The sequence below is a fragment of the Mastacembelus armatus genome, chromosome 2 (assembly GCF_900324485.2).
Source record: "Mastacembelus armatus chromosome 2, fMasArm1.2, whole genome shotgun sequence".
In the NCBI taxonomy this organism is placed as follows: domain Eukaryota; kingdom Metazoa; phylum Chordata; class Actinopteri; order Synbranchiformes; family Mastacembelidae; genus Mastacembelus; species Mastacembelus armatus.
The window spans coordinates 1038653-1110741 of NC_046634.1; the positions used below are offsets into that span (position 1 = coordinate 1038653).

Here is a 72089-nt window from a genome sequence, read left to right on the forward strand (position 1 = left end):
TTTTTTTTACGCTTGTTGATGTATCTGAAAATCTATGTCTATGAATTCATATGAGGTCCAATGCACATCTAACATCTTAAAAATATCGAGCCATGACTCACTCATACATTTTTTTCATATACTATGAGCACTTTCCTTTACTCTGGGTCATGATTCTTGCTAATTAACCTCATTACACTTTGAACTTGTCCTATGGGACCCCCGAGCCATCTATGAGCCCCAGCCAGTCTGCTAATAAACCTCAGTTTCAGAACGAAACCCACCGAAGAGAAACGACCGTTTTGAAAGCAACATCATGTTAAGGAGTGACATTTGAGAAGTAGACCCCCCCCCCCCCCGGAGGGTCGCGGAGGTGTTGCTGTCACATTTATAGCACTTCGCTTGTCATGGAGCTGAAGGTGTCGGATCATATTATACAGCCAAACATTCACTAAAAATAGACTGAAAATGATTTTTTTTTATTGCACATATTGTCAAAATTCTAACAATTAGAAAGCTTCCCTGTGCTTCCTCTTGCATGCAAATTGTAGAAATCCTGGGAGAAGTTTTCAGAACGTACTTACTAAATTCTGTCTGCTATTTACTTTGGACTTAAAAGTTTATGAATAATAAGATGGGCCAGATTTTGACTTTTCTAAATGCAAATCAAGTCAGGGGCCGCGAGGGGATTGTGCTGAGCCACTCAAATGAGGAAAGGGGGGGGGGCACAAAGAGTAACAAAGAGCAGAGGAGTCACCCATTTTATTAATTGTGTTGGTTCTAGCAGTTGCCCTTTAGAAAAGTCAGCGGACTTAATTAAATTACCACACACGCTCAAAGAAGGAAGCAGTAGAAAAGGGCCCTGTGAAGCACAGCCTTGAGAACATTCAATACCTAATCTAATGACAATGAGAACCACAGGTTTGAATGGATGAAGGTCTTTAAGTGCCCTCTGACTTCTTCATTCTGTACATCTAATATCTATTTAGTAAAGAGGAAAACAAAAGTTTCGGGTAAATGGCTCGTATGTGAAGGAGGCATACTTTCTGCACACGGCTTTCAAAACAGCAGTTCATGGTGAACAAATGCAGCCGGGGCTGATGGGAGCTACATCGCCAATGCTTTCAGCTCTGCCAGCTGCTCATGCCATCCCCTTCAAACCCTCTGGGCCCCGTCGGCGTAAATGCGTTCTTTTTCCAGGTCAGCTCGCATGTTCGAGCGTCACAACTGCGTCTCTCGCTGCCCGCTGCGAAGCTCAGCACGTATAGGATCAGTAAAGACGAGGTCCGAGGGGCAGGAGAAGCTGGCACGAACATTAAGCGGTCGTGACACGCTCGCCCTATCCCCCTACACATGTTCCAAAGCCCAGAGGCAATGTCTGAGGTCATGAAGGCTTAGAGAAGACTAATAAGCCACAGAGGGCTGGGCATGGAGATGCAATGCCAGTTTCTTATGTGGCCGTTGCGGTGGCAGTGAAGAAAAATCCACTGGAACGTGAAGAAACAGCAACACTGCCAAAATCCTCCAGGACACAGGGAGGTCACTGCACAACACAACCTCTGCTTGAATAAGGAATACACAGAAACCGCTGTATGACTGCTCCCTTTAAGCCCTGTTGACCTGCCAGTGGTCCAACCACAGAAACCAAAAAGAAAGATTCATCCACGTAATAATATAAAGATAATACAGAGTTATTGTGAGCTGATACAACTCTGGGCTTATTTTGAAGTTTAGGCCATCACTGCATGGATAAATAATGTGCCTAGCTTCATGATCTAAACCATTTCATTTGTTTCTTGCCCAGTGTGCGCTGGGATAGACTCCAGCCGCCCCCCCCCCCATGACATTTGAAAAGGATAATCAGGCATAAATAATCAGCCCAGTAATTAAAGCCACATTGGACAATTCTGCACCTCACAATTTATATCCAGTGCCAATGTTCAATGCCAATTCAGGACGTAGTGTGTTTTTTCTTTTTATTGATATACAGTATATATGTTTTTTTTTTTTATTATTATTTATTTCCCAGAAACACAATACATGAGAATACATGGCTAACTCATGGCTATGAAAATAAGTTGCAGTTGTGGAGCTCATTGGGTATTTAAGAGTCAATATTGTTAAAAATATACGGTATTTTTCTTCAAATTGAATATGGGACAGTAACATTATCTGAAAAATATCATGTCATTGGACTCACAGCTTTCTGCTTTCAATAAACAATGCACCACCAAGAGCAAATAGGTCACCAAAGTGCTGTTACATGAGCTGAAGGCAACACAGTCATTTAATTATGTTCAAATTTGACTCATTTGTCCTTTATTATGATAATGTACTTATTATGATTAGCCCTAAAGACAGTGTGACTTCTACGCTTTGCATCATCCCTCAGCTGTCACACTCTTTGACTCCTGGTGATTTTTTTTTTTTTAAGAGGAGAGATCTTTTTTGGGAAGGAATAAGGAAACGGGTTGGTTTTTTTTTTTTTTTTTTTGGCTTGGTCAAGTTTTTCCTCCCAGTCCATCTGCCTCATTAGAATGTATTATGTAAAGCATCCTTGTCTGTCTTTTGTTCCCACAATTCTTCAGGAAAATGTATTAAATATTTCATTTCCACTTGGACTTCTTTGCTGTCGAGACCGAGCAGCTGCTCCAGAGGCTCTGCTCTCAGCCGAGTCCTGGCTCTTCAAATACAAAAACAAGTATTTGTTGGCATTGGTTCAGCTGATACATATGAGGAAGTATTTATGTAAGGACTCAAATGAATATAACACTTTCGTATCTAGTGAAATGTCAAACGGACAGTACTTTTTTTTTTTTTTTTTTTTTTGCCGTACAGATGGGCTAAATGGGTCAACAGGAGGTGGGATGCGTGTGTCTGTGTCTCCCTTCTGGTAAGGAGTTGACCTCCTGCCTGTGGAGATGCAGCAGGGAACAAGCTGCTGATGCTGATATAGAAGCAGCCTTGACCTGTTTATTTCACTGTGAGACGGTACACGGCACACGGTTGGAATCTGTGCGCGTACCGAGCTCATTAACTAACCAGTATGACTTACACCGACCGAGCTCCTGCTGTAAGAAGGAGGGTTTGCACCCTGAGGCAGAGAGTGAACTGTGAAACTTCAGTACCCAGAGGTCACAAAAGAAACTCTAATTAAACTGCACTTTCCTTGTATTTGAGACCCTCCCTCGAGGATTTGGAACCCCTCCTCCTCCCCACCACCACCGGGTTGAAGTAAAACACAACAGGTCCTTCATAATATGTTCCACCGCAGCAGAGAAAGAGTTACTAAGTATTACAAAGTGCCAGGGGTTGGCATGGAACATATTAGGGCCGATCTCTGGGCAGGTTGCGGCTGTCTCAATATCTCCCCGGAGCTCAAAACTAAAAAAGCAATCCAGCTTATAAAATGTCTAAGGATGTCTCATGGGAGCTACGCTGCACAATGTCTATTCCTCCCTCAGTGATCGCTCTTGTAAGATTGTTTAGAGTACGCAACAACGGCTATTATGCAAGCAATGTGTAGCAAGAGAGTCATTTTGGAAAGTTTTCCCTTCAGCAAAAAAAAAAAAAAAAAAAAAAAAAAACACAAGAATGGATTCACATGCATAACCAGACTGAGATAATACACATAGAAAAACCAAAGGCTTTCTCCTGGGTGGTTTGTAAGATTATCCGCAGGCCAGCACGTCTCCCCGTGCGTCTTATTGGAGTGAGGGAGATAATATACAGACAGGAAAATGAGTTCTCCATAATCTTCATGTTCGCCGCTCAAACCCACTCTTCAATATTCACTTTCATCTGTCTTGTCTTGCACTGAGGCAGATGATTAAGCATGTCTGGCCTCATCAGCAGGTTTATGCGATTTTAGCCGCTGACCATCTCGGCATGGTTGTTTGAACAGCTGAGGTCGCTGGAATCCAAACTGTCAGTCCAAATGTTTTCCTTAAGCAGAATCTGGGCAAATGGATTAATGTGTATGACTTGGCCGTATGAATTCCTCTCCATATATTTGCGTGGTAGCTGTACAGTGGCTGTAAAATCGTGCCAACCAGGAGGAAAGGATCCTCGTTCATGCGTTTGTGCTGAATTTCATTTCATTTCACTGACCTGGTTTTGTCTGGATAAATCTGTATACTGACCTCGAGCAAGATCTTCAGCCTCAGGTCTCTTGTCATAAGCATCATCAGAGGGGAGGGTAGAGTGTGCCAAAAATAAATAAATAAATAAAAGGTTTCTGCCACTGCAGAGAAACGTTTTAAAGTTTTGACACTTTTGAGGTTTGAATGCTTTGAGGCTTGGATGTGGGTTTATCTTTGTCAGATGCTGCAACTACCAAAATAATCCAAATAGAGACTGAAGCTGAGGTGGAGTAAACAGCTTGGCTGAGTGTGATAGCACAAGACACACGCCAATCAAGGAAACATGGCCATGCCCACTGCAGTTTTTAACCCGTACTGTTCTATTAGCCAGGCCCCCCTTCCTTCCCCAGGAAGGGGGTCCAGGTCAATGACCAGCTGGTCCAACAGGACCACCCAGCAAGAACAGGTGCTACCTTCTCCCTCCGTATACAACCACTTTTTTACCACGTGACCAACATTCCACCCATTTCCTGGGAAGACTGCGAGACGTGACTGAAGGCAGAGGAAAGGGTCAGGAATGGAGGAAAAAATTCCATGGTCACATGGTGGTCCACATGCCGATTTCTTCACACCACCCACCGCACCGTACCTTCATCCCGAGACCAAACTTAAAAGGAAACACTTTATAATACAATACTTTATATTAGTGTTCTAACTTTTTAGTTGCTGATCCTGCTGCTCTGCTCTTTTATTTGACAAGTGAAGGTTGAAAGCAACACAAAGCCGGGAAAAACTGCAAACGTGCCCAAAACTGAGGCCGTTTTTTTTTTTTTTATTCAGTTCTTTGAGCAAGAGGAGAATGCAGTGAATTATCTTGTGTAATCAGCAAATGCTTGCACAGCAGGAGCTGTTCATATTTGAGTTTAGTTAACATGAGCGTATCTCTGCATCCACAGTGCATCTCGGGACTTTCATTATCCTCGTTCTTAACCGAGTTTTACAGCTGTAGCCACGTGGTTTTGGAAACTCAATACGAGCTTTTGAAAATGATTTATCTACATTTTCCACAGTAGACCTTCATTTTTTCCCTTATTTTTATTTTTTAGGATTAGATTCCATGGAGGTGTGATAGATGAGCCAAGGTGCTGGATTTTGTCTCCTGCCTCTCCGTCCATCTGCTCTGCATCAAACGCACAGAAGGAGCCAAGAAGCTCAGCATTTCACGTAACGGAAGCATGAGTTTCCCAACCGCTGGACAAAACACTTGGAGCGCTGGTTTCCACAGCCCGCTTCATGCTTGCCTGAGCCTGAACACATGACAAGTGAAATCCGAAGGCTTGGGTTTGGGTGGGGGGCGTAGTAGGGGGGGGGGGAGCTGAACAGGAGGAGGAGGAGGAGGAGGAGGAGGAGGGGAGATGCAGGAAAAGATCCTAAGTGTTTTGATTTGTGTGTATGCTGGGTGTGTGGATGCATGGATCTCTGTCCTCTCTCTCTCTCTCTCACCTTTCTTTTCCATCCCAATAACTCTCTCTCTCTCTCTCTCTCCCTCTCTCTCTGCCTCACTTTCTCTCTGTTTCTCTCTCTTCAAGGTTACTCACTGTTGTTTTACCAGACTGGAATCACTGCACGCTTCTCTTCTTTTCTGTCGGAGGACCATGTGAGGCTTTTGAATGTAAGTGCCTCCTTTGTTGCTTAATTCACTTACATTGGGACCATTCCTTTAGATGCAGTAGGCTTTTTTTTTTTTTTTTTTTTCCCCTCCTAGCACATGTACAATGGGATGCCATGCATCGTAGGGGTGGAGTGGGTCAGGATAGGATGGGGTGGGGGGTGTTTAGGAGGCTTGATTGCTCCATGTGCTTCAAGCATGGGAGCTGCTGACATTGTCTCGATGTAGCTTTTGCATGGTCTTGAATCGTTGCATGTGTTGTTCGCTGTCCTATTATGTGTAGTCAATAGAAAGCCAAAAGTCTGCTATTTACATTTCATAAATGAACAGCAGTGGCAGCAATAAATTAAGGCGCCTAATGGCTCAGCACAATTTGAAGTATGAAAAAGTTCATCGAATGCAAATCTGCTGGAACAAACCGGAACCAATTTATGTGGTGAAATATAATTCCAGGCCAAAACTATCTGTACTGTGTTGCATGTCAGAATAACTTTGATTAACAATGAAGACTTTTTTTTTTTTTTTTTTTTATGGAACTACTCATTTACTAAAGAGGTTCTTCATTAATGTTCTCCCCTCTGCTTAGTACCTCTGGGTTTTAATACATGCAAATATGTACTCACTCTTCTGCTAAGATTAGAGACTGGGCCTAAAGCAAAACTTTTTATAAGATGTAGTTTAAATCCCATTCATGTTTGAAATGAAGGTATCTGTGAAGGTTCAACCTCACATGCTTCAGTGAAACACATCTGAAGTGAACTGCAACTGACGTGGCCGGTGAATAATGCAAATAGTGTACTGTATATATACACAGTTATCAATTATGGACGACATCGCTAAGCTGAATGGTGAATGCAGAGGACTATGGCGGACCTGTGTGTTTACAGTACCTACGCTACTTTGTAGGAAGATACATTTTGCGCTGGTTTGCTTTAAAATGGATGATTACTTTACCGACTTCGACATGAGCCGAACCTTTTGAGGTAGCCGCCGCCGCCGCCGCGGTCACTGAGGTATTCACAGTTCATAACATTCCCAGACCCTCCCTTCTTCCACTCTTATCAGTGCTGACATGACATGTGGACAGGGAGGTGTTGGTGAAAGGCAGCAGGATGTGACAGTCGCGTACCTGGAGCTACTGGCGCTGAGCTAATATGAAGTGAAATGGTGTCGTGGAGGAAGGTTTGGATAAATGACACTAAGATGGAGCGTACCTGTGTGTTCCTGGCTGGTCACACTGAGGATAAAAGGTGTTGGAGAAAGGCTAAGATGACTGGATGGGGAGATATTTGAGTTTCTGCTCTCTGTTTGATACATGCTGCTCATGCTAATGCTAATGCTACCCAGATCTTTCCTTCTTCTTTTGCAATGAACAAAAAAAGATTTGGTGATAAAATGACTATATTATTTAGACAAAATCTTCCCTCTTTGAAGTCTTAACTATCTGCAGGATACAGAAATTATATTCAGTTTCAGGCAGCCCTCATTGCCATATTTGGAGCCCAGCAGGGTCTCAAGCTTGGAGGCCTTGGCATCAGCAACTGCCAGTATGTCCAATCTTTTTCAAGCCCAGCCAAACCCTGCACATTCCAGCTATAAAATCCCATCTCTCTGCTGAGGACTCGAGAGCTTGGCATTCGAGTTTCAGCTCCCTAACAGCCAAAATCTGGCTCCTCGCCACCTTCTTGTCTCTAGACAGCTCAAGAAAATGAGTTTGTACAGAGAGAAAAGAAAGAAAGAGAGGGAGGGGGGGAAGTTCGGAAAAAGAAGTGGTGTTTAAATAGAAGGAGAGGCAATTTATTTGTAGTGGCCCCCTTTCATCCACCCTGGGGGCATCGGATTATATGAATGGCATGGTTTGTTCTATGGGTGACCAAACATGGCACTTGAATGTTTATCTGCACAATGACAACGCTGGAGAGAGAGCTAAAGACACTCAGTGATGAGATGGACCGTGAATTAGTCAAGTGCCCTGTTCTGTTCCATCCCCGCCAAACACACGGTTTTGGCTTGACCGCAGCTTTGGCCACGTTGGCCTCTCGTCTCATTTGTGCCAGCCATTACACGACAATATGGGTCATTTGCTATTGTTAAATGTGATGGGAACCTTGTAGCGCTATGTTTGAGAACTCATAGTGACAATGACAATCATCCTAAACAGAACAGTTTTTAGAATAGATACTCATAAGGGTATCCTGGATCGACCCAAGAATAAGGTGTGAGGAACGACAGAATGAATGTCAATGATGTTTGAGGTATTATCACTGAAAGAAAGGCATTTAACAAAACCTGATCTGTGACAGCCAAGAGGACAGACCACAATAGGTAAACCCCTAAACCCCAGCAGAAGGTAGTTCAAACGAGATCACTGTCGACACCGTACGAGCTCGCACTATTTGTCTCCATCTAGTTTGCAAAGTCTTTGAGTTCCAGTGTTAATCAATGGAACACTAAGCTGGACAGGCACAGTGTGCATACTACTGCATGCATTAAGTCGCCCTTTGATTAGCTGAAGCTCAGAGTCAATGTCTGGAACTGCAAGCAGAAGCCGATCGATGTGTCCTCGCTGAGAATTCATAAACTGGGAGACCAGAGTCTAGTTCAACATTTGTTGGCTACAAATGAGGTTTTTTTTTTTTTTTTTTTATGTCTGTATCATGAGATTACATCATGCTGCCCTATGTGATCCCAGGAGAAGATGATAAATGATTATGGGGGAAGCAGGTTTTTACAGCTGCTGTATTGTGATTTGTGAGCGAACCCTAAGCATTCTACTTTGCTCTCATGAGAACAAAACACTGCTCAGACTCACTTTGCTAAATCAAAACTTCAAAACTGCTAATTAAAATCGGTCAATTAGAAACTCGCCAGCAAGGGAGTCATGAAGTCAAAATGTTTCATGCCACGTCTGACAGCGCTGCCACAAATAAATCCAGGTCCAGAGTCCCTAGTCAGAAACACAATCTTCATCACCATATACAAACACAGTTACCGAGACAACCAGTAGAACAATGACAACAAAGGATTAAGATTGTCAAAACACAAATCCAACATGGAAGCTGGTAAATCACAAAGTGGACAAGTTGGCCTATACCAGCCGTTTATAAAAACAAGCAGATTTGCCTGCTGTCAGGAAAAAGCATAACTGTGTGTTAGATGTTTACTGGAGATTTCATCACTTTTGGCCCACGTTGGCCTTGAGGGGAAACCACAGAAGGAATGTTTCTAGTCAACAGGATTACTGAGAACCAAACTGACTTGGAAAATTGTACCCAGTCTAGTGCTAAGGGGGAGGGGAGGGTTCATTACTATATTTTAGAGGATAATGCAACAAATGAATTGCTTTGTTAGAATCGTTGAGGCATCATATTGTGTCAGCCAACTCCATTTTTTTTTTTTGTCTGAAGATGCCTCATGAGGTCACTTGGCGCCATTACCGCATTCGATAGTCTTCCCCTGCGGAGGAGGGAGGAGGCATTGCCATGTGGACCAGCTAAATGTAGCGTTCCTCCTCCAGGAAAAGCTGTAAACTAAGTAGCTTTCCCTGTAGAGCCTGACTTTGGAGCAGCTCAGGTTCAGTCACCTCACTCTCTGATCCAGATCCATTTTTTTTTTTTTTTAAGAGTTGCAACCAATACGCATACGGTGCTTGGCATTGTTAGTGGCACCAGTCTTTGTTGCTTGGAAATGTGCATATAAAATAAATACATATATATACTGTAAGATAAAAATTAAAAACAGTTGACATACCCCTTAAGCACCTCCTCTTATGCTCTACTATACATTATTGTTTTGACTTAACATATCTATACTATATAATATCTATAAAAATACTGATGCTGTAAATTATGATATGATATTTTAGTGGACTCAGCCTGTTTGTATCCCAAAATGTGCTCAGTCTGAGTCATCCATTCAGCCTCTTCACGGGCTACTGCATCTGCAACTTGACTTTTGTTAAACAGGATGGATTCTCTTTCCAAGGAAGAATCAAACACCCATACGAAAACGCTCAGAGTCCTCTTTTTCGGTCACATTGTTGGAAATGGTTTCCTGGGTGCAAGGCAGATAACACGTGCTGAGATGGACAAAGCTGTGCATTCCGAGGGAGGAGGGTAATGAAATATCACTAATGGTCTTATAGATTGTGCTGTTTGTTTTGGAAAGCAGCAACAAAAACACACCCACGTATACACACATGTGCACATGCGCACACACACACACACACACACACACAATGTCTCACTCTAAGCTTTGGAAAAGTGCTGTGGGTGGTTTATTGATTGAGCCTCTGAGGGCAGCCTGTGTGTGTATGGGCTGGAGCCTGGGCCTGTGTGTCTGCGGCTGGCAGTATTTATCTGTGCTGATGTTAGAAGAATAGAGACGAGGTGTTGGCTCGGCCTGAGGGGACAGCTCGGGAGCGATAGACACACAAGACACGTAGAGAGGGCGAGCAACCATGTTGGAAGCAAATGTCATTTGCTTTAAGAAGCTTTTTGCCCCCTGGGATGCACCTCTGTGCGCCTGCAAAACTGCCTGACTGCCTGAGCCCTGCATTGCAAGGGTCTTAGATATCAGTATCTGCTTTTAGCTACATCCATTTTAATTCTATCTCTGAGCAATTGATTTGCTCAAGTATCTAACCTTTCCACAGACAGTGAGCTGTTCTGCTTGTATCTGCATAATTTCTTTTGGGAGATCCAGTTTCCTCCCCCTATCCAAAGACTCTAAATTGCATGTAGGTGTTGATGAGTGTGATGAGCGCAAATAACTGCCTATCCCTGTGTGTCTCGCACTTAAGCTTGAGCTTCAGTAGATGTTCCTTTCATGAAGAAATGTGAGCATGTTTCTTTAAATAATAAAAAAAAAAAAATACTTGCATAGCATACTCCTTTCTGTCTCTATACTGTCCGCTAGACGTGATCGAAAAAACACATTTATCTTTAATACGTTTAGGAGAAAAAAAACCAAAAAAAAAACCTCAGCCTCACCCCTGAACACAGCAACATCAAAACACTGCACTACACACATGTGGATGCAACATTAAAGTGGCACTTCTCAAAAATGTCACTAGGTGACACAGTCCCGGCTGCGGGTGAGGTTTCACATCAAAACATAGTGGCAGAAAAATCTCTATTATATAAATACAATTTCCAGCCCTCGGTGTGACACATGCACATATTCGTGGGGTCATTTCGATTCTGCTGCGGCTTTCAGTGCCGTGCTATTGCATCAGTTATTCATAAAAAGGTGCAATGATTGCTATACGTCCTACTTCTGTCAGTCAAAAGCTCAGATGAAAGAGTCTGAGCAAAAATATGGTTGGTTAAGCGCTTGTTAAATGTGATATGTGCTTCTTAATGGTCAGCTTCACAGATAAATTATTAAAGAATTAAAGCTATGAGAGGATATGACTTTATATGCTTCTAATCTGTCAGCTGAGTGCAGTTATTTACCTTTGGATGACATATTTAGCCTTTAAGAAGCTCTAAACCTACTAAACCAGGATGATTTAGGATTATTAAAATCCCACCTGAGCCCAATAATAGAGTTGATTAATAATTCAAACCATTAATGAGCCAACTGAGACCATCATTTATTCCATTTATAATTCATCGCAGTCTTATACTGTAGTCACACCACCAGCACACTCTACAAAGCCCCTTCCTCACCTTCATGCAAAATGCATGTCCTATGATTAATGTTCCAGTGCTCACTGACTGTGTACTTTACCGCATCTCCAGCTAGCACCCCTGATTCTTTTTATGGTCAGGGAAGATACATCGGAGTTTATATTGAGCAAAATGAGACGTTCCTCCCTTTTCTACTTTGTCACAGGTGATGGCAGAGCCATAAATCAGAATATCTTCCCTCTGCCATATGGACTACAGTACATTAACCAGTGTATAACATGAACCACCGCACACACACACACACACACAGATACACTACAGACAAGAGAGCGGGGGAGGTCGGACAGCCTGACTTTCACTTATAACTTATTCATGCTTCACACTGTCATTCGGCACACCTGGGAGAAAGTCAATTTTTGTCACAGAGGGGAGCCTCATCTGAAGCAGCAGTATAGGACTTTAAAATAACAACATGCTGCTCAAACATCTTCACATGGAATTTCTTATTACCTCCTTAAAATGACACACTTCCACTTTGTTTTCTACCCAAACCGTCGTACGGTACAGTATAATCAATGCATTTCTGGGGCCCCACAGCAGGAACGGTGTTCCCACTGGAGCAGTTTCAAGCTCTGACAGTTTTGAAGTCATTTTTCCGGATTGGACAGATTCATCTTAAAAGGTCTGGAGCGTGACTGTCAATTAAACTTTTTCATGGCCCTGCATATCGTGACTACTTTTTTTTTTTTTTATGTCAGCTGAGGGTAAAGTACTTCAGAGTTTACACACTGGACTGTGATTATATTGAAAAGGTAATGCTTGTTCACAGGGCAATTATGTTTGCTGTCCTTGATGAACTGAGCTTGTGATGAACCTGTTTTACTGTAGAATGAATAGCGCGAGTTATACAACGTCCAGGGACAAATGGTGAGGTGATCGGGTGCAAAACACAAGCTGAGCATTGTGGGAGAGCTATGTTACACTAATTAGAGAAACCATTAGGATTTCGGTTTGAAAAGCCGAGTGCCTTATGGAATGCACTTCACAAAAGAATATGAAGGCATCGTAATGAGCTTCCGTCCTGCCATAATCTCCAAGTATATTTTAGAAAAAGTTGCTTTTATCCTGAGCTCGAAGGACGAGCAATGAAGGGATATTTTTTTTCTATGCACGATCACACTGTTATTTCACTTGATGCATGATATATGGAAAGCTACTCAGCGCATGCATTTTAATAATTGAGTAATGCCTGAAATAACACATTAGCTTAAAGACAAACTTAACTTTATGTGACAGGGAGAGAGAGAGCCGTGCTGTTAGTTTCATTTTTTACTCCTCAACGTATGTGGTCACAAACCTTCCAAATATTCCTGTTTGTGATGTAAAGGTTCTGTTTCTACTTTTAGTTTTCATAGAATAAGTGTGCGTCTGTATTTAAAACGAGAAAATATATATAATTCTTTCACTTGTTTTCAGATGACATCTATGCTAATAGCCTGTTTATTCTGGGTGACTTTAGGATTTTCAGCCTGTTTATTGTGGTGTAATGCGCAGTTGTCATGGTGCGCCAGCTGGCGTTGGGTTCGGTTGAGGGCCTGGCGGTGGGGATGTGACTCCTTGCGCGACAGTTTGAGGACACGTCGGGCCTGCTGACGGCTAACAATGATGCTGCCCGACACCCTGTATGTATGCGTGCGGGTGTGTGTGTGTGTGTGTGCTCGCTTTTGGGCATTTCTGTGTTTGTGTGTTAGACATATTTGCATTAGCCTGGATGATGTTAGAGTGAATCTCTTTGGTGTGACACAGGACGACCTCGAGCTGTTGCTGCTGGTAAATCTGTCGGATTTAGGCAACTGATCTAGATATGTGTATGTGTGTGTGTGTGTGTGTGTGTGTGTGTGTGCAAGGACAGATTTACAAAAGAGCTACTTTCTACTATATCCAATCCTGCAAGAATCTCAATTTCTTTCTTCCTGGTTGATGAAGTTTTAATCTCTTTGTGCAGATCTGCATCTTATTTGAATCAACTCTGATATTCTGCTAGAAAGGAGCTGAAAGTGATCAGTACTACTGTTTTCTTATTACACACACTGACTCGTGCACGCACACACACACACACACACACACACACACACACACACACACATCTCAGATTCTGTGTTTAAGCTCTGCTGGTTCACATAGCAAATGTGTTTTTGTTTTAACTACACTCCACACTAAAACTGTCTCTTCCAGAGGAAATAGTGCGGCTACATTTAACATTTATCGCCCAGACGTACTTATCTCCTCCCGCTCCCCGCTCCCCCCTCTCCCTCCGCATCTCCTCATCTGACTATCCTGCTCCCTCTCCCCATCTCGTGTGTATTGGTTTCTCTGATTAGATCAGTTCTATCCAATGAGGCCACCTGACAGAGACGGATAGAGGACGGACTCCGCAGCAGAATCGCTTTAACAAAGCGCACGATGCTCTGAAATAGTGAACAGGACAGCATCTTCCACTCTTTCCTTCCCTCCTAATCCCAAACTGTGCTCCAAAGCAGCTGCTGGTACCAGCTGTACATCTTCTCATCACTGATTGAAACCAATCCTTTACTGCCCGTATGTGAACTCACCTTAGAGAGTTCAGAGGTTAGTGCGAGGGGAAAAAACGTGTTTGACGTTCATCTAAAAGGACCCTGAGGTGTGACTATGAAGGTGCTCTAAAAAGGTCCAAACATTTCTTGGGCCACAAGCGAGGCATGGTCACACTCAGAACCAAATGTATATGTACAAACAGCCCAGACTATCTCCTATGAGTCATGCAACGTGAATGCATGTCTAATGTACTGTCCAAGATCGAAATCTGTGACAGGGGGAGGTTCCAAGATGCATTGTAGGATGGCTTGCTTTGTGTGTCTATACGCATTAAAAGACCACACGGTTGTGGTCACGTGTCTCTCTGCACATATGTGTGGAATTAATCCCACAGATCCCAGGCTTCCCACAGCGTTAGTGCCCTCTGCAAAGGTCCCGGTCATAACCCTGTCGTGCCTTATCCCCATAAAGGTCTCACCCCGGGAGAGGAGAAGGACTCTGCCGCATTCCACTCATTCCTGGCTGTTAAAAATAAGACCTCTGTAAACTCAAGGTAGAGGCCAGCTTTCTTAAATTCTGAAACTTGTCATGGGAAGGTTGGACACAAAAAAAAGCAGCTAAAAAAAAACAAACATTAAAAATAAGTTTTATGATCATGTCTTCCATGGCCATTCCATTCCATTCATCTCCCGTCTTATTTCTAACAAGTGACAAAATAATCAGTAAAATCCAGGCCACATTAGAGTCAAAAATCTCACACAAACCGGATCTCAACAATTTCTAAATATGCCAGCGTCTGTAGGTGCAGTAACTAGCAGAGGTGCAGGGTGAGGGAGTCCTTTGAATACTTTTTTAATGCTTCTTTTATTTGTTTATAGAATGGGAGTTACAGTATCTTTTCAATAAAACCGAATCTCTCCTTGCGCAAGGTCATTTGAAGCACATCGGAATATCACCGGGGGCACAATGTGATCGTACAGTTCAGGGTGAAAAACAGCCACTCGACTTCGCGACATCGGGGGCGAGGACGCTTGACAAAGCTTCGGCTTCTGCCTCTGCTGAGAGACTCAAAGACTGTGTGCTTCAGCTCTGAAAAGTGTAGCTGGACGACCATCTCTAAACTGTTAAACCTTAGATTCCGAGAGCTTGATGCACTACAGCTTCGAAACGCACGTGCAAACGAGCATCACGCAGGAATAACTGCAGAAATCTGCTAGTATATATAATGTATAGGCACCGATACACAACCGCAACCACCGCCAACAAACTAGTCAGACAAACTAGGTCTCTGTGAGCATATCTACACCTCAGTAAGCTTATGTCTTAGAAGCAGCTGACTCACTGGATAGCTATTATTTTCTTTAATGACACACAGGGACCTGGCAAGCACCAAGTTTACACCAAGTTTAGAGAATTTCTAATATTAAAAAAAAAAAACAAGCAGATTCAAAAAGTGCCCAAATACAAATGAAAATCTCTCTCTCTATATATGTGTGTATAGATATATATATATATATACTGGTGCGATATAGTGAAGGTTAGTTAGTGGTCTTGCTGTTGCCGGGAACTGACCCGGGAGGGAAACTTTTTCCTCGCCCTTTTCCAAAGAAACATTCTTTAGCAGCAGCCTTCACCTCAACTGATTCCACTCCAACCACACAGAAACACAGAGCCAGGATCTTCACCACAGCACACTGCACACACACACACGTCCACATCCAAACACAGTGCATGAGTACAATATTGTGTTAAACAGAGAAGCTGTACTGTTAATGAAACATGCCTAACTGGACATGCTAGATTACTGGATCACTGGAATTTGTGATTTTTTTTTTTTGGTTCTGGTGTTGGAACTGCTCATAAAACCCACCGATCATCCTCCATTGCAGATCTTCAACTGTACAGACAGATTTTTAACCGACCTTACAGTAATTCCACTTTATCTGACAGAAATCTCTGACAGTGTTTGGTAATTCTGTGCTGCATTCAGTTTTGGACACGCTTTCTGGAACTTATCAGACCCAAACAAACAGTTTCATTTGATGTAGGAAGAAAAAAAAAAAAGTACTATTTCTGGATCTCTGGCTCAGTGATCCTGCAGTCCACAATACAGGATAGAATTAAACCCATAGGTATTTGCAAAGTAAGAACCATGTTCTTCAGCTGCAACTGTAGGACTCACACCCTTAGGGCAAAATGTTAGGGATTATTTGGAATCTAGCTACCACATCACATGGGTGGTAAGATTCGACATAACACTTTGGGCTAATAGTTGTCAGTTCTTTGGCTTCCCTCTGCTTTTTTTTGCCATCCACAATTGCCAGACCTAAGGGCACCGTCGACAGTTTATCAGACATGACAGGGGGATACGGTTTTGAATGAGACGGCTGATGAATGCTTTTTGATCAGAGATTGCAGTTATGGCAGGGCAGCGTGCCTCGTGTGGGAGGGTAAACAACTGACTTGCATCTTGGAGATTAATTTAAGCTGCTTTCCTTGTGAGTCGCATAAAAAGGGGAGTTGTTTTTATGAGTTGCGGCAATAACAGCTGAAGTTTTAAGGCACCGGGGTGAGGGGTGGGTGGGTGGAGATACAACAGGGAGACGTTAAAAAAACCACGTTTCTGCCGAGGACGTGCCACGAATGGGAAAGTGGAGAGGACGGACTTTGACATGTATGCTGGTTTTTTAAGTCACAAACTCTAAGTACGCCATGACATGAATGCTACTGTCTGATCTTAACACCTTCAAACACAGATGTTTGGACTTAAAAACCTTCCAGCAGCTAAAACGGCATAATCCTTTTCTATCTTTGAAGGCTTTTAACGTGAAACATCTGCCGTAAGAGCAAAAGAAACGACAAAATAGAAAGGACTGCGATTATTTAGTAAATGAAAACAGTATTTCTCTCGAAAAGGGAAACGTATGGAGGCAGCGTGAATATTAACAAGCCACAAGTGAACGCAACTTCCAAAAGTTTCTGGAAGTGCTCTGCATTTTAAAACAGCTTTAAAAGGACACCTGACCACCTGTGCATACGCACATGAATGCCGAGAGCAAGCTGACATGCGCACACACACACACACACACACACACACACACACACTCACACACAGCCACAGAGTGTTTGTATTGCACGTCTGACTGCAAACTCACACATGAACACAGGCAGGCCCAGACTCCGCCCCTCAGCGGTTCAGCGATTGGCCTGCTTAGTGGGAGGGCAGCCCACTGGCAAATTTGAATACAGGGAAACAGACAGGGAGGGACGGACAACGAGGAGGAGGAGGAGGAGGAAGGGAGATAGAGACGGGGGGCGGTGCACTACTTTGTCCCGGCTCTCTCTCTCTCTCTCTCTCTCTCTCTCTCTCTCTGCTGGGTCAGGATGGAAAGGCTTACACAGGCAGGGGAGGAAACATGTCATGAGAGGTGATGACACAGCCACGGAGACGTATCCACATCCTCACCGACTCCAAAGTTCGCCGCTGCTGTTACCGAGTCCCACAGAGGAGACAGGGAGCCAAAACTAGCCTCTGTCCTCCCCCCCTACCTCTCTCTCTTTCTCACTCTTTTTCACGTTGTTTGTGGATGATGGGATTTTAATCATGTGGAAGGTAAGGAAAGGGGAAAGAGCATGATGAGGAGAATGGAATGTGTCTTCTAATGCATGCCGTATAGACGGGCCCTGTCTCAGTGGGACTTTAGGTTCCTCTTAGTTTACTTAAGTCAGTGAGAGTCTCTAGGGGATTCCCCCCATGATTTCACCCTCCATCTGAGCTCAGACTTTTTATTCTCAGTGGAAATGAACAGTGGAGGCGCTGAGTGCCAGCATTACTGGAATGATAATGACAGGGCAGTTGGATTCCGGGAGCCAGCCAATGAGTGGAGCGGAGGCAGCTGTATCATGGCTGAGGAGAAACTTTTTGCTGGAACAGCTTTGAAATTTACATTAAATAACAAGGGAGCTTCTTTACTCTTTGAGTTCTGAGCAGCTTCAGCTTGACACAAACTTTTATTTTGTGTTTTAGTCCCCCGCGATGCAGGCAGCTTGCAGAAAGCAGATTTGTGACGAATTGTGCGCAGCGTTTTGAAAGCATGTTAAAATGTGCCGTATATGTGTGTGTGTGTGTGTGTGTTCGCGGGTGCGGTTTTGCTGCGTGTGAGCGTCTGTTTTGCGTGACCCAATTTTCATAGAGCCACTGTGTGTTTTGGTGGTTGCCCAGGACATAAAGACGGGAGACAGCGCCTAGAGGGATGCTTACAATGTGTGTGTGTGTGTGTGTGTGTGTGTGTGTGTTTAAGTGCAGGAAAAGTGCATGTGGCTTTAAATAGTTTAAATAGATGTTTTTGCACTTAAGAGGGAGGAAGTTTAGGTTTAGCTGGATGGCTGTTTGTTTTTTAATTTAGCATGTGGATGCAAATGCGACACATGAGCAAATGTGTTGCCTGCTATTCTTTGTGTCTGTATAACTTCTCATGAGCCTCCCACAGGTCAGGGTTTTTAACGTCCCTGCCCCTCCTGTGTGTGCGGTGGCATGTTTAGTGTGTATCTGTGTAAATGTGAGCAGAGGCATGTATGTGTGTGTGTGTGTGTATGTGTGTGTGTGTGAGAGACAGCTGGCTGCCACACGCTCAGCGCCACAACTGATCCTCTTCACCTGCTCCGCGTTAGAAGGATCGAGGAAGTCCAGGTTCAGAGTTTGAGCGTAAACCTGCATCGAATAGAAGCACATGTGACTTTAGTCGCAGCCTCCTTCGCTTTTTAGCCAAATTTGGGCACAAAAAGGTTGCGTATTATAGATAATAAAGAGTTTTGATCTAAAAAACTTCTTTTAAAAAAAGTGGAATTTGCTACTTTGACAAGTAGAGCACAAGTACAAAAAGGCTTTGTTGGAAGTTGTCCTGATGCTGACCAATATAAATATAAACAATAGTGTTGTTGCTGTTTGGAATCCGCCCCCCCTCCGCCCTCCAACCTGTAGATTGACTGTAGGAACCACCTCGGACAAACATAGCGAAGGCAGTATTGTCGTTCCCCTTCCTGTATGGGATACATCTGTCAGTCTGTTTAAAGTTCCTATGCGGGAGAGATTCGTTGCTGAGCTTATTAAAAACCCAAATACTTGAGTGTTGTTGATTTAATCACAGGGAAAGAAAAAAACAATGTTTTCAGGAAAACATTGTTGTCTCTTGCAGCCACCTACATTTCCCTCCTGAATATCCTGTTATAGCAACCGCGTGTAGCTTACGTGATATAGAGGGGAGGTATAACTCATGAGACTCTTATCTCTGCCTAATTGGTTCATTTGATCTTCAAAGCCTAACCGGTCGCCCTCTTCAGACGCTCGAGGGGCAAACTGTTAATTGCTATCTAAACATCCTTCAAAAAGGGACAATGACAGGCTGGAATACTCCCCCCCCCCCCCTTTCCCATGCTCCCTTCTGCTTCGACTCCAGTTCAGTTCATTTTATTCACCCCAGTGCGTTCTTTAATCACCAGGCGAATAAGATGAGAGTGCAGTGTTGCCATGGAAACTTCAGAAATTGTGACAACGAGCACAATTGGTTCAGTGGGACTTGGCAATTTCTGCAGTCCTGTGGAGAGGATAACTGTTTTTTTTGGGGTTTTTTTTTACAGTAGTAGTGTGGTGTTACATAAATGTTTCATATTTACATTTATATTTATACAAAAAGGCAGGAAACCTCACTTTTTACCTGTCGGACTGTTGCTATGAGCGAAGTTTTTCTAAAAACTCGTAATGAACTTCATTCAACATTCAAGCAACTCCTTGGATTTTAAGGAAGCCCAACAATGAGTCTTCACCTTCTACCAAGTTTAAACAGACTCAGACATGTTCCCCACAAAGGAACATAAATATGACAATACCGCATTGTCTTAAGTTTTTGTTCTGTATCACCCAGCAACTAAAATTCTCTCCACTTACGTGGCAAAAAAAACAAAAAAAAAAAACAAAGCTCACGTCTTTTGAAATCTTCAATCAGTCGTGACCTTTTTACGCTTTAAATTTGAAAGGCCAAATAATCAGTTGCGCTTTGAAAGCACTGCCTGATAAAGAAGCTTTCACAGGTGTCAGTCATGGCTATTTATTTCCCTCTGGCAAATGTTAAAAGTCAGGTCACATCATTGTGGAATATCTGGCATGAGAAAGGGCTCTGGAAAGTTCAATGTCATATTTTTGTTTTTTGTTCTTTTTGACGTTCCTGTCATTCTAATTTGATGCAAACGGATCATGAAAAGTCTCCCTTTGCTCTCTATAGTCACCGATCATACTCGAAATATGCGAGGATTTCAAATTAGGTCCACTTTCAAAAACGTAGAAAACTCTTGGCAGGGTAGTTTTAGGGATGTATTAACATACAGTATGTAAAGAAACAGGCCTCTTGAGGAGGCACAGACACATATCAAATACCCTGAAAGGTTCACATCTAATGAGAAAATCTCCCTCTGGCACATGACTCAATTGAAGTTGCGTTGTATGAGCCATGCAGATGCCTTATGCTTTAGTGTTCATACATACGTACACAAACTTAATTCATCTTTGCCAGACCTCTGGAGCCATTCCCATGTTGAAAACATTTCATTATCCAATCAAAGTTACAATGATAGCCTAGTACTGCAGGGAAAATCTACTATTTAGTCACTTTCATCTCTGCTTGGGTATCCTAAGTACATATTTTTGAGGTAACATTAATGCATTATGGAATAATTGTGATCATGGAAAGAGGCTTTAACTTCTGTTGTATTGTTTTAAAAGAGCAAACACAGCACACATGGGCTCACAAGTGAATGCTCCGTCATCCCAGATGACATTCCCCTGGTTTCTTTTTTCATGCCGATACGATTAAATGAGAACCTTGAGCGGGAATTCGCTGTAAAGAATAGGCTGAAATGTGAACCAGAAGTAGCTTTGAAGTACGGCATGTTCAGTTTGGAGTATCTGGTTCAATAGCTGATGCTGTGAGCTGTTGCAGTGCAGTGCAGTGGAGTTAAGGGACTCCATGCAAATTATTAGGGACGTAAGGGAGGAATATGTCTTCTAGTTAAAGTTAGGGTGGTTTTATTTTCTAATTCTAAGATTCAAAGAAAACAGCCACCAGCTTCAAAGCTTCAGTTCAAGTTTTGGCACTTTTCACTACCCAAATAATTTTCACACAGTCCCTAAGTTTGTTTTTCACCCATCATTCTGGTAACGGCGTGTGGGTCCGTGTGCATCGGGTGTGAAAATCATTCACCCTGATGAAATATGTCCTTGAACACACCAGACCTGTTTTTTTTTTTTTTTGTCCCCTATAATCTACCAGCCTCCAAATATCACATCTAATTTCACATTAGGCACCGTACCAAATCTGGGTCACACAAGCAAGATCCCAGACAGACCGCTCCACACGCATATGCACACACCCACCGCAATCACAAATGTCACCCTTTATCATAATCACTAATAGCTTCAGCATCCCAGACTACCAATAGCCAATCCTTTTAGGTGTGACTGACCGCTTCGGAACATGAAAGGCTGTGATTGGTCACGGCCAGTGTGGTAGGAAGCGGATTAGGGATCAACATGGCAGGGTGTTTGCGATCAGACAAAGACATTACGTGTGTGTGTGTGTGTGTTTGTGTGTGGCAACAGTGTTGTTAATGATGAGAGGTCAACTTCATGCAGCACAGAGAGAAGAGGGGTAGCTGGTAAGGAGTAGAGGACACACGAGCAGAAAAGGGGATGTAAGGAGATAAGAGAGATTTTGAAATCTAAATCTCTTTTGAATTTGACATCTAAAAGCTCCAAGGAAGGTGTAGTTTGGACTTCGTTAGCCCCGGCTCTGAGCTTGATCATCACCCAATCTTACTTTTTCTTCAGACTGTGGGCTTCTTAGAATTAATTTCTTCCAGCACAAGCATCGCAAGATTTATTACATGTAATAAATCTATTTGTAGGACGTACGTATATGTCCTACAAAACGTGCTCGAGACAAATATTTTGCCTTTGCAGGAGAGTCTATCAGCAGTTTTCCCACATGGCTGCACGATAAAACGATAAAATCCCTATTTGTTCTAAAAATATATCTGCAGAGGAAATTAGCTTTGACACTAGTACAGTAAGCGAGACCCTGAAAAGGGAACTTGTCCTCTGTGACTCTGTGAGGCCGAGGGATAGTCTGTCATAATCTACCCTCTGCTGCTGTGAAGGCAGCTTATGGTTTTTGTGAATCCCATAAGCAGCGGAGGGATCTTTAAAATTTTCCGACAGGTAGAGGTAAACAAGGTTTAGATGTCAGAGAAACAGTAAAGGAATTAAAAAAAAAACAAAAAAAAAACACAAAGGCTAGACGCTGTGTTCCATTATTCACAAAAAAATGTCAATAATTTATTTAGTTTTCACAAAAATGTGAATAATGGAGCACCGGTTCTATTTGAGTGACCCTGCTCTGAAGATATTAAAGACGCTGGTTCACATTTCCAATTCAGAGCTTAAATCCTAGTCTTCAAATGTACAAGTGTTATTTGTGAAGCTACTACTAAAAAAACGAATCAAGAGTGTGAGCATCTTCCATCTGAGGTCTTAAATCCCAGAGAGATTTTTGTTCTGTAAATGTGACATTAAAATAGTTGACAGGTAGATAACTTCCTGTTTACACTCTGCTTCAGATGCTCTGCTCTCTTTCGCTCACATTTCACTGCGTGTTTGCTATTTTCTGCCTCCTGTGAGTTAAGAGAGAATTGGAACAATCATACAGTCACACACACACACACACACACAGTGTGTGCTGATTATGTGAGCCAGGTCAACAGGGATGACCTACTTCTGAGTTCTGCTCCACAGACTGCCACAGCCGCTCACGTCAACTCACCAAATGGACCCCTCCGCCCACCCAAATGTGTTTTTTGTTTTTTGGGAGGGGGGAGTGGGTGGTTAGCTAGCTTTCGGCTGCTTGCTATAATTAATTTTGATTGATCTTGAGTCATTTACTGGGAGCGATCTGGCAATGGAATAACTCCCCACTGCCGTTGAGGAGTAGAACTTTTTCTGCTCAATTTGCCAAGCGATGGTGGAGTCTAAGCGTTCATTCATTGTGCTGAGGCAAAAAGGAAATAAAATTTCCCTTAAGTGGAGTTTAATGAGGGCAAAGGCAAAAGCTTTTATTGTTGAAACATTAAAAGAAATGGCGTGTTGCCCCACAATTATTAATAATTATCACAGCACCTTGGCATTATTAGCAGCTCCATGTATTATGCAGACCCCACAGGAACCACTCTTTGCTCTTTGTAGAATCAATTTTTAGAAAATGGGTAGAAAGAGCTCCTATGAAAATTTTAACAGGTTAAACTATGAGTGGAAGGGAATGCTCCAACCTCCAAAGTTAATGAAAGATTTAGAAGTAGAACACAAACTAATGGGCGAGCGGCCCCCGAATATAAACAGGAAGTGGGATCAAAAGTTGAAGGATTTAATTTCTGAAGGACTTTATTAGTTGTTCTTGCAAACGTGGTTATTTATTTTTCAAAGAGAAAAAAAAAAAAAGAGAGGCCTGATTTTAGAGTAACTCAACAACTAGATGTAAAAAAAAAAAAAAAAATTCAGTTACAAAAGGTTGCTCATTGACATTGGTGAATTAGAGCGCATACGGAATTGTTTGTTTCAAAATAAAACGCCAGCCTGTTTGAGAAGAGCAACAAGAGCAATGACATTTGTAGAACACAAAAAAAAAACAGAGATGTAGCATTTTGGGCTTCTTTTGCACAGTCCTGCAACACATCACCTGACTATCTAATTAGACTTCCCCAAACCTGCAACAAAAAGGTAGCACATCTTAAAATATCAGAGTTGGTGTAATGACTCTATCTGAACGTGGCAAAGCGTGGGAGAAGCAGAAGAACTGGACTAAAATAAACTGTACTAGTGGTTGGTGAAAGGCAGGCAGTTGGTGGGAGTGTGAACGAGACCAAAAAAGGGAGCAGGCAGGCAAAATCCAAAAACAGGCAGAGATCAGGAATTTACAGGCAGGCAGGCAAGCACAAAGGACTCTGGGATATTATGGCTATAGATGATCTGCTGGCTGTAATGACAACATTCACAACCATCAAAATGACTTCCTTTAAAAGCACACTTGTAAGAGTTGTTTTATATATATGCCCTTTTGTGGATGCATAAATATTTTGTCTGTTTCCACGTTACAAAAGAAATAGTTCTAGGATGAGGAAAATCATTTCTCACATGCAGAAGCTGCAGTGAAGAGGAGGAGGAATAACACAGTGGAGGAATCTTCCACTACTCATTCAGCTTTGTGTTGCCCCCCACTGTAGATTCCTGGTACTGACGGCTACCCAGGATGCGAGCCTTTCACACATATTGGCAGCTCTGACAGTCAAGAGACACAAAACAGCGTGGGAAAAATAAACAGCTTCGCCTGGATTTTTATTTATTTATTTTTTTTGTTCAGTTTCCTCCGGTCTGAACACCCACGTCTCCCAGCATCACTCTTCCTCCTCTTTCTGAGCTCTGTCGCCCCCGATGCACGGTTCAACAGTGTCACCTACGGTGTACTGAGAGGCATCTCACCCCTGTTTTCACCTGCCGGTGTGGATCTGTGGGACTATGCGTGTCTATGTGTAGGCACAATCCTTTAGTGCCTCCAGGTTTACCCTGTCAGCTCCATCAACCTTCCCAGAACTGTTTTTTCTATCATTTCTTCTGCTGGTGTAAAAGGCTGTCTGCCGTTTACCTCACTTGGCTGGCAGCTGTTTGTACGGATAAGCTGCAGAAATCTGTCCCTCAACAACTCAAATTTACTTAACTGCCACTCAATGCAGAGTTTTCTTCTGGTTTAATAAGGAGTTAAGATATGAACACAGTCCCTATGAGTCTAGAAAAACTGATTTGAGGTTTTTACAAGTTGGGTTTTGGGAAATTAACAATATTTAACTACATGCAATTTCACCAAGGCTGTCTATTAAATACCATTAGCTTTAGGTTGTTACTTAATTATTATTTTTTTGCTTAACTTAATGATCTGTTTTCCTGGACTGTCGACAAGCTTCAGTCTGTGCTGACACAAATATGTCGGAGGAAACCTAAGCACCTTCGGGGAGGCTCTTTGGTGCTTTTAGAAAACTGCTGTGTGTTTTGTGTATCGATGTGTATCGACACGTAGGGACTCGCGGGTTTAAATGTGAGTGTGAGGGGTCTGCCCTAAGGATTTGTTGTGTTTACAGTCCCCGCAAACACATACCCATTCCTCTTCATTTGAAGCGTTGGATTGCTGAAATCACTCCCACCCGAGTCAATTGCTCCCCTCTCCTCCCTCTATATCGGCCTACATTTCCATCATTTCAACATTTGGCCTTATCCTTTCTTATTAGAAATAAAAGATTGATGTTTCTTGACTCACATCAGTTCATTTTCTGTAATGGAGCTAAAAAAAAAAAAGAAGTTCCTAGTGTGCAATGGTTTTTCTTCCCATCTATTTGTTGCTTCTGCAGCTCATCTGCGCTGCAATTGAATGTTATCACAGTGCTGAGACTGCAGAGAGCGTTTGTTTTTCCCTTTTTTTTTCCTCCGAGTGATAGGAAGAAAACCATAAGGAGGGACTATTAGAGAACAAATAGGTGGGATACTCTTTGAGTGCAGCAGTCCACTCGGATGCACACGAGCCTTAAGCTCAGTAAACAGTGACATCTGCTGAAAGTACCGCGCTGTGCGGATGGCTTTCCTGCCTCAGAAATGGATGTATTTGATTAAGAAATCATTCTTTTTATTTATTTTTAATTTTTATTGTTGCATGTCCGCATTGTGCAAACTGTCTTTTATTTTTGGCACATCTGTTGCTTTTCCTCCCACACCCAAATCATTCAGTACCTTATCAATAGATTTCTATTTCTGTTAGAATTTTCTTTTTCTTTTCTTCTGTTTTTTTTTTTTTTTTTTTTAATCAGCTTATGCCCCAGAGGGGGTATTTGTTTAGATTTCATCTAATCTTGAAAAGGGTTTTTTGGTGAACTTTTTTTTCAGTAATTCAGAAATCCCCATTTGCTGCCATTGGACTGACAGCTGTTTTATTAAAAGCTTCAGGCTAAGTTGAGAAAATAACAAAATAAAACAGAAATTGCATACAGCGCAGAAATTTTTAGCTTTGAGTCAAAGGCTCAACATTTGCACAGACGAGCAATAAGCAATGCAGTTAAGGAATCAGAGAGAGAGACTGGAAGTGAAGCAGCAAAGCCCAGACTTCTTGCATATCTGCACAATATCACTGAACTACAGGATTCAGCTCATGTACATGGGGAAATACATAGAAATATGCACTAATTACCACCTGACTATCCAGCTGTGGCTGCAGCTGTCACTGCTGCACCCAAATATCAAAACCACCCCTCCACAGTGTTAGAAATGAAACTTCAGATCTATTAAAGAGATTCCACTGCAAGCTCAAGATAACTTATCTGCTCTATCTGGTTTTACTTTTATTCGTTTTCACTCGAGATTGCAAATCCTTTAGAGCAGCTACCGCAAATATACTTCGTTGACATGTGGAAATACTGCTTTCAACTTCACCGATACTGGCTGGGGTTAGAAAAGTGGAAAAGATGCGCCACATTCATGACTGTAGAGTAACTGTGTATTTGGCTGTCAGTAGAGCTTTAAACTCAGTAGAGCTCATCTTCTTTTGGACGTCTAGTAAGGTTTGTTCTCTTTCTGATGATGGATGGATGAATGATGGTGTGTGTGTGTATTTTCAGTGGGTACCTATTATCTTAATCTTATTTTGGCTACCCACATGCTGTTTTGACAAAGCTGTCTGTTGATAGGCACCACAGTCACACACTCCCTTTATTATTCAATATTCTGTTCGATCAACAGCTTTGTCTGAGGGGAATTTAAATGCCATAGACATCAAGAGGCAGTTTCACAGGCAGGGTGATGTCGGTTTTGAAAATCTAAATGTCAGATGATGAATTATAACGTTGAACCTTTTTTTTTCAAGTACTCTCTTTGTCTATAATTTTGCTTTGATTTTCACTGTTCAGCCTCAGAAAATCCTGCACTCTGCCATTCTTTAAGTCCACTCAGTGGTCTGCTCCATAGAGATATAAGCCCTCCCAAGGAAGCGGTGGGAAGTAGAGCTGTTTCACACCATTTAATCACAAATCCCTGTGCTTTCTTTTTCTTTTCTTTTTTTTTTCCCCCTTCTCTCTTTCTTTGCTTTGCTCCATCTGTCTCTGCCTCTGGCCTACAGACGGCTGAGCGGCTCTTCTGGATTTTGCTGAAGCTACGCCTGGTGCCACCTGGCCTCTTCTGAGCAGGATGGACACTCTGGAGTCAGAGCTAACCTGCCCAATCTGCCTGGAGCTCTTCGAAGACCCGCTTCTGCTCCCCTGCGCCCACAGCCTGTGCTTCGGCTGCGCCCACCGCATCCTGGTCTCCCACTGCGCCACCAACGAATCAGTTCAGAGCATCGGCGCCTTCCAGTGCCCTACCTGTAGGTATGTTATTTCCCTGAGTCCTGAGCGTGGACTAGAAGGACTTAAGAGAAACGTGACTTTGCAGAACATTATTGATAGAGTTCAACGGGCCTCATCTTCAGCTGGGCTCCCTCTTCCGCTGCCTGCGCCCCACAGCGGGCCCAACTCTCCCAGTGAGGAAGGGAGTAATCGGCTGGCCCTGGTGCCTCTCAGCGCCGCCATGTCCAGCCCGGGAACACCTCCTGAACCGGTCCAGTGCCAATTCTGTGAGCAGGACCCACCGCAGGATGCTGTCAAAACATGTGTGACATGCGAGGTGTCATACTGTGAGGAATGCCTCCGAGCGACGCACCCCAACAAGAAGCCATTCACTGGCCACCGGCTCATCGAGCCCATGCCGGACTGCCACCTCAGGGGGCTCCAGTGTCTGGAGCATGACGAGGAGAAGGTGAACATGTACTGTGTCACTGATGACCAGCTGATCTGCTCACTGTGCAAACTGGTTGGAAGGCACAGAGACCACCAGGTGGCAGCACTGAGTGACCGATATGAGAAACTCAGGGTAAGCTCAGGCCTTTTTCTTCATTTGCCTTGATGGGCTGATTTTTACAGTTGAAAATGTCTCCACCTTTTGATTTTTTTTTTTTTTTTTTTTTATTAAACCTGCCTGCTATTTTAAAAGACTTCATTTGATGACAGATAGGGTCACAGATGCCCTCCATTCTTTATCTAACACATAATGAATTCAAAATTTCAATTTGATTCCGCCCTGCGCTGTGAAATTTCCTATTATCCTTACCGAGGTATCTAACTCGATTATCAAGTGAGATTTTATCATCTCACGCTGACTTATTATCTCTCCTGGATAATTAAGAAATTAACATAATCACTGCACCATGCCGGTGCGCCCAGGAGGGTATCAGAGAATATGAGGGGCGCATTAGTGACGAGGCATGGCGTCTTCACTGAGGTTGCAGGTTAACGAGTGCCAATTGCCTGGTGGGTGTAGGCTGTGCTTAATTGAGCATGGCTATTAGACTGTGCTTGTAACAGCCAATAGAGGCAGTATGTGTGCAGTAGAAGCTTGGTCCAGCAGAAAGTCCTACATTTCCCAGAATGCAGCCAAAAAACTTTTTTTTTTTTTTTTTTTTTTTAATCACACTGTTCATGCCTGAAAAACACCCACATATTTCAAGCTCCACACATCCAAGTTCTTCCACAGAGTATCTGTGATAAAAACCAAGCTGGCATAATAACCCTGATGACATCACCATGGTTACCTGGTCCAATTAGACTGAACAGCGATCCACATAATGTCATGTTGAGGCCTCGCCCTCGCCCTCATTGACCGGGCAAAATGCAGGAATAAAAAGCCGCACGTATTATAAGATTTCTCGCACATCAATAAGTGAGACAATCTACAACATTGAACTTCTACCCATAAGCTGCACGCCCACTCAGAGAGTGTTTATTCAGCCTTGCAAAGTGTCCTTAAATGAAACGTCACAGTGTGTGACATTCCTGTTTTTCAAGCACAGGCATGAAACACATATTCAAGTGTGAAGTAGTTAGTTATATGTCCTCAGAGAGGTGTGTGTGTGTGTGGGTGGGTGGGGGCAGGGGGTGTAATACCTAATGGAAGAAACTGAATCACAAGAACTGAATCCAAGTTGAGGTACTGATAATGCTGTTCCTGATACATTAGCGCTGAAACTAGCGGATTTGCAATGGCAGATTTAGTAGTTTTTATAGAGTGTGAAAAAGCAAAATGCAATTTTAACATTCAACCAAAGCAAGATCAATGGCTATAATCATCTAGTTTTTCTCAAGAAATAGAAAAAAAACAAGCATTATTTCCCTGGGGTCACCTTAAATCTGTATACAGCCACCAATGCACCATCCCCTCTATTATTAGCCCCCCCCCCCCTTGGTGGTTGGCACACATTTATTTTCCCATGCTCTCTGCCTCCAGTGACAGGTTTGAAGTCCTTTTGTCCTCAGAGTTACTGTGTTTATACCATCTCATCTTGCGTGTTTCAGCAAGTTTAAGCAGAGAAGGACAATTTAGCAGGAAAAAGCTACAGGTCGGTGTATCATCTAATTATCACGCGTCTTTTCTCCCCCTTCTCCCTCCCGTCACAAGAGGAGAGGATGTAACACACCGGCAGGTCAGTGCAATCAGCAGTTATCACACAGGCTAATTATGTGCTATATCACACATACAAAAAAAAAAAAAAAGCTGAAGCACATTTCTCCTTGCTCTGACATGCTCACAGGTCACCAAATAGAGCCTATATGAGGAGATAAGGAACCATAACTCCTCACACTCCTCGGACCTCTAGGGTTTTTAGTGGAATTCGTGGTACGCTACTCCATGTGCCTATATGATCCTCGCAATAAATAAAGCAGAATAAAGGAGCGGGCGAGTATGACCGCCTTATTAACTTCTCAGCATTCACATAACCTAAGCACAGCCATGCTGACTGAAGCTTGTTATCCTTACTCTAATCCAAAGACAGTCGAGAAGCATTCCGGTCTCACGCACAGAAAACAACCTTTTTTAACCTGCCTTATTCCATCAGGTTTCTCCATCCATCCTTTGTCTATACTGCTTATCTGATGTCAAAGGGTTGCCAGTCTATCACAGGTCTGACAGACACAAACAGACAACCAGTTACAGTCACATTCCCACCTACAGGCACTTTAGACTCACCATCGGATTCTGCTTTAACGTAGAAAACCAAGTTTGTTTTTTTTTTGTACCTGTCACTTCACTGAACTTTAATTCGTTTCAATAAACAATTTCTTTTTCTCTTATTTTTTTTATTTTTATTTTTTTACCTGTGCGTGACAGCATTTCATGGCAGTAAGCCCACCCGCTACAAACAGAACAAATCTCGACAGAAACACTAATCTCATCTTCAATTATGATTGCGTAACCCAAATAATGTTAACAATTCATAAAACACATAAGACCAAGAAAGAAGGTGCCACCTAACGGAAATAATTCCACAGCTAATGTCGCTCGGAATTTATTTCGCCCGGAAACTTTGAGTTGATTTGAAGCTTTTTGACCACATGGTCAAACAATTAGAGCAGAACGAGGGTAGGAGATGAACTAAGGTTGCAAACTAATACTGAGGATGTTGGACGCCCCCCCCCCCCCCCCCCCCCCCCCAAACCTCTGCTGCTCAGGTATAACATTTTGGTTTTATTTTGGAGCCTGACATGTTGAAACTGTTTTGGTCATCTTCCAGACCATTTCATGCATATCACTTTTGTGCCCTGATCTGCTGGAATTTGAGATATCCCCACTCTGCACAGGAAGAAAAAAATAAGAATATCAGATGATTGGTTTCCTTTTTTCAGTGGCAGTGGTGGTGTGTGTGATAAGAGCCATAGAGGTTATTGTGGGAACACCCATCCCTTTCCAGAGATAAAATTACCCCCGTCACAGGAAATTGACAGAGAAGGCGGCTGGAAATAGCTTTCAAAGTCCTTGGCTCTGAGTCTGAGGAGAAAGAACCTTGAGGATAAAAGATGGGAGCTGCTGTGTGTGTGTGTGTGAGTTGGTGTGTGTGTGTGTGTGTGTGTGTGTGTGTGCCAGCTTTGGTTTCAAATCAGAGGTTTTGTTTTGTTTATGTACTAATCCATTTGCTTTAATCGGCTGCCCTTTACTGTTGAGACAACATACTTGGGGTTGTCAAGCGCCAACATGCATGATAAAACATGAGCTGCCACAAAACATTACATTTGATTCAGAGCCTTGCAGATAAGCACAATATTTACCTTTATGTCCTCCGGCAGTGCCATCCATTGTCTATATTGTGATCACCCATCTGTACCACAGTCCGTGCTATTACGGTGCCCATTTCCCCTTTTAAATCAACCGCAGAGGGCATTAAAACATGGCTTTTGGAGTCTGATATGAAGCTACTTGTTGACAATGATCAACAGCCGTCCAGGAATCAGTGTTTGAGTCGCTCTGTCATTAAGTTCCAAGACTGTTTCACCAAAACAATGATGGCAGACCCCCCCCCTCTCCCCTGAATGCACCAGCACTTTTGATTTCTCCGAGGCTAAACCACCTTCTTTTTATCCCTCTGTCTGAAACAGAAGCCCGTCTCAGACAAGCCCTGGTTCTCTCCCCAGCTGAAGTAAATAAAAGCCATTATTTGCGAATTTACAGTTGCCTGGCTCAGCTCTCACAATCTACTTTTCTTTACTTCTGGAATGAATGTTCCCCTTTGCTTGAGGCCTTCTTGTCTCTCAATCAAACACAGCCACACACACACACACACACACACACACACACACACACACACACACACACACACACACACACAGTCTCCATCCATTCCCAATTTTTGCTCAGTGTAATGCTCCTCCCTTGCTGAGTTTTCTCTCTGGTGCTTTGCTATTGAGTCAGGCACACCTTCTCACTCATCTCTGTTTGTCTCAGATTGATACAAACACATAGACACAAACCTAGTTTCCAATATACTGCTCGAAAAATAGATGTTGAGCAAACATACGCGCTCTCTCTAGCATATATAAAACAGCCAATACAATGACAGGTGTATATATATATATATATATATATATATATATATATATATATATATAAATGCAGAAGAAGTGGCTGATATCAAAAAATCCTGGACAAAGCTGGACTGAAAGCCCAGCACAGAGGCACTAATCATTGTCATGGCAGCAGGAACAAGCCCTAAGTACAAGGACAATAGTGGGGTCTACCACTTGAGGCAGGACCCCAGATGCAGGCTGTGCAAAGATGCCCCCTGAGCCCCAATCCAGCACAGATACATGAAATGCCACAAGTGGCCGGCATAGTGTGCAGAAACATCTGTGCCGAGTGTGGGCTGGAAGTCCAGGAATCAAAGTGAGAAACGCCCCCGGAGGTAGTTGAAAACTACCAGGCTAAAATCCAGTAGGACTTCCAAATAAAGACTAACAACCTGGTAATGGACATGGTAGTGGTGGACGAACAGGAGAACAATGCCGTAGTGACAGATGTAGCAATCCCAAAGTGGAGGAGGAACATGAGAAATACCAAGAACTAGAAAAGATCTAGAAGGTGAAGGCAAAAGTGGTCCCCTGTGGAAATGGGAACACTCAGGGCTGTGACCCCCAAACTGGGAGAGTGGCTCCTTCAGATCCCAAGAACAACACCTGGCATCTCTGTCCAGAAGAGTGTAGTCCAAGGGACAGCTAAGATACTGCACTGGACCCTCAAGCTCCCAGGCCTCTGGTAGAGGACCTGAACTTGAAGGAGATAAGCCATTTCTATCTTCCTGACATCTTTGTTCTCTCTCTGTCACTGACGAAGATGTATCTGATGTCTCTCTAACACACACACACACGCAAATATATCCATATAAGCAACAAGGAGAAGAACGAAGTGAAATTCTGGCAGCTTGCAGACGAACACAATCCTACTCAGTGTCAGAGTAAATCTTCCTAAGAATGTACAGTAGCTCCTCTACAGTTTCACTTGCCTACCTGTCTAAATCTTTGCTAGAGAAGGTGTGTCTGATCTACTTGCATCCATTCATAGCTTATCCGACTCACACATAACACTAATGGCCAATGGGTTCACTCATTTGCACAGAAATTGCAGAGAAGAAGAAGATGATAAAAGAAAAGCGACGCGGTGCAGAATATGCTTTTGAAGCCGTCACAGGAAGACATTAGCTGCAGCAGACTTCGGTTTCAAAGAGCGGGTGATAGAAGAAGAACAGCTGCTGATTAACAGCAGATGTTGTGGAAGACACCGGCTTTCCAGTGGGGGGGGGGGGCACATCCTGGCTGCATCTCTGTCAGCTGATCACACTTTGCAAACTAAAGCTGCACAGACAGATTATATCACTCTGCTCGACCATCATTACATTCATTTCAATTTACAGTAGATTTTAAGATCGTGTTGATTACTCTATAGTCGGGCTCCACATTATACATTATAGAATTACTCTCCCCTGCTGGCTGCTCCTGTGTTTAGGTTTAAACACTTTATGTTATTTTATTATCTTATTTAATTAGACTGTTTTATTGCTTCTGCCGTGCTCATTTCATTCCCTTTGTATTTTATTGTTTGTTTTGTGTAATGTGCACTGTAATCTTTGCCTGATAAATGCTGTGCTTTATATGATCTTGGGCATGGGAGTATTTTTTATGAAGTTGTACTTTCTATTTTTGGTTTTATTTCCTTATATTTGTGTGTTTTGTTTTTTTTTTTGCTGTATTTGTATAACCTTGTTTGGGGAACGTTTAATGTGCGGACTTTGTTATCTGTGTTATCCGAGTCTAGTTATGGGCAACAGGAAACAATGGGAAAACAAATGGGGATCTTGTTAGCAATGAAGTATATTCTATAAGATGTAACAACTTGCAAAGTGATTTACTCAATGCAGTTTATGAAGCAGCAGAAAATGTAAACTAGACTCATCGTTACACAGTAACTGGTTAATATGTTCCAAAGGCAGGTTTTAGGTTGTGAAATAGCTTTTTCATCCGCCCGGCTCACCACTGCGATAATCTGAAGCCATTGGCTTACTGTACATCCAAAAAAAAAAAAAAAAAAAAAAAAAAACTCATCAAATCAACACGGCTTAGCCTAAAGATTAACTTGAACAGACACCTCTTTTTTTGGGGTGAAAATCCCGTCTGGGCTGGCGGCAGAAACGGAGGTTAGGCGGGGAGAGAGATGCTGAGGATAAACCAGCGGGATGATTTGATGGGTCAGGGCAGTTCACCTCTTTGAGATTAACACTAGTTGTGCATTAACATTTCCCAGTCCGAATCCGACCCTAAAAAAACATGAATACACATAATTACATGATCGCTTTGCATTTCGCTGTGCATGCGTGAAGCATAGCGTAGGCCTACACACTGTTGTGATCTTTGTTCTCCTCATCATCCTTTAAGAGGTTTAGGTTGTATTTTTAATCCCCATGGATGACAATACGACGACAGCGTCGTATCCCTGTCGGTCTTTCTGCTGCTTTTGTGTGTCATCGCTGTATTAAGGCCGCTCACTAAGCCACTACACACACACATACACACACACACACAAATCCCATCGTTCCTGTGTTTAATGTTGTCGCTTATTCAATATTCCCTTTGGGGCAACCCCTTTTTTAATCTTCATCACAACATCAGAACCCTGGCTTTGTTTACACTGCTGCCAAAAAGTGGTTAAAGGTTAAGCTTTTATTGTAGCGGATCTAGCTAGTTGGGTATGATCATTTAAATTATTACTGATTTCGTTTTTAACTGAAGCAAAAGGGTCCTCTCTGTGACATTTTGCGGTCCTGGCCTTGCTGCTCCAATGCACCTACACTCCATTTTTGAGGCACGCAGGAAATGTCAGCATTCACCAAATCTGAGCTTAAACTCATCTGGAAAACAGTTTTGAACGGGACGGTGGAGACGCAGCATCAGAGCGGCTTAAGCACGCTCGGTTTGGCAATAATATGACGGTCTGGGAAGTAAAGGAGACAGCTTGTGCCCGGGCGGTTAAAAAGCACTAAAGGGGGACGGAAAAATAAAGAGGAAAAAAGGGGGCGGGAAGAATGAAGAAACAGGGAGGAGCTTAATGGGACAGAGCTGACGGGCTGTCACCTGTTTGCCTGGTTTGTTAGCAGAGAGCGCTGCTGCGTGGTCTCACAGGGAAAGCTTTTGATGCCTAATTTGTCGCTTGGCCGGGTTTGTGCATGGCTTGGCGCTCAGTGGAGTGGCTGTCCCACTCACATTCTCTTCTAGTGTAGCATCCTCCGTCAGAGGCTCAGGCAGGGCAGGATGAGGAGGCAGTACAGGGATGAGGGGTATCACCCACACTCAGAGGTATGTGGACACTAAATGCACAAACAGAGAACAAGACTGGAACTCCTGACAAGGCTTATACAGAAGAGCTGACGGAAACCATTGCATCTCTTTGCTGTTCTTCGGTGGAATAGTTAAATAGTTTTGTTCATTTTGTCATGTGTTGTAGCTGGTTTTCACTTGCTTTACAACTTTTGGTTTTTTTTCTGAAGTAGCGCCTGAGGCTGTTTCACAACTGCTTTTGCTCATCTAATCGAAACCCGAAACCTAAGGCAAAAGATCTATTGCATTTCTATCCCCTTTTTGACATCTGGCTCCTGTTTCTTTGCATTGTCTCAGACGTTTCTTTCTTTCTTTTTTATTGTCTCATTTCTCTTTCTGTGTCGTTGTTTTTTTTTTTTTTTTTTGTCTGTTTGCTGCAGCAAGCCCTGGACTCCAACCTGAGTAATTTGATCAAGAGGAACAATGAGCTGGAGTCGCTTATGGGGAAGCTGATCCAGACCTGTCAGCATGTAGAGGTAGGTCCCCCTGCATTCATATATGTTCAGTTTTGATTGTAGAATTTAGACTATTGATCTGCTTTGGATAGTACAATTGCTTTGTTTTTTTTTTTTGTATTTTCAATATTGTAAACTATCCAAAATCCTATTTTAATATACAAAAAGTAAAATGTTTGGGTTTTGGACTTTGGTTGGACAAGATAAATAAGCGGAATATTTCATTTTCAGTGCTGCACAAACTTTTGATAGTTTTTTTTTTCTTTTTTTTTACATGTATAGAGCTATTAATAGTTAGAAATCATTAGTGTCCACCCAATGTTGTAATGAACTTCCTATGCTAATGCTAAGAAAACACTAAAACTGTTGCAGTTGTGCAGAAAGGGGCATGAAGAGTGACATTACTCAGCATCAGGTTTGTCTATGTTTATTATGAGGATATATATGAGGGCATGTGATTGTCTGTGCTTGGTTTTGCTAAGCCTGCCTGTTGTTACGTTACACTCGCTCACTAAGAAGCTTTAAATAAAGTGATGCTGCGGGGCTAAAAGGCAGTAATCAGAAATATCAGGGATCAGCCTTTGCTGCCAAACAAACTGCAAGAAAAGAGGATTGTGATTTATTATAGAGATTTTATTTATTTATTTATTTTTTGCTGCGTGCATGGTGTCGTGAGTATGTTTCTGTGTTGTGCCATCACGCAAAGATGTTTTCTTTGTGCTACACTTAGCTGCTTGGGAAATTCTGTTGATGAAAAAAACATGCTTGGTGATCCTTTGATCGTCACGAAAGACCAAAAAAAGGAAACACTTCACCTTAAAACTAAAATAAATAAATAAATAAATAAATAAATAATGCACATGGAAGGGGCAAAACAAAACAAAACAAAAAAAAAAAAAAAGCATGACCTATATTTTTTTGAGTGCATTATAGTCACAACTACAGCGAGGTTTCAGAGCGCACTCTAAAGCACAAAAATAGCACGGAGTCATCCAGCCAGCACACATTGTCCTCAAGGTGAGAAAAGTAATATGGCACCAGTACAAGATGGAAAGTCACAGAAACTGTTGAACTGGTGATGAGCCAAAAATAAAGGCAGAAACTCAGCTGCCTGGCACATGCACTTGCAGCTGCCCATGAGAGCTATGAGCACGGCACTGGAAAAGCACCGCACTGCTGTTGATGAGGCTCTCTGAATGTTTCACATCAGATTAGCTCAAATCTATTTCAGAACTTCTCTGGAGGCAGCAGCTGAGATGCTCTGACATCATTTGAGACTCCAGATGTTGCGTAAAAACTGTAGCGCAAAACAAAACAAAACATAAAAAAAAAAAAAAAAACGCAGCAACTAAATAACTTAGATTGCCCATAATCCCAGATGTCATCCTTCCTCAACATTTAAAAAGGATCCTGCATCACTTTAGGCCTCTCTCTGCTGCGTATTGGAAACTGAAAACTCAAGTATGTTTTTGAATCAAAAAGCATCAATATATAAACACAATTTGTCAAAAAAGGGTCATTTCAGGTAGTTATTTGGTTTGTTTATAAAATGTAATAAAAAGACTATTAGGAGAAAACAGCAGGCTTACTGCCTTTACTGGAGAAATGTCTCTGCTGTAATAATAATGTTGTGGTCGGACTATCTGTAAATATACTTCCATTTACACCTCACCTGCACTGCAATAAAAGTTTGGTGCCTTTACAAACGTGTGCGTGCGTGCGTGTGTGTATGAGTGTGTGTTTCTGTTGCATTGTTTTTAGATAGTAACTAGCACAAAAATATGTAACATATAAACACACGCCTTTCCCTGACTGATCAGTTTTTAGACCTAAAGCTTCCTCGGAGCTGTCCCAGATGGAAGAAACCAATTAGCATGATTAAAAAGATGCAGCAAAGAGCTACAGCTACAGCTACATATGCACTGAGGCGTAATCCAGGTTGCAAATTGTTTCTGTTGGCAGCACAGCGCCAGAAAGTCACATAACTACAGTTCAGGAATGGGCGTTGAGGATATTGAGGACGTTTTTTTTTTTTTTTTGGTCTCCCAAAGGCAAATGACTCGGAATGATGTCATTATTCAAACAACTGTTAATGTGTGTGTGTGTGTGTTTAACAGATAGAGGGTAACGTATGGATATGTGGTCTCTCTTTTGCTTGGCAAACGCACTCGCAGTAGACTTCCCTTTCATTGCTCCCTGTGCTATCGCTTTGCTGCAGCAACAAAAAAAAAAAACTTTACAAGGTGCTGAAAGCACCACTAGGAAATGACCCACAAAGAGAAATTACACACTATGTTAGGGCCTGTAGCCTTAATTGGACTTGTACAACTTTTATCGCCTGCTGAGACTCTAAAGGTCCCAACTGCAAAGTAAATCAAACATCGCCAGAGAAAGTTGTTGGGTGCCATTTTTCTTCTAGGGACCCACCCTGAATATAATCAACTGCAGTTTCCCTAACACTTTCCAAAGACATGAAATCATTTTTCTGAAGCTTACTTGCCATCAGAGGCCGAGCCAAGCAGATCTTTTAACACACCGCCACAGAAATATACTTTTATATCCGATCACGACGACCAGTGGGCTTCCTGTTTATCTGAATTGTCACTCAAGTCAGCAGGAGGTAAAAAAGGCTGAATATGCTCCATCTTCCTGAAGTGCTGGCCTCCAGACAGGAGGGATGGGCTCATGGGATGGAAATGACACCCTGTCCGTCGGTTGACATGACGCGGAGCAACCAAACATATGTTCCTCTATGTCCCTCATCCCTGTCCTCCCATCAGTCTCGTCGTTTATCTAACGCTGTGTGTGAATCGGCCCTCAGGTGAACGCGTCCCGCCAGGAGGGGAAGCTCATGGAGGAGTGTGATGTCCTGATTGACATTATTCAGCAGAGGAGGCAAATCATCGGTAGTAAGATCAAGGAGGGGAAGGTGAGATGAACCGGCTTTTAAAGATTCTGAGTTGTGCACCCGCTTGGACCACTTGTCAATTTGTTTCTCCATCTCCATTGACATTGCTTTTAAGTATAATACCGGAGGTATAAATACTCTCTGCAGATCTAATGTTTTATAGGTAAATGTATAAACTCAATTTACGCAGAAAAATAAGGTAAAAATATGGTGTGACAGTTATGAGGTGGAAAGGCGCTCATGATGCTAAAGTTTGGATTGCTACTATTGTCTTATTGTTTTGTGTCAAATTCAATACTTCATTACAGCCACTTTACTCGATCCCACGTCGAAAACAGAAAGCAGAGTGCTGCCTCTAACACACTCTGAACAGACGGTGACAACAGTCTCCAAAAGCTGATCCCAGAGCATATGGGAGGGGCGTGAGTCCTCTAAACCCAAATGATTTTTTTTTTTTTTGTGTTATCTAACTAGACTTGGAACACGACAGGGATCTTTTTTTTCATCATGTAACGTAGACTTTTAGACCAACCAATTTCTATTTTGATAAAAGTTCTAGATCATTATCAATAGCACCCAAAATGCTGAGGTTTCTCTTGCTGGTCTGCCTTTTTTTTTTTTTAACACGATGGTGACTTTGCAATTTTCTGTGGATTTGAGCTGAGGCTGCACTGATTTGGGGTCTTTACAAGCCAAAGAGCTGAACACTGACCTCAATCTGTCGCTTAAAATCTTTGCCCACGGGGAGAGGGGATGAAATGGGCCAGCAAAGGGGGGGGAATGGAAATCCTACGTTTGCGTGCAACAGAATCATTGACTCGCGTGGAAAATTTAGTACCAGCAGGGACGTTGGAGAAGCTTAACTCATGTCGTTCGAGCATCTTTCCCAAGCTTTGCCTTTGCTTGTCACTGGGCAACTTTTTTATTTTCAGGAAAAGCTGTAAAACTGAAACACCAAGAGTGATGTTTTATTTTGTTTAAACCAAAGAGAAAAAGTACAAGTGGGCTCAACAAGCTGGGAGGCCTAAACGAATCAGCTTTCAGTCCCTGTAACTTTAACTAATCGTGATTGACGTGTTCATGCCCTTTGCTATAATTTACCTTCTCTAATGTTAATGCTAATTACAAAATCATGAATAAATAGATGACTGAGTGCATTAGTCAACCATGGGATTGGCCTTTTCATGTAGAAGACGCTTTCGAAATGCTAACACGCGTCTCCTCATGCTCATAAAATCCTACGCTTTGGTCATTTCCTGTGGTCATCTCTGATTACGTTCCCATCGCTAATGATCCATAACATCTTAACCTGAATGAGGACATTTTTCACGCGTGTTTGGTTTGATAATTTAGCTTAACTCCTGCCTGTTCTTCCCAGACTCAAAGGCTTCGGAAGCTCGCCCAACAGATCTCCAACTGTAAGCTGTGCATCGAGAGGTCCTCGGCCCTCATCACGCAGGCCGACCAGACTCTGAAAGAGACCGACCACGCTCGCTTCCTGCAGACTGCCAAAAGCATCAATGAGAGGTCAGATGCTTCAGTAATTAAGAGGCTGATTTTATTCAGATTTGCAGCTCAGTGTTTTAATTTAGCAACTGTTGAGCAGTTCAGCACTGTATATCTGTTTATGCCATCAGCTAATCTGATCTGCTGAGCTGCACTTGTAAGTGCTGTTGTATGAAAACCTGTTCAATTTGGGTGATCTAGGGTTTCCATGGCGACCGCATCCACCCAAGTGCTGATCCCCGAGATACACCTCACGGACACCTTCGACACCTTCGTCCTGGACTTCAACAGGGAGAAGAAGCTGCTGGAGAATCTGGATTATCTCACTGGTATCAGTTAGCGATTCCAAATCATGTGCATCATCCCGTGCATCATGATTAAATTGGATTTTACTTGCATTTTTATTTTTTTCAAAATCACAAACCAAACGTCCCTTTTTGTTAGATCATAACAATTCAGCTCCTTAAATTTGGCTTTTCACTATTGCCATTCATTCATTCTTTTCATGTCCCAGCCTATTAACAGCAAAAAATGTATTATCAAGATTATTTTTTGATGTTTGCCTTGCTAGGCCGTGGGAATTATGAGCATGCTGGGGACAAAAACAAGTCTATGCGTAGTGGATATTAAGGTCTGTGAAAATGGCTGCCTTGTATTTATTCTCTGCGCTGCACGAGGGCTTTGCTGGAGGGCCCTTTTCACTAAGTGAATCAGTCTGAATCACTCCACTATGTGCAGCCACTCATGACAGAAGGAGAGGGAGAGGGAGAGAATGACAGACGCAGAAAGAGATAGAAAGTGGCTTTACAATCAATCGAAGCAGTGCCTTTGTATCTTTGTTTCTTTACCTCGGTTCATTCTCTTTCTACTATGGCTTCACGGCTTGAATGCAAAAGGGACTTGCTTTATTTACTTCTTCCGTAGAACAGAAACAGCTATAACATAAAGTTTTGTTTGAATTGATACATGAGTATAAGAGAGCAAATTTAGCATCTCGGCTTTATGGAACAATTCACATTTGTTGCTGCTGAAAGGATTGGGATATTTACTCCCCAATGCCGCTTTTAATCTGAATATTTTATTATTTCTCTTCCACGTTACTTGAAATGCTCAACCTACCGCTCGACTGGAAAGAACATCTTCAGTCCTGTGTGTAATGAAGCTGTTGTGCTAATAAATCCAACCAAATGAACACGTGCGAGGTTAACTGGGGCTGCTGTTTGTTGTAGCAACCCGCAGTGTGTTTTGTCATTTTGAAATATCACTAGTGCAATTTGCAAGCTGCTTTCGAACAGACCACAGAATTCTAGCCTGCTCTGTTTTTTTTTTTTTTTGTCAAATCTCCGCAGCTCCGAGTGCTCCGTGCATCAGGGAGGAGCTGTGCACGGCTTCCTACGACACCATCACTGTGCACTGGACGTCTGACGATGAATTCACAGTGGTGTCCTATGAGCTCCAGCATGCCATCTTCACTGGACAGTCCAACATTGCCAGTAAGCATATGCTATCTTAACATAATCAGCAAAACAACAGGATACTAGTTATTGTGCTGAGTTGGAAGCGGCGCGGCAACTATGACGGCACAACTCACGAAGGCAACTTTTAGCACTGGATTACTGCAATCTGCCTACAAAATATCACTCCTCCAACTCATATCTGACATGACTTCATTGATAAAATGGAAAATGTCCATAATCAAATAAACATCCATAAATCTGCATGAAAATCCTACAAAAAAAAAAAAAAAAGATTGCTCCTTAGAACTCCAGAACTTGCCTGATAATCATCACATTTCTAAATATTTCTCAATATCAGGGCGATCTGGTGAGGTTTTTTTGTACATCTATGTGTACATTACAAACAGGAGCTGCTTGTAGTGGATTCGGCATACTTAATGATGTAAACAGAATCTACTGCAGGCTAAAAAAAAAAAAAAAAACAGCTTAAGATAAAGCCACAGCACAACTCACTGAATCCATACCAATCTACTGTCTACAAACAGAAGTACAACAACAACAACAAACTGTTTACAGGCCTGGGATCTGCTCTGCTTCACTGGTGGCCCCTAGCCTGAGGCGGCTGTAAAGTGCTTTTCTAAAAGCTGAGATAGCACTGAAGTGGAAATGGAAACCTCCTGAAGTGAAGCCTCTTACCTTGATACTCCTCTCACCTTCAGATGTTGTCACACATCAAATGAGTGTGGCTTGAGAAGGATGAAAGGAGGGTGAGATTTGACAACAGTGCAGCAGAAGAGTCCACACCGTGTGTGGGGCAATCAGCAGAAAAGATGAGACTTCAGTGGGTGTGCGGGGTGCTTATGTTTGGGATGTTTGGGTGGCATTTAGGAGTGAGACGTCGTCGCGGGAGAGATGACGGTTGGAAAATGAATCAGCATTCCGGATGACACGATGTCTTGTTGAACAGCAGCGGAGATGCCGAACGTGCCGGCATACACACGCTTACTCGCAGACGCGTTAAAAAAAACCCCCCAGAAAATCATGAGCACACTCGAGTGAGCAACAACTACAAGGAAGAAAATGGGGTCAGGGCAATCTGAAGGCAAGCTCCCCTGCTCCCTTTCAACCAAACTGCCTTTTCTCTGTCTTCTATCCATCCTTTTTTAAAATCCTACCTCACAGCAAAGCCCCTTCACTTTCTTTCCTTTCTCCTTCATTTTCTGCTTAATGTTCTTCCCCCTCTTTCTTTCTCTCCATGCTTACACCTTTGTCAGGGCCTTTTTTTTACTTTTCAGCTTAGAGCAGGTTTAGAACCCACAACTAACGTGACGCTTTATTTCTGTCTTTCTTTCCGCTTTCGCTTTCACAACCCTGTCTCCTCCTGTTCACTAAGATGCTGTGATTTTTCTCTCCTCCTGTTTTCACATCCGATAATGTCAGAGGTGCTGCTTTTGGCATCTAAGTCACGCTTAGTAAAATTCCCCCAGGTCCAATTCAGATGAATCACTGCACAAGACGGGAAACGGTCTTGTAATGTTAATGTAATAAAAACACACACACACACACAAAAAAAGAAAAACAACATCCTTAACTCGTGTGCGTGATTGTGCAGTACAGCCTCCTGAATTGGATTTCCTGTGGGAAATAATGTGTCGAGATGATAGCGGAAGACAAACTGCCATTTGTACCCGCGGGTTCTGTTTTGCTATGCGCGGGACTACAAGCTTGATCAAGTGACGCTGCGGCGGCTTTAATTTTAATTAATGTTAACAGAAGCTGTGTTTACTTTAATAATTATGTTTTTACAATTAACTACGTACACAAATACTATAATCATAATGTCTTCAGGCCAGTTGAGGATCGTTGGAACAAATATATATGAATACTTAGTCTATTTTAGCATTTTTGGAGACTTTATCTAAAGCTATAATTGATTTATTTTATATTATATATTTATATATATATATATATATATATATATAAAGTATGCAAATCTTACTTATACTGAAGTTGACACAGCTCTGAAATGCCTATAGGTGTGAATGTGAGTGTGAATGGACGTCGTTTCTATGTGTAAGTCTAATGATCTGGTGTAACATTAAAAGGTTAATTGAGGGTGCTCATTATGGAAGACTCTTTCACCCATTTTTACCTCTGGGTAACTGTGATAGTGATAAAATTCTTCAGGCAAACATGAGGAACACTGAAGAAAAAAGCACAAGCGCACACAGACACGAGCACAGTGCAGCTGTGAAGCCAACGAGGTGTGAATGGTTTCCTCTTGTGCCTTTTCACACCCTCTCGCCTGTTCCCGCTGCAACGAGCTAACACACAACCAGCCCCTTGGTACACTGTCCTTTCACACTGCTGTGCATCACTCATCCCCAGTTTTTTTTTTTTTTTCTCCCATCCCATCTTTCTAGTTCTCCAAGTGCCTTGCAGATGCAGTCGTAAATATGTTCTTATATTATCGTGTTTCTCTTTTCCTTTGAAAACGGCACACAGTTGCATATTTTTAGGAAGATTTAACGACATGAATATCACACCACCTTCCTGCCTCTGATCTGTGCCGTTTCCTCCACTCCTTCCCTGTACTTTCCCTTTCCTGCCAGGTCTGTGTAACTCATTGGAGAGCTGGATGATTGTTCCCAACATCAAGCAGAACCACTACACAGTGCACGGCTTGCAGAGCGGCACCAAATATATCTTTGTTGTCAAGGCCATTAACCAAGCGGGAAGCAGAAGCAGTGAACCGGGGACTCTGAAGACCAACAGTAAGTGACTGGCGGCTGAAAGTGAACACACCGTATATGATCAGCCTCTTACCGATCTGTCACCAAAGGATCCCTGCTTCAGTATCAATGTTTCATTTCTTCCTTTTTGTGTATCCAGGCCAGCCGTTTAAGCTGGACCCCAAGTCTGCTCACAAGAAGCTGAAGGTGTCCCATGATAACCTGACAGTTGAGCGGGATGAGACCACGTCCAAGAAAGGCCACAGCCAGGACCGTTTCTCCAGCCAGAGCAGCTACGGTGTGGTGGGGAATGTCTTCATCGACAGCGGGCGTCACTACTGGGAGGCTTTGATTGGAGGGAGCACATGGTGAGAGTTGTAGTCTGTTAGGGTAAAGACTCTGGTGTCCACTTGTAGCTAAGAGAATCTATCACTCTTTCTCAGGTACGCTGTGGGTATAGCCTACAAATCGGCCCCCAAGCACGAGTGGATCGGCAAGAATTCGGCCTCCTGGGTGCTTTGCCGCTGCAATAACTCCTGGGTGGTCCGCCACAACAGCAAGGAGCTGGCCATCGAGCCCTCGCCCCACCTGCGTCGCGTTGGGGTCCTGCTGGACTATGATGCAGGGTACCTGACGTTCTACGATGCCGTGGGCTCCCAGCACCTGCACACGTTTCATGTCTCCTTCGTCCAGCCTGTGTGTCCCGTGTTCAATGTGTGGAATAAGTGTCTGACAATCCTCACTGGTCTACCCATCCCTGACCATCTGGAGGGACTAGAACCCCACAACTGAATAAATCAGCATAAACTAGCCCCATTATCTTAAAGTTGCACTGGGCATCGTTTTATGTTTGCATAAACAGAAGAGTGTCCCACGGTTTTAAATTCCTACAGATCTGCAATAAATGAAACCACATTGTATTCTTGTCATGCTCTTTTGCACCCAGAGGCATTGATGTGAAATTTAAACAGCAGCTAGCAAGCAACGTCGCAGTGTTTGACATTTTCTTGTTTTCCATTTGGATTTCTTTGTTACATGTCGTCACAGACTGTCTGCTTTGGTCAAAAAAAAAAAAAAAACACAGAGCAGGTGAGTAGCCTTTGTCAATACAAATAATTGAAACACTTTCCATAAGTTGCACCGTGCAAAGAAAACCTAATGCAGCTTTAATGTGCAAAACACGTATCAGAAATCCCTGTGTTGCAAACATGATGCTGCTTCATGCTGTATTTGACTCTTGAGAGACTTAGTGAAACCTGAGTCTAGATGGATGACACTGTAGTCACGCCAAGACAAACTCAACTCAAGACAAATGGACCTTGTTGGACCAGAATTTCCCACTCTAAGGCACTTTGAACAACCATAGGCATTTTTTGTACCATGGCAATGAGGAAACAAGCCACAAATCAATTTCTAATTTTCCTTTTTTACACCGTCAAGTATAGCACTTTGAAAACCCTTCAACTACGCACATTTACCCTGCACGCACACCTATAACAACACAAAACAATATAACAATCTAATAAAATATAACAACCCATATAATATAGTATAACAACCCAAGTTAAAACAGTCACTGTTACTGGAAAGAGCAGCAGAATGACATGTATGTTTTGTAAGTTCATTGCAATCCCTCGCCCCCTCCCCACCTTTCTCTATCGCATTAAAAAGGAACCAAAGTACCCATTGCTGCCTGTTCAGATGTCTTTACATAAAATTTTATGCGATGATAATAAATGCTGAATTATTTTTTAAAATTTGACACAGGAAATAGCACTATGTGACTACTAAAACCAGGTTTCCCTTAAATGAGGGGGCCTTGTTTTTGCACGTTCTTCATACTTTATTCATGATTTTGCAGTCTAAAAGTCTAATCCTTTTTGGTGCAATTAACACGCATTCATATGGGGAAAGTGCTGTGTTCTGTTTGACTTACAGTGTTCATTTCATAATTCATTTAAAATATTCAATTTTACATGTGGTTTTCACGCTGGGGTCTTATTTGATCAAATCCTCCTGCAGCACATTACTATAATATTAAAAGCTGAGCTACTCTTCATAAAGACGCACCTTCTTCATGTTGTTAATGCAACCCAGCCGTGCACAGGGTGTGGGGGGGGGCGGGTTAGGGGGCCCTACCCAGGCTTGTTGCATTTCAGTCAGTAGCCAAATTTTGATTTTACTGTATAAAATTCAGCCGCTAATTCTTAGAGGTCAAAAAAACGTCACAACCAAACCCCGTAATTCTGTTTTGTTATTTACGTGCTTATATTTAAGAATGGAGCTCCTCGGTGTAAATACATTTCTCAGTGTCACTTTGTTTCAGTATCGGTACACTTCCAAGGACAAAAATAATCTTCTGTAAAATCCGTGTGTTGTTTAGTTGGCATTCATTTTATCTGCTACGAGTATATGTTAGTTAATTTAATGTTTCCATTTGAACTGCCTGACCACGGTGTTATATGTTGTGTCTCTGTGGACGTTTTTATGGAAAACGGGACGTGAGCGCTTGCATCACTGTCGTCTGAGATAAGTCTATGAGAAGGTCAAAAATAAACGTTGCTCCTTTTCACATTAAAGTGTGCTTTTTATTCACCCCTTGAAGTAATATAGCAGTGCATGTTGAGAATGCCAGAAGCCTGAGATAGACCCTCATGAATCCGGACAGGGTGAAATGTCAGTGCCATTTCTCTCCTTCTAAGGGGGGGATGTCCAAACAAAGATCCAATTTTAAGGAAACTCAAGCAGCCCCAAAATTCAGCAAGTTTAGGCTTTGACATTTCGGTCTGTGTGTAAAGTTACTGGTGCCCTTCAGGAAGCCAAAGCGCTCATTTGCTTTAAGGTGATTCTTCGTTCTCAGACTGTTACATATCAATTGTTTTTAGAGGCCTGAAGGTAGGAAACTTATCTAAGTTACAAAAAAGATTATAAAAGAAATAAGCTGAACTTTTTGTTGCAATACAAAATGATACGGCGTTTCCATTTTCCTCTTCTGTTTCCCCAAGAGATTTATCTTGCATTGAGAGGTGAGCAACTAGGTGCAATTGTGACTCTTTTTCTTGTAGCAATTTCAGTTGGACACCACATCAGATCTATATGTGCAGCAAGATGTCACCCTTTATGCTGAGAGTGGGGGTTTTTTTTCTTCTTCATTACATTTCTAAAGAAACCAGATATATATATTTTTTCCCTTTAGCCTGTAAATGCTAACAGAATTAAGACAGGATTATATAAATCCAGGTTACGGCCGACTATAATTAAGTCGAACGTGTCATCAAAACCAGTTTCATCCATGATGTAAATATATACTCTTAAATGTGTGGTAAATGTATAAAATCCGGAGTCACTATATGAAGCCATCTGTGCTCGTCTAAAAGGAGTAAGTCAAGCATGCATTGTGTCATTTCTTCATGTCCTCAGAGAGCAATTATCTTCTTAAGGCCTGAGTTTGAGATTTTTCTGCTTACCACACAGTCAAGAGTCTACTTGTCCCCTTATGTGCCTCGAGATTTCCAGAAATCACTCTCCCTCTCAAGCAGCTGCATTTACCCCCCCCCAAAAAAAAAAAAAAAAAAAAAATTTACTGTCCCTAAATTCTGACCTTTTCCACCAGCTTAATGCATTTTGAGCCAGGTTCAGCAGTTAAACGTGTTTACTGACCCCCCTCTTGTGTTCTTATACAAAACTTTGCGTGACATTTTCCAACGATCGATACAGTAACTTAATGCATCTTGAGATTTTTTTTTTTTTTTTTGCCGCTCGGGCGGCGCAAAGGTTGAGGACCAACTATTTTATTAACCTTTATCAAGGGAAGGATTTGCTGAGCTCGTGTGTTGTTTTTCCTACACAGCCTTGGTTCACACACGGTGACGTGTACCACTCTATGTTCCCACTTGAGAACTGGTCTGAAAAATCTGGTAGTTCAAACAGCTTTGGACTTTTTCCACCCAGGGGGCACATTGGCTATACTTTAGCGTGAAGCAGAAACTGTTAGTCATTCAGTCTTTCCCAATGGGGGTCTGAACCACTGACCTCCCTTCACAAGACCACTTCACTGTGCTGTAGGCATACACTGTCCCACTTTTGTACACAACACTGAGCCGGAGTTGGTTCTGATTGTGCAGCTACTGCATCTGCAATTGGGCGGTCTTGAGGCTCTGCAGCCCCCAGAGGATTTGGAGTCAAGCCATGGCACACAAAGAGACAAGACTCAAAAAGACCAAGCCTCTGCTCTCCTGAGGAAGCTGTGTATGTACTCTGTATGCTCTAACCTTCCTAGTGTATATATATTTGTGTGTGTGCGTGTGTGTGTTTGTGAGTGAACTTAGGCTACTGCTGGTGACAATTTGCCATTTAGAGGAGCAATAAAAGCGATTCCCGGCGGAACAGATGAGGAAAATGGGACAGGATTTGATACAGATGCGCAGTAATGACAAATAAAGCTCGGTCTTACAATTTTATGAAGCACCTTTCAAAACACCAAACCCAATCCCGATAAGCCATTACACAGCAAAGCAAACAAATGGGAAACAGAAGTAGGTACAGTAGTGCTAAAATAATCATCACACAGCTTATTTTTTATGCCTTAAAAAAAAGGGAATGCTTTTCATTTCTTAGTGATCCTGCATGTACATTTGTGGCTGGCTATGCAAAAGCCTGTTTCTCCATATTGGAAAACAATTCTCTAAACGTCCAGCAGATGCCACTGTTAGGATTTAAGAAAATGAGACTGCAGGCCCCCACAGAAATGTAATTGGATTCTGGACTGGCAACAGAATAGCCTGAAGGTCTCCCTGTATGGATCTGGTGTGTGTCTGTGTGTGTGAGACTGGTGAGGTCCCTACTCTAGCTTTAATAAAACAAAAAAAAAAAAAAAATGAGCATGTTGATTTATCACAGATCAACTGTATGATTTTATTTTTTGGATGCATTTGACTCTCCATAGTGTAGCACACTGTAAGTCACTACAGTGGTAGAGCAGTACTCATGTCTGAACATATTTAATTCTGTTAGCATTTCTGAACATGTTTGTTTTGGGTTGTTGGTGGAGAAAATGTGCATGAAGTGTGACTGCAGCCGTTCCGTGCGTGTTTTTTGAAAAGATCGATATGCAATCAGGAGCTCGTTGGTGATCTTCTGCATTCCTACAGGCGATTTAGTTGCCAGACACAGAGTTCTGTGTGTGTTAACCTCAGCCATACTAACTGTATGCTAAAAGAAGAAATGAAACCTCCCAGACTTTATATTGTGAAAGTGTCAGAAATGGTCTCTGCGATATGGAAACACGGCAACAGTAAAAATTGATTTTTTTTTTTTTTTTTTTTTTTCCCGCCCAGAATGAAAACACCTGTCTGTAGTGAAGACACAATTGAGCTCAAATTTGAAGATGACAGCACAAAAACATAACAATGCACATGATTTGAGCTACCACACATCCAAAATAATAGCTTTTCTTGAGGATCTATGGCCTGTGGGGTTTGCCTCAGCTGAACTTTGGCTGATGTCTGTGAAGGCCTGGGTTGTTAGGAGAGGAGGGCTTCACAGTCAGCTTCGAGTCTGCAAGGGTCCTCCTCACTGTAATACGTCTGGGAGGATGGTGGAGTAGCCTGCGGGGGGACCCCAGGACTGTATCAGAAAATCCTCCATTAAGGAGACCTTGCTGCCTGGCTTTGTGCTCGAGATGTTGAGCTAAAAACAGGGTGGTCCACTTCCTTAGTCCGCAATTAGACCTTCCACAGTCTGTGATAATTGCAGGCTAGCTTTTGGGGGATTTGGAGTAAGCAGATACTCCACCGTTCACCTGTTCTTCTTGGCTTAAGGCTCGGGAGTTGTCAATACATTTCTTCTGACAACTAATTCCCTTTCAGGTGTGAAGCTCAAACGTAACCCTGCTATAAAACCTATTTTGAATGTTTTATTCATTGGACTTTGGACTCCTGATTTGCCCTTTATTGCATTTGATCTTATTCCGAGACTTGTTATGTACGCTCCAGCCCTGCATGCTAATCTGCGGCACCAGACAGAGCACCCAAGGCTTTTGTGATGATCAATTCAGTCTATTGATCAGACAACGTCTGGGGCACAATTAAGGCCGAAGAAAGGAACGATCACTTTACTAATGATAGAGGTTTTTTTTTTTGTTTTTTTGGAAACTTTAAGTTGAAGTCTCAGTGCTCGAGATACAATTTATCATTTAATAAAAAACTGATCTTTGAATCTTCGCCTTTTTTGCTTTCAGTGCCTCTTCTTTTGCCATCTCTCCTCGGTCTTTTCTGACAATCAGACCTCGGCGTGTTTCCCTTTTTGCTTAAAAATCACACACTGCACTTCTCTCTCACCTTTTCCATCACTCGCTCACTCCCTCTTTGATAGGCTGGCAATTTTACCCACACAGCCAGTCAAGAATCCAATTAGTTTGCACCTCTCAATCATAAAATCTTCAGTCAGGTTGAAACAAACTTGGACAGACATGCTTTTTCCACCTCACTGCCTAATTAAGAGACGATAATTTATTGCACTCCAAATGGGCGAGGGCTTTTGTGCACTCAAGTAATTGGAAAAAAAATATATATATAAGCGAGAAAAGAGAGAGAGAGGGAGCAGCCAAGCGACGAGAAACGATAAAGGCATGAATTAAAAGGTAGCAGACATGGACTATAGGTGTTTGAACCTTTTCTGTTCAAACCTTCCTTTGACCAAGACCAAACTCAAGAGTTGCAGTTGCAGAGTTGGCAGTACACAACACAGGTCGTCTAAGGACTCGGGCGTGTTTCATCTCTGATTTTAAAATTCAGAGAAGTGTTGCTTGTATCAGAAACACATTGCCTTTGTTTTTTTAAAAAAAGGAAAAAACTGGAGAGGTCCTCTGACCTGAAAAGGTGATGAAACAAACAAAGTTGTTCTTCTTTGTGTGGATGTTGTATCTTCTGTACTAGCGAGCAACAAACTGCGCTCCAGACGTTAGCCGTCGCAACGTTTCCGAGCCATGGGTAGATTTTGTTTGGTTCTGTGTAGGATTACAATTTAACATTTCATCACCCCTGTGAGTTTAAACGTATACAGAAAGATACATGCTGATTCTTACATACACATACATACTGTACTTCAACATGCAGTGGAGATCTGCTCTCTCTATGGCAGACCAAAAAAGTAAGTAGGACAGCTTTAGACCGACAGGAAGCAGCGCATGATGTATTCCATGAGCTGACGGTGTGCAACAGGGTCTTGTCCTCAGACCTCAAGGGTAAGTGTAATAATGCAGACAAATACACGGGATAATATTCAAAATATTTAGCAAGCCAAATTCTTAAATCTATCAACTGTGAAGCAGCAGTCATGTAGTATTTTCGGAGATATACATCCCCACTATAAAAAGTAGGATTAGCAAAAAAAAAAAAAAAACCCAACACAATAATTGAAAAACATCCAGGATTCTAAGATTAATGTTGGCAGTCGACCATCTAAATCTTCCAGTAGATGTTTGCTACAGACACATCACTGTATTAATGTTCTCCTGCGATTTACTGCGGCTTCATCTCTCAAGCTGAACCAGGTGACCAGGATTTCAGTCAAAAATGTGAGTGAATCCAACCAGTGCAAATCACTGTGAACAAATAAAAACTGAGTTCCACTCACGACGGCGAGGACAACACCATGTACTGGACGTCGTAGCCTCGGAATACTCAGAAGATATAAATATTAAAAACTATGAATAAAATGGAAGAGGATATCTGTTGACTAAAGCTAGGCTGAAACTAACCAGCAGAGTCTGTGGGGTGCCGTTTTAAGTTTAAGAGGAAGGAAGGAATGCGGCCAGCAGGAACATCTCATTAGGACTGAATTGCAAATCCTACGCCAAGGAAAGAAGGTGAGGATGAGAAGGTGAGAGAACGCTGAATTTAGTGAGCAGGAAAAAGGAGCAAAGAGAATATGTGTGAGATTAGATGTATACGCGTGCGAAGGGAAAGAGGGGGGGCAGGAAAGGTGAGAGGGAGATTTGGATATGAATGGGCAAATGTGTTTGTGTGTGCGCGCTGGTGGCGGCGTTTGTTTTTGCCTGAGTGCATTCGAACAGAGGAGAACGGATATGACAGGCCTGTCTGTTGTCTCCCGAAGAATAATTGCTTATGGATTACCTGACGCGAGGCCCACTGGAGATACTTAGAAAATGACACACCCAGGTGACTCCTTGAATCATGTTCATATCCGGCCTGAGCGAGAAGGAGATTTCTCTGTGCCTGATGTATGCCCATCCTTGCCTGCGTCCCCCCGCATGTGTATCTATCTGGGCTTTTGTGTTTGCAGATCCAAGGGGATATGTTGTCTCTTTCATCTTACTGACACACGCATAATCCCAAGGACACATGCACGGACACACACGTGTACCTTAGAACACGCGTCCTCCAAAATCCGTTGCCTATGACTCAATTCAATTCCACGCGATACTTCGCTGCCACTGCACCGCAGACAGATTTCAACCGTTGTCAGAGTAAACTTGTGCCACATCTTCCTAAACAAATATACACAATAGAGCTACTAGGTGTAAAATTCACAAAAAAAAAAACAAACCACAAAACAATGACAGTTGTTTGTGTGTGGGAGAAGTTGGTGAAATACACACAGCAGTTAAGAAAATAGCAGGTGATATGCGATTTTGCTTCCTGTAGTCACTCAGAGATACTTGCCCTGAACGTGTGTTACAGTGGAAAATAAATACAATAATTTGTGTCCTACCCTGGCTAACTGTGTTGTTATATTTCCCTCTAGGCTACTTTTCCTTTCCGCCCACTAATGTTAGCTATGGACAAACAATTAATTCTTTATGATGCAATCCCATTAAGCCAGTAGAAATCTGTTAACGCATACACAGGAAGGGAGAAAATACAAGGTATGGATATTAGGATAGCACAACATGGGCTCTAAATCCAGCTCATGGTTTTAAGTTTCTTTAGAAGGGAAAAAAAAAAAATGCAAAGAATCAGAATGAAAGTTTGTGCAATTTTCTCAGCTGGTGATAAGCTTATTTTCTGATTTATAGCAAATTAAGCTTTCAAACAGTGGCAGTTACTGCCATCAAACAATTGCATCCTGGGCAGGTTTTCAATATCCCCATGCATAAAGTACAGAGTGTAGAGGTCATTCCACTGCTTCAAATAATGTTTTTGCAATAATGACATAGAAAAAAAAAAAAAAAGTAATCCAGCTTGGCACGAACGTGGAGAATGGAGGTCTTTTTTGTGCTGGGCCATTTATTTTATTTTATTTTATTTTTTTTGATAGTGAAATATGTCCTCTTGCAAGTACCTTTCGTATAATTGACTGGACTTACATAAATGCCCCTCAACTGCAAGGTGAGATAGGGAAGTGAATTACAATGTGTAATTCTTCAGTAAGGTTGTCCCGGAGTTCACACATTATAATAAACACCATCCCTCATTTAGCTTGAATGTACTGTGAAGGAAAAAAAAATAAATAAATAAAATATCAAGGCTTTCTTGGCTCAATAGAAGCATTAAAAATCAGAACAGAAACCAGTTCCACAAAAAAAAAAAAAAAAACAGAAGTGGATCCAGCTTAAGGCTACATGTCTTAAACTCAGGAGCTGTTTAACATCCATCAATCACGTTAAAACACTATAGCTTTGTTGATGCAATTTGAATCCGAATGATTAAATTCCACATCAAGGAAAAGTGATTACATAATACAAATCTACTTTCTTACTGTCACAAAAAGGGGAATAAATACAAAAATACAAGATGTATTATCTCTTCACATCTGATGCAGATGCAATCAGCTTGACAGGGATGAAGCTGATGATGCCCACTGACATCAGAGACATAACACCAGACCCAAGGAGGCTTGTTTGTGAGTGGGGTATTTCTGACAAGAGTTTCAATCTCACTGCAAACCTGTGAGCAGTGAAAGGAATCGGTAACATTCAATTACCTACTTCTCTCCACACAGCATGTGCTGAACCGTGGTGGGCCTGAGGTAGATGAGGGGTGACAGGGATAAACTCAAAACTCAGCGGTCCCTGTATTTTTACTAGCACAGAGCTGGACTGTGGGCGTGTGGCTGCTGCAGTGATCTATGTCAATCTGTTTTGAAATTAGGACAAAAAAAAAAAAAAAATAGAGAAACCCTTTAATTTCACCTATTTGTTATTGATTCCTTAAATATCTTATTTTGTCAGTGGAGCCTGGAAAGCCTTGATAGACCCATAGAGAATCAATGCTTTTTTTTTTTTGAGTGCACAAGAGGAAAAGCTATTCGAGAACTGGCGCCACACAGATATCTGCTGTGGTCATTAAATTCATGCCAGCATAGAGAGAAGGGCTCAGTGGTGATGTCGGTCATCCTCTAAACAAGCCTTTATGCACCCTTGGCTGATATTCTTTGTTGCGATCAATAATCCTTACTCGCTGTTGTTGGTTGCCTCAGACACTTCTTTATGCAATAAACCCCACCTGGTCTTGTTCATCTTCTAGACAATAAAGCAAACGGCACATGTGCTACTCCTTTTAGCATTCTCCTGATGCATAAAAACCCCCTTAAGTAAGTCTCAACTCATTCTTCTACCAGACAGAGCAGAGGCTGTAATTTTCCTCTTTTCTGCACTAAGCGTGCGTTCATTCAAACACAAGCATTTACACAACAATATGATTCATCAATTCAAAGCTCGAATGTATACAGAATAAGAACTAAGGCGCCGACACCTGATACCTCAGGCTTAATGCTCCCGTCTAAGCCGTCGTGTCCTCGGTTTCTGTTTCTGTAACCAAATGTATGGAAAAGTGTTCCATGCCGCAGGCAGAAGGGGAACGGGAGGGGAATACCGTCACAACAGAAACTCCGACAATTAAGAAAAGCTTGATTCGACCAAGTGACGCACATGATCATCTTTGTGCTGAGTGATCATGTCAAGTTGAATTGGGGGGTGTGTACTGTACCAGTGCTAGTGCAGGGGGAACGAAGCTTGAAACCGTAACGACTACGTTTTGTGGCAGTGATTTATGGTAACTAATTTGTATTTGGCAACTACCTGTCATGTCAGTAAGTTTTTTATAAAGTTTACAGGCAAAGCTTTTTTTTTTTTTTTTTTTATAAATTAATATCCTAATTGGTGTGAAATCAGTATCAGTAATGGGTCTCTATAAAGTCCAGAGTCTTGCATTTAGGGGTTAATGAGTGGATCAGAAAGAACTGCTGGGAAGTCAGTTTTGAAAGTACTAAATAGGATTCAATATGGGTCAGTCAAGGGGGGTGCAGTTCATGCATTCAGCCAGCAGAGAGCGACACGCACGCTATAATGGAGCTTTCCCAGGTTGTGAGCTACTCTCCTATAGCACTGCAACAAATTAGTGGAACTAAAAGTGTGTGTGTGTGTGTGTGTTCATGCATGAGCGCATGTGAGTGTGTGTGTGTGTGTGTGTGTGTGTGTATGTCCTAGTGCTAAGCTTCAACCCTCTCCAGCACACTTAGAGCTGGAAGCTGCTGCCTGACATTCACAAACAATGGCCACGCAAGACAATGCAAACAAGATGCCTGGGATCATTTCCCTGTCCCAGTGTGCAACAACTTACAGAGCTTTTGCTTCCCACACCCTTTCCTGGCTCCGACATAAGACGTCGCCCAAGGTGTGGATTTATGTAACTGGGCAGATCTTTTTCCAACCATCCCTTAACCAAATCATCCCACATTCACAGCACCTTTATATCACAGCTCCAAATCAGACATGTTAACGCTGGAGCTTGTGAGAGCAAATCCTGTGGTTTTTTTTTTTTTTTTGGAAAGCCCTACAATTACTTCAGGGCGATTTGAGGCTGCGTTTTGCAGTGCAGCACAAACATCCTAAGGGTGTTGTTTGAGTCAAAACATCCATTTGGCTTAGTAATTTTATGGGTCATCTGCACACCGGAGGAAAGGCGTAAATACTCTGGCAACACCTTGAATAGCAAAGCTGCCTGGGCATCCCCTAACAGTTTGTGTTCATGTATGTACACATGTGGGTGTGTGTTTATGTGTCAGGATATTTATATCTGCAAACAATCTGTCCAACAAACTTCTGAAATACTGCCATGCAGGATTAGAGCTGTGCCGGGAAAGAGAAAAAAAAAAAAAAAACGTGCATTGCAGCTTCAATTGGACGAGTCACGGTGTATTTAGAGGTAAAAAAGAGAGCGGTGGGTGGTTATTTGTCGTGATGCTGTAATTCTGAAGAGGAATTGCAGCTCCGAGTGAGATACGCAGTGGTGCTCTCAAAAGTTACAAGTCTTCCAGTTCATTTCCGCGGTCGGCTGCTGGGTTTGAATAATTGCTTCTGCAACTACAATTATATTTTCTGTTTCACCGTGCATGACACAGCAGAACCCTGGCCAGAGTTAGTTCTTTAAGAAAAAAAAAAAAAAACTAGCAACATGATCAGTGATTGTACATATACTTAAACTGCAGGGCTTTAAGGCACTGCTGCACCCCCCCCCCCGTGTGCCCACAACTCAGTGTAATCACCAACACTCAAACAAACCGGGGACAAAAACACCTACATTGCACTTACATACCTTTAAATAGCTGTGGTTAACAGCATTCCTGCTACAATGGTCCTTTTAATGGTGTACGCACACCACCGTGTTAAGCCTTCTGGTTTTGCAGCACGTTCCCAGCAAATAATTTAGTCAATCTTTCAGCTTCAAAGTGATTTTTGTGCCTGATTGGAATGCTTTGTATTAAAGTTTTTAACAAATCTGAATAGATATACACCAGAGATTTTTGCACTCTATACGTCCTTGGTGGATTGTGTTAAATGAAACTAATGCTTTGGTGGTTTTTATGCTTTATCAGCCAACGATCTGCTCTTTATGTTTCTTTGTGGGTAATCTTTTCTTCTTCTGATTGCGTTACGAAATCAGATCTCAAACAGAAAACAGTGGCTGAGATGTAGCTGCTTTTGCAAACAGCTGATAACGAGCAGGCACTGAAGTTCTGCTCTGCTTCCTGTTGTACACATCCATTTATTTATTATTTCTGCTCTGAAACAAATGTTAGATTAAGATGTGTGTGTGTGTGTGTGTGTGTGTATGTGTGTGTGTGTGTGTACGTCTGCTCCAAACTTAGTGAGATGTTCCTATTGCCCGGTTGGGGGTGTAAAGCTAGCGGGACTGTGGAAGTGCATTTCAAGGTAGAGATTTGGGGATTTTAGGAGCATGTGAGGCTGAGAGTTGAAGGGGACAGTCATCGGCGTAATGATGAAATATAACCGGGGGGAATGAGGCGAAATTGCAGTAGGGCTGACAGGAAGTGAAACTCAAGCCAGTAAATCGTGTGTTTTGACGTCAATTAAAAGTCGTTTGAGGCACGTGAGGAACTTGACTTTAAAGTACCAGAACCTGGCAACTTCTATCAACTGGTGTTTCTTTCTAAATGTTAAACAACTTGAATACGTCTTTTGAAGCATCAAATTGAATCATTATTATGAAGTATAAGGTCCACCTGCATTTTCTAATTAAATGAGAGTGAAACATGCACAAGCGGAGCTGGCGTCTGTTATTGGCAGGTAGTTTGAATGTGTTCATACAAAATACAGTGGCGAGACATGTTCGTTGGGGCACACAGCAGCGTATGTGTGTGCGCGTGCTGAACATCTGTCTCAGTTCTCCAGCTCCTCCTCTTCCAGCATGTCTGGAGATCTGTCTCTTGCAGATTGCCAGAGCTCTGGGTGAGGCACTTCAAAGAGCTATGAGAACTAGTCAGACTCAGAGTGAAAAGAGGGAATCAGCGCCTCGACTCCAATCAGCCTGGCGGAAGGGAAGGCACAGCTCGTGATCTCTGCTATAGTCCACTCTACAGAGTTAAAAAAAAAAAAAGAAATACAGGGATTTCAGCCACTTGTGGATACCTCACAGTTTGTAAAAGTTAGCTACATGGAGAATACTCATGAAACATGGTAAGCACAGAATATGATCTAACTCTTTGGGTTCATTGACCCCTGTTTTGTGCGTTTGAAAAGAAGCGACAGTGCTGGAAGTCTGGAAGAGTTAGAACTTAAGTTTTGGAATCAACTTCTTACTGGAATAGATCATTTATCCTGCTTTCTCTATCTCCCTTGGTAGGTTTATCTTTGTTCTTCTTGTTCGAAAAAGTGTGTGTGTGTGTGTGTGGGGGGGGGGGGGGGAATTTAAAATTGAAAAAATAAAATAAAATAAAAATAATAAATTATTAAATTCCAAGGCTTTTCTTTTGCCATAACATCCAAAAAGCTCTGCAATGAACAACAGTCATAATACTGATGGTGAGTCATCCCTCCATATTGTAGAAACACTGAACAATACAGATAAAACAAAAAAATCCAGCAAATTTTATTCCAAAGATGGCTGGTGGATGGAATAAACCAGAGTTTGTATAAACTGCTCATCCGCTGCCATCATAGTGCTTTGTGTAATAATATGATTGGATCACAAGGACCACTTTACACCCTTTGATGCAATCGGGGACCTTAAACTGAATACAAGAAATATTCAGCTGGGGGGTCCAATTTTTCTTCGTCTCTCAACGGAGCAGGTGGGTAATCATCAGTGCCCCGCAAAAGCTAGCTTTCATTCTCTCTAATGATCAGATCTACATGGAAGCCATTAGCCTGCTATTCTCCTAAAACTCCATCAAAAATCCTGTCAGAGGCAACCGAATATTATGGTTTCAATTACTGTGGTTAGATGTGTTGAACACTGCAATAACGCTGGAACTGTGTGTGTGGATGTGTGTGTGGATGTGTGGGTGGATGATGGGTGGGATATATATTCTACTTCTACTGTCTTATGATACCAAAACTGTGCGGTACTGAACCAATGGGCAGACTGTCAGGTAAAAGAAAGTTATAGCCACATCTTTTGCGACATAAGAAAATAAATCTTTTTGCTGATGCTCATGGGAATATGACATTTAGGGTTTCTGGTTCGGAGGCCGTGAGGAAATTCACCTAAATGCCACAAGGGTGAAAACTAGAGTCCGACCGATATGGTTTTTTTGGGGCCGATGCCAATATTATGCCGATATTATGAAGTAAAAAAAAAATCAGATCTCAATATATCGGCGGATATTATTTATGTGTATATAGTACAGTACCAGTCAAAACTGACTTATATGAGCCTTAGAACCCATGGCGAGCACTCTTGATGCGTTTTCCTCCTTGGTTTCCTCCTTGAATCGTCAACCGTATTTATCAACTTCCAAACTGATGTGCAATTGAACCTATGAACTATTTTGCATGTTTGAGTCATTTTTAGCTGATAATTAACATTATGGAAAGGGAGGAAAGTCGATTATAAAATTTGCACTGATTAATTTCTGTTTTGTGTCTCGACTCAGTGCAGAAGATTTAATATTTGATTTCTGATGAAACGAATAAATAGCAAAAAAAAAAGAAATAAATAATAAAGAGCCGCCTCTATTGTTCCAGTCTCCAGGCTGTCTCCAGCTTGGGGGATAGGTAAAGGGGGGGGGGAGTAAATTTGAACAGGATCTCTTCCAATTGAGACTTCGCCGTGTTATTTTCAATCACACTCCCCTGATACAGTTTCACATTAACCCTCCATCCCTGTCCTCCTGACCCCTTCCATACCTCCAACTCCACATCCCCTTCATTAAACTCTCAACCCCAGCTTGCCTCCAAGGGATCAATTGTACAACAAATTCAATGAATTCGTTGGCAGGGCTTGTTTCCTCTGAGAGCACTGGCTGCTCTTGAGCTTCGAGTGAAAAGGCGATGGGAAAGGAAAGATGTGGGGGGGGGGACAAATGAGTGAGAATGAGAGATAGGTAGTGATGGAGAGGTTAGGGAGGGAGGGAAGGAGCACCTTTGAGGCCGCCGCATATTTAGCACCAGGCTTTGACGAGGCTTGGCAAAGAGAGGTACTGTGTTGTGGCGTCTAAATGAAAGGCACCAGACGGAAATGAAAGAGGGCAAAGGATAAGATCAGGAAATACAATAAGGAGCTGTCTTGTAAACACGCCTTGATGCCAAAAACAGATAATAGAAAGAACAGGCTGATGAAGCAGTACTTTTATTTTGCTTGACAGAGGGGTGTATCCAGGTCATTATCTTTTGGGATAGGTTTAGGAAACCTTTCTGGCGTTACGCTGACACCAACATTATTTGTTTGAGGAGCTAAATAGCTCTTTGTAGGTTTTGGAACATTTCCTCCCTTCCTCTACTGCCACCTCCTCCAGCTCCTTTCACAATCTTTAAAGGTAAAACTGCAGGGGAAAAGACCTTGCGACACAAGAGTCAGAGTGCTATTATCCAGTGCAGTGCTCCGAATTAAAAGATGCCTCTAAGCCACATGCAGAAAAAAAAAAAGCAGCTAATAACATACCGTATAAGAGCAACAAAAAAAAAAAAAAAAAATCTAAGATTAAAGGCTATTATTCTATTATTCATACAACCCGCAATGGTCCACGTCAACCGCACGTCAACATCAAATGTGTCGTTAAGCGCTGACAACACAATAGTGTATTTAACTAGACAAAACCCTACAGTGGTAATATTAACACTAAGTTTCAATCCAGAGCTGATCACAGCAAATCAAGTGGAGAGGGACGTCACTTTGTACGCACTGAGCAAAATAAGGGAACGACTTTAAATAGGCCACTTACAGCACAAATGTCTAAATTTAGAGGGCGAGAAAAAAAAAAAAAAAAAGATTTATCAATCCCCCTTGATTTTGGTACAACATGACTTACCAGACAGACAAATCCCAGCAGCAATTCTCTGTCTACCTTCTGCGGCTTTGCAGAATTCACTGAATTGTCTAGCAGGATAAAAGACGAGCTCGCCTTTCAACGGTTTTGAGCGTCGCACCGTGACAGATGGCTCTGTCTGTATATAGATGGAAACTTTACGGTGATGCGAAGATTAGAAGACGGTCAGGACAAAACTGGTGGAGTCGACCGCCCACACAGATGTGAATGATCTCTCATTAAAGAACGTTTCCTGGTGCTGGATATGGTTTTCATGCTTCCAGCTAACGGTGCTGTTAGCAAAACATGTTTAATGTGTAATCTGCAGAAGAACTAGAGAATCTGTTTACACTGATTTGGATGCCTCATAAAAGCAGATAGGGTTCTGCACATGTGCAACTATTTCTGTGAATGGCTGACACCACAGCGAAGACAAATGAAGCAGCCCACGCTTGGCCGGACAGCTGGGCGTGATGCATGAACCTCACTGCACACCACGGGCAGCCGCATTCATTGCCGATTTAATGGCGTGTTTAATTAGGTTTTAATCATATTTTGATTCGGCCTCTTTAGCTTCTGTGGAGTAAACCTCGATTTGTCCCAGCAGTTTGTCGACTAAAAGACGCATGCCCCATCGTTTCTGATTACATTCATCGGACCTCAGGTGAATCTAACCTTTCATTTGGACCACTCATGGGAGTGATGTGACGGTTTCCGAAAAACACTGACGAGCCGAGGGGAATGCTAATTTGAGCCGGTGGCGAGGAAAAGTCACTGGGCTGAAGAGACATGAAAGACTGTAAAGCAGACCACCTCTGCCATGTGCATTTTTCCTCTTCCTGCCAACTGTGAGCTCTGTGCAACACCTTCCTGAACTGTAGGTAAGTGCCAGACCACCATGCAATTTTAATTTGCTTTGTCTCCAGGATATATAATGCAGGCAAGGTGTCTAAATGAGATAAACGTCACGCTCCAGAGGTAATTACAAATTCTCTCTCCAAGTCTAGGTCATTCCTCCAAAGTCTCATAGAACAGAAATAAATAAATAAATAAATCAAACATCTTTTTCTTTTTTTATTTGGTTAAAGGTGTCCTTTGTGAGAGTCCCCAAAGTCACTTTCCCTGTCTGTCTTAAGAGTGGAGCTAGTGGAATAGTTTCCACCTCATTTCCTAGGCAAGCTCCGAAACTGACTCCTGTGTCAGGGCAACCTGAGCTGACAACCCCCTGCTGGATGGCAAAGACACACACACATACACACACGTACAGTAGCCACGTGCAGAATGATATCCAAGCACGATGCCTTTGCCTCTCTCCTCAAACTTTGATTGACTAGTTTCTGCTCACAGCCTCCCATCCCTCCAGGGTCTTTTACGCTGCAGAAAGAAGAAACGAGACGTGAAAGGAGACAGATCAGAAAGCGAAGCCCCAATAAGGGAATGAATAGCAGGTGAAAGAAAAGAGGAGGCCAGCCTCTTTTCTAGCTGTCAAAAGCCAGCTTTGTGAAGCTGATAACAACCTTGTCTCTTTTTTTTTGTTAGCCAAGATTTTTTTTTTATTATTTAGGAAGTGCCCTGTGAGATTTTTGTCAATAATTCATTTCAGCAAAGTTGGACATGACAAACACAAGTCAACCCTGAATCCAGGGCCGCACAGGAAAGACGCTTCATGTGGACATTGCTGTGGGATTTCAAGGAAGGATGTATTTGTTCGATAAGTGATCACGTTTAAGGAGACTCCCTTGATGCTCATCAAACGGAACAATGTGCTGCTCAAGAGTGACGTCAAACTTTGGAAGGTTTCTGGCGGAAAAGGTGAAGAACAGCAAGGACTTCCCTGATGGACTTCGAGGAAGGGGCAGTACTGTGTCACTTGTGGCATCTCCCTGAGCAATTTTGGTGAAAAGGTCACCCGTTAGCATACACAAAGAAGAAAGGGCTCTTATCGAGAGCTCCAACTGTTAATAATGTGAGAAATTCATTTGCCAGCATTAACGCTGATGGAAAAAAGGAAACACAAATACGTGGGAAAGAATCGCATGTTTACTCTCACACCGGCTCTCATTTTAATTTCCTCTCCTGCCTTTTATCATGTCACGCCAGCGTCCTGCTGATTGTTCATGCCTCGAAATTAAGAAAAATAAAAATAAATAAATAAATAAAACAGCAGGTGGAGAGCAGCACACGGTGAAGATTTGCCTCCATGTGTCTTTTATTTTCTCAAAGGTGCTCCTCAGCTAATACACACACACACACACACCGAGGCTCATCTCACTGGCTTATGAACACCCAGAACTCTCAGGGATTTAAGGAGTATTTATTCTTCATTACAATAGACACACATACGGCGCACGCTACTCCCACACTAATATTCATAAACAGAGCCTCTTTGGGAAGGCACGGTGTACTTTAAGTCGTCGTGCAGGTTGAAACTTTGCCCGTGCTTCACGCTCATTTGCCGTTTCTCATTTGTACAGACCTTTAAACCAGCCTATCTGAACGGTGCAGTTGGCTCCATTAAAGTGCAAAACTAACACAGTGCTCATATTTGCTGGATTAAGTGCATTCTCTTGCTTCACAGGTATTTTACAAGGTACTTTCTACTCCCTGAAATGAATTTGATTTAGGGACCTCAGAGTCAAACAGCAATACGGTTCTGAAAGGAGTGAAAAAGATGATAGCGGGGGGAAAGCCGGCGTCTTCTTGACTGTTTAAAATGTAGCATGAATTCTCATTAGGGTTGGAAGGGGGCTGTTGCAGATGGAGTAATCCTTGGCAGGCACGGCGGCGAGCTCGCTAATATTTCCAAAACCATTAATACGTCAGGCGCGTTTGGGTATGTGTGAGGATGTGTGTGTGTGTGTGTGTGTGTATGTCTCGGGTTCTGGGAAGTAGGACGCCCACAGAGTCGCCACACGGACACGACTGGCGTCGACGTGACAGAGGCAGACGTACGCCCAACTGAAGCTTGAATCATCCGAAAAGGCAACAGCCTGTGTGATTTGTCAATGCGAATTTGGGCCCAATCACACTCACGCTGACTTTGTTTAGGAAAGAAGGGGGAGACATGGGGAGAAAGGTAAAAGGAGAAGACAAAATCAGAGCATCACTGAGAGGAGGAGATGGCTGGGAGATAAATAGGGAAGAGGAGAGATCTCATTTGCAGTTGGCAAACAGAATGCCTTACCATAGGGAAGAAGACAGTAGAGCCATACAAGGAGAAGGGACCAGTAAATGTTTATCTATGCAGGCAAATACAGGACTAATGCATTAATAGCCAAATAACAAAATTCTCATTAGGAATTAAGAGTTTAAATACACAAAGGAGGAACAGTGAGTTTCACTGTGCTTCCCGGGCTGAAAGTATTGCTACATTTCTGACCGTCCAAAACACACACAGCCAGCTCTCAGTATATGACAGCAGCCCAGGTACTGAACTCTGCGCCCCTGGGGAAATGCTAATCAATCAGCACGGACTGGGAAAAGGCCAGCATACAGTAGCTTTGGATGAGCTACAGTATTGTAGCCTCTGGCTAGCAGATAAGGCTGTATTTCGACATTTAATATGATCCAAAACACTGATATAGTGTTCTCAGTGGCTGTTTGCTGCTCCCAGGGAGCTCATGGAAATATGCCGGCTGCAGGCTGCAGGGCATAAAGGTGACCACCGCTGATAGAAAACTGAAACATTTGTGTGGGGGCCTTATATCTGTGTATCTCATAGGATGTCGAAGTACATATATCTCACACATATGCGTTTAAAATATTTTGTGGGCGTAAACGCGGTCTGTAAACCCACCTGGTAACAAGGTAAAAGCAGCATGTGTAGGAAGTGTTAGATTAACAAAGCATGTCTTCAGTTTCAAAAAGAGGAAAGGAGGTTTAAGGAAGCCCCGCCCACACTGTTTGAGTGACAAGAGGAGCTCTGAGAAGCACAGCACAGGGAAGGAAAAAAAAACAAAAAAACACTGAACATCAAGGACTCTTCCTTCACCTTACAATAGAAGATCATTTTGTCCTCATCAGCTTTGATACGAGACTAAAACACTGTTTTCAATCTAACTGGTTTAAGGGAAATAAGCTGGATTTTGTTGACTGCAGCAGCTTTAAAGCTAATTTGAATAAACTGCCTTTCATTTGCTGACATGGAGTTAAAAGTTCCAAAATGCTAATCGGTGGACCTTAAAGTTGAGATTATTTCCTCACACATACTAACCCCTAAGGTCAAGAATGAACCTCCAGAGCTCTGCCTCATCACAAGTTCAGGTGGAACACAGTACACAATGACTAAGTACAATAAAAAGTTCCCTGCTCAGTATGCACCGTTTACAGCTACTCGCACTGCATGGATTTATCAGCCACTGACTGACTGTGTGTGGGTGTCCCCGAGCGTGCGCCTGCTAGGTGGCGGTGATTAAAAATATCACTGTTAGCCAACAGCGCCACAAAGCCGCGATGAAGCCATTTATATGACCCCATAAATCCAACGGACTTTTGGCTTTATTTCCTGCTGTACCTCACATCATAAATAGACACATCGTGCTGTAAAAAATATTACACAGCGGCATAACGCTTTTCTTCTTTTGAAGAATAAAACACGGAACGCTAAAAGGACGCTCGGCGAGGAGGAAAGGCATTCATAGATAAATGCTGGCTTTACTGCTTTGCGTTGTCCCGACCTGTGTGTCCGTTTACAGCAGACCGACGTCGCACCGGTTCGAGACACATGATCTACCAAGCAGAAAACAACTTGCGGCACATGAGGTAAAACAGGACCGCACACAGTACATGGGCCAGTCCAGCTGAGTCACCATTCCCCACTTTCCTCTTAATGTTTGAGAGTTTGAGCAGCAGAGAATATTGGCTGGAAATGTATTTGAATATGGTCTCATATATCTGCACCCTCTGATGCAATTTATCTTCCCCGACACCTAAATGGCTCCCAAAACAAGACACGCCACTGGCGGGATACAGATGAAAAACATATTCTTTGTGTTCTCCCATGCATTCATAACGCACTCTTAAACCTACTACGCACTGTAATTGCATGGAGAGGCAGTTCAAGGATTGACACAGTTGCATGTTTTTGCTTTGAGGTATTTAACGCAGAGAAAAGAGCCTGCTGCTTTTCTGTTTCATTATCTCCCTGCTTCCACTTTTCCTTAGTCCTCAACTCAGTCAAACTCATCCCTGGTTTCTTTCTCGCCTATCTATCTGCTTTTTGCTGTCGTTCCCCACCTCTCTGTTTCTCTCTCAGGGCTGATTCCTCTGTAGAATGTTAAAAGCCTCTAACACTGTAATGTCCCTGCAAAAGCCCCGCTGTCCCGGGAACGGAGGCTGAGTCGAATGCTAAATGGGTCGCGGCGCAGTTGGCCGACGCCTGCCACGAGCCGGGTCCTGTTCGGTGCACCAAACTGTGCCCGTGCCAGGTGTGTGTGTGAAAGTGAAATAACGGATGTGAAACAGGAGCAGGGTGGATGAGAGCACGTGTGCCCGGTGGGTGGGGAAGCTAAATAGGGTTACGAAAGGGGTTGGCTCCTGTATGTCGTGTTAATGAAGATGAGTGAGGAGTGCTAGGCCTCCAACCGTGCTGCATCTAAAAAGAGGAACAGTGAAAAACGTGCGTTCTCCTCGCTTCCCTTTATTGTAAATCCTCATGTGTTTGCTGGATGTCTAGATTAAACATTTATGCATTAACAGATGCTGCAAGCCAGAATGACTCGCTAATGCTAAAAATACTCTGCATTTATACTCAACACACAAGCTTATGACTTGCAATAGGTTGTGATGGCGGTCCGCTCTGATGTGTATGTGCGACTGTAAGTGCAGTCCTAACATTAGCAGAATCCCCATGATATTCATTCTGCATTCACCATAGTCCCCCCCCCCCCTTTTCAGTGCAATAACACACAGTCACTTTCCCAGGCAGGCGAGACGGGTGTTGGTTATCAGAGATCAGGGAGAATTAATGAAATAAAAATTGTAATTTACAGAGCACAGAGGGGTTTTCTCTTCATTTATTTTGCCACGTGGAATAAAAATAAAGTAGATTTGCTTTCATCCTCAGCTCCACAAAGCGCTTTTCTCCTGCCATTTTCATGTATTCTTCTGATAAGGCAATTAACTTCAATAATGAAAAAAAAAAAACAAAAAAAACCCCACAGATGTAAGCTAGAATAAGCTGGCTGACCCTACAACTGAGCAGCATCCTTCAAGACTACCTTTGAAACTCCACATCCTCCTACTGTAAAGTGAATTTATAGGCTAAAACTAGTAGAGGGCCCCTTTAAGTTAAACCCAGCAAGTCACAGGCAGCAACAGCTAAAGGCTGACTGCTCATCAAAAAAAAAAAAAATCATCTAGTGATGATTTATTATGCAGCGGAAAAAAGAGCTAAGCCTATGATTAATAAAAACTTCACGTCCCATGCAAAATATTACATAAAACGAAGCATCGTGGTGAACGGACAGGTCTGATCCTCTTTCCACCGTTTGTGCACACAGCAGTGTGCTCAGTGTTTAAAAGCAAATGATTGGCCCAGCAGAGAGCACAGCAGGCTGCGACCTTGACCAAACAGGAGCAAAGAGGTTAATAATAAGAAGAAAAAAAAAACAAAACAGTTTTCTCCGTCTGATGTTACGGCCAGTGACTCAGCTGACTCATCAGGTTCCCTTTCACAAATATAAGATGGCTGTGACACGTACTGTGAAAACCTGTACGGACTTCCAAATCCGTTTATATCAAGTACTTTTAGAGGAGAAGTTGAACAATATCAGATGACAGATTCCTTTCATGCAGCACGTTGTATCATTCATACTAGACCTTCACTGACAGCTTTAGTTATCTTAGAAACTCTTGGCTCATGTGGGATCCAAACTAGTGTGTGAAGAGCAAGGCCTGCAGGGGCTAGGTGACCCAAGCTCATCAATGAGTACAAGCTTTATTAGTCAAGTAAGAATGGGTGTGGAGGGGGTGGGGCCTGTTTAGCCTGGGACCTGGGGATAAAAAAAATAATAAAATTTAAAAAATGGCAGCAGGAGTTGGTGACAAATGCACCGCCTGTTTATGAACAAATACAAACCCTCCACAAGAAGATGCATTTACACCTGGGTGCAGACACACACACACACACACACACACACACACACACATTATTGCGCACACGCTCACACCTAAATGAACAGCTGCTGTGTTAAGCATTATCTAAATACAATCAGGATGCACTCACCGACAGCACAATTTGCATCTCTCTCACTCTGTCTCGGCATTTGGCCATGGCTCGTCAGCACTTTAGTAAAAGGGCTTTTCACGCACAAACACAATAAAGCCCCCAACAGGCGTCTCAGGTGGGTAGCTGTAATCCTCTTTCCATCTAAGCACCTTTTTACTGTAGGTAGAGGAGAGAAGGAGCTGAGCGCCAGAATTTGTCACCCCTCTCCTTCCCTCAGCTGCACCAGTATTTGCATAACATATACACAAGGTGTGAGGATTGATTTAATTGGCTAGCTTGTCTTCACCGAGATGTGATGCTGCAGGAAAAGGAAAAAGGTTGTGGACTGAGGTTGTGTGGTCTGTTTGAAAGAGAAATAAAGATTTCCAGCCCTACTGATAAATGCGTGTGTCTGCCTGTCTCGTCAGTGTGTTTGTGCTTGTGTGGCTGTCAGTGAGCGCGTCTGTGGAGCAGGAGGACGAGTGCGTTCACGTGTGTGTGTGTGTGTGGGGGGGGGGATTCGTGTGTGCCTCTGACAAAAAAAAAAAAAGAAAAAAAAAAAAGAAAAAGGCTTTTTCAGAGTGGAGCGGTGGGGCCGAGGCAGGAACACACACTCTTTAGCTGAGAACACAGGCCTCATTTAGGTTAGCACAGGATTAGCCACGCCGAGCCGCACAAGCACAGGAATTAAAATGCAAATGAGGACAAGGATTGCACAAGAGGAGTGCAACAAGACGAGGATAAAATAGCATGGCTAAGAATGGATGCGAAGTGTGCTGTGCTGGTATTATCTATAGTCCGGCTGTTTTTAATTGTCACTGTTGTGGACATGGCGCACTAGCTGGAGCAGATCGACATTATATTATTCCATCAGGTATTTCGATGGGTTACATATAAAGTGTACTGACAAAGTGGTTGTTGTATAAAAGATCATAGTTTTGCAAATTCTTACTGTGATGTATTACCATAAACACACCAAAGTATCTACTCTGTCTGAAGAGTTTCCCATTAAGACTGTTGTTAAGTCTAATGAAACCCGTCAAGTTGCATTATGGGAAGTGTATGATCCAGCACTTTTGGCTGCTCAAATCCTACGAGCTCGAGCTGAGTATATTACGGTGTTTTTCTGCTTTCTACAAGAGTTTTTCATTTTTGCTGATTTTCCACAACTGTTGTATGTAGGAGAATAACTTAATTATATTGACCTCACATTGTTTTTTCAGCTGTATCAGTTTTCTGATTAAATCCCTTCTAGATTAGGCATTATTGAATAGAGGCTCTCTATCATAGGCTTGACATTGAGAAGGGTATGGAGTACTGAGGCAATTATAAGTTTTCTCTGCTTACATCTGCCCTCCAGCTAAAAACACAGTAGCAAATTAATCATCTTAAAATGGCCAAAACTAAAGGTTAGCTATAATCCTCCACATCATTGTCCATATGCAAGCCTACAGAGACACACACACACACACACACATGCATGCTCCTCTCCTCCTTGTCTCCTCTCGTGTCCTCTGAGTGGACATAATGAAAGTTAATGAATAAATCCATAAGTTATATTTTGAAAATGGAACACCCTGCACAGACAGGAAAGGGCATTTCATCTGAATATGTGCATAGATTTCAAAGGGGCAAGAAAAAACTGCCTTGGGAAGGTTCAGGGGGAGCGACCAAAAATGAGGCCAAGTGCACCGGAGTGCAAACAGCTGGAAGCGGCGGGAGTGACTAAGTTCATGGCTCTAGAAAAGGGTTTTCATTAAAGTCTAATTAATTGGGTTTCAGAAGGCCAAGAGTGCGACTATAACCTTTCTTTCCTTTCCAACTGGTCACGACGAGACTCCATACAAATCCAAACACTTAAAGTTAGATGCACACCCGCGATGACACCGGCTCGACGTGTGTTTTGATTGTGGATGAGGTAGAGAAAAACGACAAGTGATGGATCAGCATCAATCATTCAAACATGTTTGTACATCGCACCAACCGGTGTTCAGTTTTTGCAAAGAGCATTCAAGTCAGGCCTGAGATTGAAGCGTTTGCTGTCTCGTGTGTAAGCAACTGGGATTTACGAGGGGTGTATTTGTTGGCCGGGCCTAATCCATGGGCTTTCCTCAGAATGGGAGCTTGTCAGATAGACCGACAACCAGGCAGACTTTCTCTCAAGAAGGCATGCTTGTCAAATTGCAGACGCACAATCAGTCATCTGCGCACACACACATACACACCCGCATCGCATTCTTTCGCCAGCAAGGGGTCATATACCCAATCAGGTACACACAAACATATACACACACATCGCAGTGTACCAGTTTGATATGGCGCTCAGAGTGTGATGACAGTATCAGGTCCTGGTGTGATTGAGGTGACAGAGGCAGAGACAGGATGGGGCCTGTCATCAGCTGTGACTGACAGGAGGCTGAGGTGGAGAAGGTGGGGGAGGCGGGGGGGAGTGACAGCTGAGTTCATGGTATGCAGTCTATCCCTCTGTCTGTCTATGTGATTGTCTCATCTTCTCCTTCTCTGTAGCCATCTGTCTCTCTCTTATGCCTGCCAGTCTGCTTCAACCTTTCTGTCTTCTTTGTCCTGTCTGTCCATCTCTGTCTTGCTCTGATTTTCACACAAATATATTTTTTCCTCTCTCCCTGAATGATGGGTAGATGAATTTTGCCCTTTCTTCCCCGTGTCAGACACTGCATCAAGAAAAACAATGGCAGACCCATAAATAGGGTTTAGAGAACATGCACCCAATTTACTTTGACAGTGGGGGAGGTGTGTTTCCGCGTGTGTTTGTGTACATGTGCGCGTGTACTGGGCGTAAGTCACTTTGACAGCGGCTGCAAATGAGGCAATACTGCAGGTATTGACTGCCACCGTCGCCCCGGGCCCTCTGCTCATGACAAAAAAGTGGTCATCATAAATCTCAAGTTGTATTAGCAGCGGACGCTCAGGAGGGAGACGTAGAAACTTAACATTTTAAAACAGTTTGGGGAAGGCTAAATAAAAGGGTCGGATGTGATTAAATTTACTGCTAGGAGCCCGGGAGTACAGGAAATCCCACAGGTGGCATCCTTAATGAAACAATAATCAGTTAGGTCGGGCAGGAAGATTCAAATTCAGATCCCAGCGGTAGGACGTGTCAACACTCGTACTAGGCGTGCTATCTCAATTTTTATTGAGCATCATAAAAAATCGTTTTCTTGAAATCGGGTTTGTCATTTATTGAACCGTGCCTTAAAAAAAAAAAAAAAAAGAGGCAAAGCCGACTTGGTTGGGGAATTTTTAGAATATCTGTTCAGGGATATGTTTGAAACACTATGATATACTCTCTGGGGAGGTCATGCACCAACTGAGGATCTTGCATGTGCAAAAATACAAAAACTTAAAACAGGGAGGAGTGCCATTTTAAAACCTGGTTATGATGAACATTTTTAAACCTTAGTACTAATTTTCACACAACCTCCAGAAACTCATGAATATTCATCAGCTGATGGACTGGGAACCCGAACAGAAATCCTTATATTACTTTATTATTTATGTCATGCCACATCTGGCCAGCTACTCTACTGATCTTATGCTCCACTGTCATTTTTTTGTCCGCTTTGCTCACCTCCTTTGTCCCTAACAAACGCCGTGAGATGAAGGTCATCTTCTCTGACAGCAAGGGGCGGCCAAACCCTCTGAGGTTGTCATACTCCGCCGCCTAAGAACCACTTTGCTCAGGGTGCGTGTTCCCATGTGGTGTATGTCTGCACGTGTGCGTGACAGGGAGGTTGTTAAAATCCTGATCTTTTAACACCGT

The 72089-nt window shown here is 42.6% G+C and overlaps 1 protein-coding gene across 3 annotated transcripts; it reads left to right on the plus strand.

Annotated features, from left to right (window-relative positions):
- The first annotated feature begins 5545 nt into the window (after positions 1–5545).
- On the plus strand, positions 5546–45418 carry LOC113127561 (E3 ubiquitin-protein ligase Midline-1-like). 3 transcript variants are annotated; one of them, XM_026302252.1, is made up of 10 exons: positions 5546–5733; positions 27191–27978; positions 35678–35773; positions 38574–38681; positions 40039–40187; positions 40368–40495; positions 41516–41659; positions 44236–44397; positions 44516–44723; positions 44799–45418. In XM_026302252.1, the coding sequence occupies exons 2-10, from the start codon at positions 27259–27261 to the stop codon at positions 45145–45147; spliced, it is 2064 nt and encodes a 687-aa protein (XP_026158037.1). In that variant the 5' UTR covers positions 5546–5733; positions 27191–27258; the 3' UTR covers positions 45148–45418. The 3 variants fall into 3 exon arrangements, with proteins under 3 accessions (XP_026158037.1, XP_026158036.1, XP_026158038.1); XM_026302251.1 differs by lacking the exon at positions 5546–5733 and adding an exon at positions 17326–17550; XM_026302253.1 differs by lacking the exon at positions 5546–5733 and adding an exon at positions 26594–26636.
- The last annotated feature ends 26671 nt before the right edge of the window (positions 45419–72089 follow it).

What these genes read in the sequence shown, in the direction of transcription:
- LOC113127561 (XM_026302252.1), top strand. Translation starts at nt 27,259, where the DNA reads ATGGACACTCTGGAGTCAGAGCTAACCTGCCCAATCTGCCTGGAGCTC. An exon ending in GAATCTGGATTATCTCACTG is followed by an intron (nt 40,496 to 41,515) that starts GTATCAGTTAGC and finishes AAATCTCCGCAG; the next exon opens with CTCCGAGTGCTCCGTGCATC. An exon ending in TTGATTGGAGGGAGCACATG is followed by an intron (nt 44,724 to 44,798) that starts GTGAGAGTTGTA and finishes ACTCTTTCTCAG; the next exon opens with GTACGCTGTGGGTATAGCCT.